Source organism: Vipera ursinii (assembly GCF_947247035.1).
Source record: "Vipera ursinii genome assembly, chromosome: 2".
NCBI classification, from domain to species: Eukaryota; Metazoa; Chordata; class Lepidosauria; order Squamata; family Viperidae; genus Vipera; species Vipera ursinii.
Window position 1 is genome coordinate 136617848 of NC_139513.1, and position 71425 is coordinate 136689272.

At 42.7% G+C, this 71425-nt stretch overlaps 3 protein-coding genes across 3 annotated transcripts in view; 1 reads left to right on the top strand and 2 right to left on the bottom strand.

Moving 5' to 3' along the window:
* Positions 1-6131: 6131 nt before the first annotated feature.
* Positions 6132-15895, bottom strand: CDK2 (cyclin dependent kinase 2). Its single transcript, XM_083351581.1, has 7 exons — positions 15521-15895; positions 14179-14256; positions 13632-13755; positions 11394-11564; positions 9622-9723; positions 8710-8913; positions 6132-8124 (listed from the first exon to the last, which is right to left on the bottom strand). The coding sequence occupies exons 1-7, from the start codon at positions 15634-15636 to the stop codon at positions 8020-8022; spliced, it is 900 nt and encodes a 299-aa protein (XP_083207707.1). The 5' UTR covers positions 15637-15895; the 3' UTR covers positions 6132-8019.
* Positions 15896-22909: 7014 nt separating this feature from the next.
* PMEL (premelanosome protein) lies at positions 22910-44636 on the top strand (the record flags this gene model as incomplete). Its single annotated transcript, XM_083355452.1, has 12 exons — positions 22910-23066; positions 30688-30816; positions 31427-31573; positions 31680-31817; positions 34588-34749; positions 35148-35567; positions 37559-37924; positions 39680-39841; positions 41159-41252; positions 41690-41892; positions 42474-42564; positions 43596-44636. 12 exons carry the CDS (start codon positions 22910-22912, stop codon positions 43753-43755), a joined length of 2229 nt encoding a protein of 742 aa, XP_083211578.1. The 3' UTR covers positions 43756-44636.
* A 5884-nt stretch (positions 44637-50520) lies between these two features.
* The window catches only part of DGKA (diacylglycerol kinase alpha), a gene marked incomplete at its 5' end in the record, with an annotated part of 30535 nt that continues 9630 nt past the window's right edge, over positions 50521-71425 (bottom strand). Inside the window, 16 exons of the mRNA XM_083353422.1 lie at positions 50521-51214; positions 52498-52558; positions 53295-53415; positions 53665-53863; positions 54380-54470; positions 54831-54895; positions 55520-55680; positions 57926-58015; positions 59126-59211; positions 59641-59715; positions 60613-60686; positions 63134-63217; positions 65875-65973; positions 66817-66936; positions 68311-68399; positions 70898-71015. Coding sequence (XP_083209548.1) covers positions 51116-51214; positions 52498-52558; positions 53295-53415; positions 53665-53863; positions 54380-54470; positions 54831-54895; positions 55520-55680; positions 57926-58015; positions 59126-59211; positions 59641-59715; positions 60613-60686; positions 63134-63217; positions 65875-65973; positions 66817-66936; positions 68311-68399; positions 70898-71015 — 1632 coding nt within the window. The 3' untranslated portion in view covers positions 50521-51115. The remainder of the gene's footprint in view (positions 51215-52497; positions 52559-53294; positions 53416-53664; positions 53864-54379; positions 54471-54830; positions 54896-55519; positions 55681-57925; positions 58016-59125; positions 59212-59640; positions 59716-60612; positions 60687-63133; positions 63218-65874; positions 65974-66816; positions 66937-68310; positions 68400-70897; positions 71016-71425) is intronic.

Consider the following 71425-nt stretch of genomic DNA (forward strand, 5'->3'; position numbering starts at 1 on the left):
CTGCCCAGTCAGAGTCCAAACCAGTCCGGATCTGAGCGATTTTGTCCAGCAGATACTGTACAAATTCCTCAGACCTACCCTGCAAGGGGTCATCCCTCGGTCGCTGGTTAAGCAGTGAGCGGGTCACTCTAAACAGGGCAGCTGGGCGGTTATCTGCGGACGCAATGAGAGCGGAAAAGTAAACACGTTTTGCCACTTCCATCACCACTAGGTAAGACTTAAGATAAGTTCTTAGCCGTGTTCAATCAGATTCGGATCTGCTGGACCTCCAACAGCTCTCTAGGCGTCTTTTCCGGCACTTCATCTCTCGGAGTCCCTCAGTAAACCAGGGGGCCACCCGGACTCTGCGCTGGGTCAGAGACCGCAAAGGCACAACTCGATCCAAGGCCCCAGCAGCAGCCCTCTCCCAGGCTACCACTAGGGCCTCGGCAAAGTTCTGGGCAAGGGAAGCAGGAAATGTCCCAAGCTCCATCTGGAACCTCTCAGGGTCCATCAGGCACCTGGGGCGGAACCACCTGGTCGGTTGCGCCTCCCAGCGGCGGGGGTGTGTGTGTACTGAAAGTCTAGCCGGGGAAGAAAATGATCGGACCATGACAAGGTTTGGATAGTTAAATCCCCCCTACCCAGATCATTAATCCACTGCCCAGAGATGAAAACCAGGTCGAGTTTGTGCCCTCCATTATGGGTCGGGTCTTGAATTATTTGAATCAGGTCCATGACCGTCATGGAGGCCATGAACTCCCGGGCCAACTCAGACGCCTCACCCATGGAAGGCAGATTGAAATCCCCCAGAACTATAAGCCTGGGGAACTCAATCGCCAACCTGGGCAAGACATCGAGGAGCTTGGGCAGGGCCGATGACACGCAGCTGGGAGACAGGTAGGTACCGTATATACTTGAGTATAAGCCGACTCGAGTATAAGCCGAGACCCCCAATTTCACCCCCAAAAACTGGAAAAAGTTATTGACTCGAGTATAAGCCGATCCGCCGTTCTGCAAGCCTCCGCCGCCGGCGGAGGCTGGATCCACGCTCTGCAAGCCTCTGCCGCCAGCAGAGGCTCGATCCGCCATTTTGCAAGCCTGAATACACAGGAATACCCTGTGTGGCCGCGGCTCTCGGGGAAGCCCTGGCTGTCCGCTTCCTCGCTCCACGCTGCCATTCGGGGCCCGCGCGTTCCCCGGGCAAATCGCGGCGCCCAGCAGGCGAGGAAACACGCCCGCTCCAGTCGCCCCCCCTTCCCTCAGGAGACGCGAAGCAAGTGACCGCCCGGAGCTTACCGAGGACTTGCGCGCGGCCGAGGCTTCGGTGCTTCCGGGATCGCGCGCACCTCTCCCAAGCCGCCGCCGTCCGGAGACCTGCCGAAGTTTGGGGAGGTTTGGGGAGGTGCGCGCGCACCTCCCCAAACCTCCCCAAACTTCGGCAGGTCTCCGGACGGCGGTGGCTTGGGAGAGGTGCGCGCGATCCCGGAAGCACCAAAGCCTCGGCCGCGCACAAGTCCTCAGTAAGTTTTTTTGTTGACTGGAGTATAAGCCGAAGTGGAATTTTTCAGCCCAAAAAGTGGGCTGAAAAATTCGGCTTATACTCAAGTATATACGGTAATCAAAAGGCCCAACTGAACTCTTAAGACCCAACTTCAAAAGGAGAGACTCACACCCGCCTATCTGAGGGACAGTGGCCACTTGCGGACAAAGACTCTCCCTAATAATAACCGCCACCCCACTACCCCTGTCCTGGGCCCGCAGTTGGTGAAGCACCCGGAAGCCTGGTGGGCATAGTTCTGAGAGGGGGGACCCCCCCCTTGGCCCAACCAGGTCTCCGTGATGCAGGCCATGTCCGTTGCCATGGCTTTCCTCCCGAGGAGCAAGCGTCTTTTAATTTCTTGGCTACAGTCCCCATCTGCAGTGATCTTGGAGCCCAGGAAAATAAAATCTGTCACTACCTCCATTTCTTCCCCATCTATTTGCCAGGAATTGAGAGGGCCGGATGCCATGATCTTGGTTTTCTTAATATTAAGTTTCAACCCAAGTTTTGCACTCTCCTTCTTCACCCGCAACAAGAGGCTCTTTAGTTCTTCTTCACTTTCTGCCCTTAGAGTAGTATCATCTGCATATCTTAGGTTGTTTATATTTCTTCTGGCAATCTTAATTCCAACTTTTGACTCATCTAGCCCTCCCTTTCTCATGATGTGCTCTGCATATAAGTTAAATAGGCAGGGCAACAATATACAGCCTTGCCGGAGTCCTTTCCCAATTTTGAACCAATCAGTGGTTCCATGTCCAGTTCTCACTGTTGCTTCTTGGCCCACATATAGGTTTCTCAAGAGACAAATAAGATGGTCTGGTACTCCCATCTCTTTAAGAACTTGCCACAGTTTGTTGTGATCCACACAATCAAAGGCTTTAGCATAGTCAATGAAGCAGAAGTAGATGTGGAACTCTCTAGCTTTCTCCATGATCCAGCGTATGTTGGCAATTTGATCTCTAGTTCCTCTGCCTCTTCAAAATCCTGCCTGTACTTCTGGTAGTTCTCCTTCCACATACTGCTGGAGTCTAGCTTGTAGGATTTTAAGCATAACTTTACTAGCATGAGAAATGTGTGCAATGGTGTGATAGTTTGAACATTCTTTGGCACTGCCTTTCTTTGGAATTGGAATGTAAACTGATCTTTTCCAATCCTGTGGCCACTGTTGAGTTTTCCAAATTTGCTGGCAAATTGAGTGTAGCACTTTTACTGCATCGTCTTTTAAGATTTTGAATAGCTCAGCTGGAATACTGTCACCTCCACTAGCTTTGTTGTTGCTCAGCTTTTCTAAGGCCCACTTCACTTCACATTCTAGGATGTCTGGCTCGAGGTCAGTGACCACCTCATTGTGATTATCAGGGACGTTAAGCTCATTCTTGTATAGTTCTTTTGTGTAATTTTGCCATCTCTTCTTAATCTCTTCTGCCTCTGTTAGGTCCCTGCGTTTTTGGTCCTTTATCATGCCCATTTTTGCATTAAACGTTCCCTTCATCTCTCCAATTTTCTTGAAAAGATCTCTGGTCCTCCCTATTCTATTGTTTTCGTCTGTTTCTTTGCACTGTTCATTTAAGAAGGCATTCTTATCTCTTCTAGCTATTCTCTGGAATTCTGCATTCAATTGGGTGTATCTTTCTTTTTCTCCCTTGCCTTTCGCTTCCCTCTCTTCCTCAGCTATTTGCAAAGCTTCCTCAGACAGCCATTTTGCTTTCTTGCATTTTTTTTTCTTTGGGATGGTTTTGGTTGCTACCTGTTCTACAATGTTGCGAACCTCTGTCCATAGTTCTTCAGGCACTCTGTCTATCAGATCTAATTCCTTAAATCTATTTGTCACCTCTACCGTATATTCAACAGGGATATGATTTAATTCATACCTGAGTGGCCTAGTGCTTTTCCCTACTTTCTTCAGTTTAAGCCTAAACTTTGCAATGAGAAGCTCATGGTCTGAGCCACGGTCAGCTCCTGGTCTTGTTTTTACTGACTGTATAGAGCTTCTCCATCTTTGGCTGCAGAGCATATAGTCAATCTGATTTCTGTGTTGACCGTCTGGTGATGTCCATGTGTAGAGCCGTCTCTTGGGTTGTTGGAAAAGAGTGTTTGCTATGACCATCGTATTCTCTTGACAAAATTCTATCAGCCTGTGCCCTGCTTCATTTTGTACTCCAAGGCCAAACTTGCCTGTTATTCTGGTTATCTTTTGGCCTCCTACTTTAGCATTCCAATCCCCCATGACGATAAGGACATCATTTTTTGGTGTTAGTTCTATAGAACCGGTCAATTTCATCCTCTTCAGCACTGGTGGTTGGGGCATAGACTTGGACTACTGTAATATTGAATGGTTTGCCTTGGATTCGAACTGAGATCATTCTGTCATTTTGAGGATTGTATTCCAGTATTGCTTTTCCTACTCTTTTATTGACTATGAAGGCTACTCCATTTCTTCTGAGGGATTCTTGCCCGCAGTAGTATACCTGATGGTCATCTGAATTAAATTCACCCATTCCTGTCCATTTTAGTTCGCTGATACCTAAGATGTCGATGTTCAGTCTTGTCATCTCTTGTTTAACCACATCCAGCTTTCCTTGATGCATGGATCTTACATTCCAGGTTCCTATGGAGAAAGAATCTTTACAGCATCGGACTTTCCTTTCACCACCAGACATATCCACAGCTGAGCGTCCTTTCGGCTTTGGCCCAGTCCCTTCATTCTTTCTGGCGCTACTAGTACTAGCCCTCTGCTCTTCCCCAGTAGCATATTGGACGCCTTCCGACCTGAGGGGCTCATCTTCCATCGTCATATCGCTTTGCCTTTTGGTACTGTCCATAGGGTTTTCATGGCAAAGATACTGGAGTGGGTTGCCATTTCCTTCTCCAGTGGATCACGTTTTGTCAGAACTCTCTGCTATGACCTTTCCGTCTTGGGTGGCCCTGCACCGCATAGCTCATAGCTTCATTGAATTACGCAAGCCCCTTCGCCACGACAAGGCAGTAATCCATGAAGAGGAATCCACTATTAGCCTTGTAGAATAACACATTTGGAAGTCTTGAGGACTACACTACCATAGAAAAAGAGCTATTTAAACCAAAATGTCTTATGAATTGTCCAATAGTAGAAGACCTACAGGCCGCACATTTTCATAGTTCAGTGGGACTCACCTTCATATCAGTTTACATTTTCACAAGTCGTCTGGACAGAATTCAGGACCTGAGATTTGCAAATAAGGTCCTGATCCCTGTACCTCTACTGAATCACATATTCTTGGATGTAAGCAAGAGAGCGCTATCAGACAAGCTTTGGTAAAATGTATATACCATTTGCAGCAAAAGAGAGTTATATACAGATAGACATCAATTTATGACTGGAATTAAGCCTGGAATCCTGGTTAAGGTGTTGCAGTCAGTAAGCAAGGCCTGAGGTAACTGCACCCAATTTTATGACCTTTTTTGCAGTAGTTGTTAAGCAAACAACTTAAGGTAATTAAGGTTAAGAGGTCATTAGATGAATTCATTTTATCCAATGGGCGGGGTTTTTTGTTGTTGACAGAAACCAAAAGTAAATGCTGGAAACTGGCCAAGAGAAAAAAAAATTGGAGCCATGTGACTGCAGGACACTACAGCTTGCCATAATTCAAGGGTGTCAAACTCAATTTTATTGAGGGCCGCATCAGCATTGCGATTGCCTTCAGGGGGCCGGGTGGGTATGGCCAGGGTGGGCGTGGCCTACTGGGTAGGCGTGGCTAGAGTGCATATAGCCTACTGGGTGGACATGGCCAGCTCTAATCGTTCGCATCAAGGGTGCCTATGGGGGCATGGGCAGGAGTGGGACAGATCTGAGTGTCTCTGGGCCAGGGCCAAGGCAGTGGGGGCCATTCCCTCACTGTTTCCAGGATGGTTTCACGGGCCACATGAAACCACTTTGCGGGCCGGATCCGGCCCCCGGGCCTTGTGTTTGACATGTCTGCCATAATTGTAAACTGGTTGCCATGTGCCCAAAATGATTGCATGACAGGATGTGTGTGTGTGTGTGTGTGCAAGCAGTTTTCAAAACTTCAAAATTGAGTCGTAAATATCTTTTGGAGTCCGTTGTAACTTTCGTCACTAAGTGGCTGATTATAAGCCAAGGACTACCTATAATAAAGTCTTTTATGTTTCATAATAAAATCTTAATGTATATGCAGATACAAATGGAAAACGTAGGCCAGTGACTCTCAAGACATGGTCTTGGGACCCTTGGATTCCCCAAGACAGTTTCAAGGGGTTGCAAAGTCAAATTAAATAATTCTGGAGCTCAAATAAGATAACTCCAAAACTCTTTGAGGTCCTCTATCATTTCTAAGTCTTTAAAAAGATCCTGAAATCAAAATGTTGCTTTAACTGCTAGACCATTTACATTTCATCCCCCAAATCCTTAAATTTGATGAAAACAGATGAGTGTCTTTGCTTTGAGGAAAAGGAAGCCAAGCGTTAAAATTGCTAATATTTAATGATTTATAAACTGATTTCACAGTAGTACTGTATTTAGAAACATTTGCCATAGAAAGAGCTAAGAAAACAAAATAATTACTTTTCTTTAAAAGATTATATTACAAAAATGTCAAGGTGCTTAGGCTAACAAATCCAGAACTTTTTTTAAAACTAATAGCTCTATAAATATATATATATATATATAAATTTCCAGACCAACAATGAAGGGAAAGGATACCATGTTGCAAATATTGTGAATAGTGGCATGAATATTTCTGTATTATTATATACTAAACAGCATCATGTAAGAATATCCATTTTAATTCAAGAGGTCCTGAAATAACCAACTTTCTTAGTGAAGTCTCCATCCATCCATATCTGAAACGGATGGATATTTCATCTATGAGTAAAGATAGTAAGAATCATGACTTAGAATGGGAACTTTCCCCCCATTGAGGAAAGTGAAGTCCTCACTCTCTTAAAATACATGTTTTACTTCTATGATAAATGAGTATTACCCTAGCATATATGCTTTTAATAAAAATAAGCATTTCAGGAAAACAAATATCAGATGGCTTTACTGAAGCCTCATATTTAAGATGTATCATACAACTGATTGAAAAAGTGAAATTTGGAGTTATTTCAAAATCAGATTTGAGTTATTGCTGCATGCTAGAGACAGGCTTTAGGTACTACACGTTGCCTTACTCTAAAATAAAATCCTGAATTCTGTAGGAAAGTGTTCTGCTCTTAAGCAAATCTAAGTGGTCTTTAAAAATTCTCAATATGAAACATTTACGACTATACTTCACCTCTGGGTGGCATTGACTAGAAACTGATCATGATTTTGTTTAGCTACTGTTCAGGCTTTTGTTTTTTTAAATCAAATTAGATGACATTCAACTAATGTAATTTGAACAATCTGGTTGCCTCCAAAACAGGGTGAGACAAAGATGTAGACATTGATATTTCCAGCTCCCCAAACCAAACCAGAAAAGTTTGCTAATGTGAATGCTCTAGCTGGGGTTATGACTTATATTTGGCTCAAGATGTATTGCTGGAGATTGTAAGAGAGACAACAGATATGTATTTCAAAGCTCACATATAATTTAAGCATCTATATTTGCAAGATACGCTACTTAAAGCCAAGAATGCAAGGCCAACCCATCAGAACTGACATTTGAAACTTTCCCGACTGTTATAGGAAGACAGCATTGGAATGGCAAGCCATAATTGCCAAACATAAGGCATTAATTGGCTATAAACTCAAAAAGACCATCAGCTCACTGATACAGAATAAGAAAACAGATATATAATACAATACTGGGTGAATAAACATTTGCCCATTTCCCCACCAAACGAGCAAATTTTTTTGAGTTTTTCTTTCTTTCTTTAAACAACCTACTCTCCATACCAATGTCAAAAAGAGCTTAGCGATGCAGCAGGTATTCATTTGAATAGTTAGCAAGGCGTACCGTACCACCGGCTTCAGCGATCCCATCTCTTCAGGATTATTTTAGTAATCGGTGGGTTAAAACTGACCAACGTCACAGATGAAAACACCACAAGAGATGTTGCCAAAGTCCCTTAGCCCTAATAAGTCCCTTCTACACCTGAAGGAAAGAGAAGCATCAACACTGTACGTGTGCCAAGATGTCAACAGCTGGAGAGTAAGCAAATACAGAATGCATTATTTTGAAGAAGTCACCAAGAAGGAAGGCATGGAACTCATGGGTGAGGTGGCGTGGATAAAACGTGTGAAGAATGAAAGGGGTGCTTCTCAAGCAAGTTGAATCCTTGGGGCTGGTAGCTTTGGAGACCCTTCTCTCTTCACAAGGCAGTTTGGAACCAGTGAATCCTCAAACTCAGTTTAGTGATTTAATAAAATCCTAAAGGTGTGGGCTGTGCTCCAACTGGACCTCCAAGTGTTCTCTCCGGGGTTAAGTTGAAAAGTTAAGTGCAAGCAACTAGGGCTGCCCGAGGAAAAGGCATGTTGCAGAGCCTGCACTGCAGCAACTCTGTTGGCTCGTTTCATTTCACAAGCGGAGGTGTGGCAAAGCCTTTGTGACATCTCGAAAGAAGGGGTGATTGAGAGCAGTCTTGGCTGAGATTCTCTTGTTGGGATCGTAATGCAGCATTAGCTAAAGGGGAAAGAGGAGGGTGCAAGTTTTATTATGCTCTTGTGCACTGTAAGATACTCAAAATGTTGAAAGTAATTTGTACTTCCCAACTCTCACTTCAACTACCTTGCTCAAGTTAGTGCTATGCATTGCGGTCATATGACAAGCTAATGACAAGAAACAAAATCTAGCAACCAAAAGTGTGATTTTAGAGTTTGTCTCCTAAAGGAATACGAACAGGTAACAGTCGGGACACTCAAAACTAAGAGCCAAACCATTTTTTTCTTGTAGGTGGATAAAGTATGCAAAGAGCTCACAAGTTTTACACTGAATAATGGTTCAATCCTGGCACTAAGCGGACAGAAAAATTCAATCTTAAAGCAGGACAGCAGAGGAAAACATGGAGGCAGAGCAAACCCTAAATAAGAATTTGATAAAAATACCAGCATTATATATAACACAAATCAATAAGGGTGCTTTTGATTTGGCATGGGTGCCATTGCCAGCTCTGCAAGATGCTCCTTAAAGTAACTATACCTTTTCTTAGCTTGGTATGGTAATCACGTGCTACAGTTCAAAATACTTCTCACTCCACATAAAACTCACTGCTAGAAGTTTTCTGCCTTCTTCATCCAGCGGTGGTACTACTTTGCTGAAGTCCTGCCGGGCCCACTTGGGAAAACTGGACTTATAGTCAGGCATAGAGGTGACTCCTGGCCACACGGTCTCATCCGGAGTGCCCAGTGTGCGGAAGATGCGAAATAGCTGGTCAATTTCTGAGTCCCCAGGGAAGAGAGCTCTACGGGTTAACTATTTGGCAGAAGAACAAAAAGTCAGAACCATAGCATAGTAGGCTTTCCTAGCCTGATGCAATGTTTCATTGCGGTCCTTCTATTAGTGATTTTATTCTGTTGTATCGGCTATTTGATATACGGTTATAAAAATATCATGCAAACAGCAGGATATAAAAAAAAACATAATGTTCATTATGATGGTCCTTCCCTGTGGAGATAAAAGCCCCATACATGAAGGTCCTTGGAGAAGGATTTTGTGGTGATACTGACATCATTGAGATAGACAGAAGGAATCTGGCCCATTCCTTCATTCCAATTATTCAGCAGATAAAGAACCCTCAGCACATGCTCAGTGTATGACCCAATTCTCCATTCTTGGAGCACAAATTGCCCCTAGCAGGGAAGTAGTTTTCTCCAAAGCTCAATTCAGTCCTCAGAAGTCAACTGATCCTGTCAGCAGGCTTTAATTGACCTGACCTACTCATGTTTCACACACAGAAATGAATGAGTGTGTGTGTTACAGCAATAAAACTCGCCTTAAGGAGCAATAACTTTTTCAGATGTTTGAGTCTGTAATGACATAGTTACCCGCATTTGTACAATAACCTTGAGACCTTAAACATCACAAGCCACATTTTCTGGCTACTGCCAATCAAAAGCTTTTCAGTGCCAGACTCGAGCCCAATTTGCTGCTTCATCCCATGGTCATTTCCAAAATACATACCATCTCTGCAAAGATGCATCCAAGGCTCCATATGTCCACTGCTGTTGAGTAGTATTTGCAGCCAAGGAGAATTTCTGGAGCTCGATACCAAAGAGTCACCACCTAGTGTGAAGTACAAAATCCGCAATGGATGTACAATTAAATAACCAGCTAATCAGGAATGGACACTTTCCACCGGTTCTCTGCATCACACACCCTATCCCTTCCATTGTTTGTAACGCATCACCACATAATGCCATCAAATTAATTCAGATTAAGAGCTACTACAAGGACTGCACTGGAGTCACTTTTCAATAGTTCACCACATGACTCACATACTGAAGAGGCTACATTCAATTCTTGGTCCTTCCAGGGAAGAAACTGAAAGCTAGAGGCACCAATAAGGCAGCTCCAAAACTGTATCCTATTTACATGCCAAAGTTTAATGAATAGGGAAATGTTTTATTAATATTAATTACATGAGTTTACTTTATATGGTCAAAGGAATATCCTCAGCATCATTTCCCAGGTTACCCCTGGGATGGCCAAACTCAGAAATGATTTCTGAAATAGTTTTTCCTCTCCCCTTCTCTGGGAAATTTAAGTTCATTTAATCATTGTTGACACCAACTTTCATTTAGGTTTGGTTTGGTAAGTCCAAACTTTTAATCTCCAGAGCCCAGTTTTAAAATAGAATATGAGTATTTTCAATGGTTAACTGTGTAAGAGAGCCAAGTATCTTTAGAATAACAGATTTTACCATATATCAAAAAACAAGTCCAGGTAGTGCTTCTTATGAGGGCACATTGATCCAAATAATCTTTACTATGAGCTCCCCAACTGCAACAATCATCTGAATACATAGATTATTTCGGTCATTGTCCAATAAAATGGGTGCAAGGGCTATCTGGCTATGACATCTACCACTCCACTGATCACCAGGGTTGATCTGGCTGGCCAGGCGGCCTAGGAAATGCAGGATGTCAGTGCTGACAAGAAAGAATATTAGTAAAATATTCCAAACGTAATCATTTAGGCTTTATGTTTCAATTAAGATAATAATTTTAATATTTTGAACAGAGCATGGAAATGAGCCATAACCAACAAAAATACGTAATACAAACTGTACTCTTCAGAAAGTAATACAGCAACTGCATTTCAACATAAACCTCTTTGAAAAGACTACTTTCAGCTGGAAAGCCAATAGTTTGTGGGAAATCTGAAAAATAAATTTGGGGCACCTGCACGAGCAGCGTGATATTAAAGAAACTGTTTCCCTAATGTTATTCATCCTCATGTCTACACATATTTATATGTATGTACATAGAGAGAAAGCCAAGAAAAAAATGGATTATAAAACAAATCAATCTAGATTTTTCATTCAAGGCAAATTGATCAGATTCATATTATATTCTGGACTAATTAGAAGACTGAGCCCTCAGAAGAAGCCTGGGAAGGAGGGAAGAGAAACAGCAAAGTCAATGGCCTCCATTATAGTAGCAATGGGTACACCCTTGCAGTCAAGTAATAACAATCTTGCAATGGGGAAACTGATAGAAAATGTTGCAAGTTGCTGGGGTAAGCCTCTTCCCCCCCCCCAGGCTTGCACCGGCCATTCATACACCCCCTGGGCCTTGCTATATCTTTGCACACCCTCCCAAACCTGTGCATTCCTGCGTGCCTTCCCCGAGCTTTACAACCACATTGCCATGATGGAAATTCCAGTCCCAATTTAAGTCAAGGATTATGGGCAGTACAGAGAATGCCAAAGTGGGGAAAAACAAACTGGTCACCTCATGCGTGTAGGTTCTCACTGGCACGCCAAATGCACGTGCAAGCCCAAAGTCAGCAAGTTTTATTGCTCCCTCTGCATTGATGAGGAGGTTCTGTGGCTTAAGATCTCGGTGGAGGACACGATGGGAATGGCAAAAGGCAAGACCCTGCAGCAGCTGGAACAGATAGCTCTAGGAAAAACATAAACATGCTTAGAATAAAATTAGGTTTTGGTTGTGCTTGGGGCCTATTGGCCAAAACTAACCAGTACAGTCTTTACCAGTAGCAGAGAATGTTGCATGTAACATTCTTCTTATGATTCTGTCTTAAATCTAATCTACTTCCTCTGCTAAATGGTGTTATTTGAAAACCTTTATTGACCAAAGCCATAATGAGTCCTTAAGTCAGTACAGATGGTCCTCAACTTATGACAATTGAGTGCAAAATTTGTTGTTAAATGAGGAATTTAAGTGAGTTTTGCCCAATTTTTTTTCACATTAAGTGAATCTCTGCAGTTATTAAATTAGTAACCTGGCTGTTAAGTGAATCTGGCTTCCCCATTAACTTTGTTTGTCAGAAGGTCTCAAAAGGTGATCACATGTCTCTGGGACACTATAACTATCATAAATATGAACCATTGTCAAGCATCTGAATGTAAACCACGTGACCATGGGGATGCTGCCATAATTTCAAGTGTGAAAAATGGTCATAAGTCACTTTTTTCAGTGCTGTTGTAACTTTGAACCCTAACCCTAACCCTGGTACCGGTCCGCACAAACAAGCAAAGCCCCATTCATGGAATGCAGGCAGCACACAAAACCCACACACACTCTGGGCCGTGAAAAAAACTTTCTCCACGGAAATGGGCCCTGGTGCCCGAAAGATTGGGGACTTCTGTGCTATAGAGAGGGCTAAATGACAGAATATAAATTAACAAATGGAATGAAAGAAAAAAAACAATATGCTGTGGTGTTATGGATTCGGTCTGAAAGATCACAGTATTGAAAAGAACTTATTTACTGAAAGGACCCTTGAGTTCTTGTGTTATAAGAGGGACTGCAAACCATAGAAAAGCAACTATTTTTATAACTTGAAGGCTGTAAGGCAGGGGTGTCAAACTCAATTTCATTGAGGGCCGCATCAGCATTGCGGTTGCCCTCAGGGGGCCGGGTGGGTATGGCCTGGGTGGGTGTGGCCTACTGGGTGGGCGTGGCCAGCTCTACATCGTTCACATCAAGGGTGCCTATGGGGGCCTGGGCAGGAGTGGGACAGATCTGAGGGCCTCTGGCAGAAGGAGGGTCTCTGGGCCAGGGTCAAGGCAGTGGAGGCTGTTCCCTCATTGTTTCCAGGATGGCTTTGTGGGCCATATGAAACTACTTAGCGGGCTGGATCCCCCCCCACTGCCTTGTGTTTCACATGTCTGCTGTAAGGCCTTCCTTGAGATCTGATTGGCTGACCAGTGGGAAAGCTAAGCAGGTCCTTATCAGCACACCTGGGGTGAGTTCTATTGTTAAGTAAAATGGACCATTGAGGAGGTCAGTATAGCTGAGAAGGTCCATTGTTAAAGATATGGAATGCTGAGGTCATCAGCTGATGGATAGATGTTGACAGTTCTGTTGCAATTCCCTTTAGCTGATGAGGAGGCTTTTTTTCCTTTGGTTTGATGGGATTGCAAAGGGGGCTTTGTCTGGGACAGAGAGCCTCACTTTGGATGTGATGAGATTAGGCAAAGAGATGAACTGGGTTTGACCCTGATCATATCCAAAAGACCTGGGGGGCATGTCTAATTCAACATTCTGTATACCACTTTATGAAGAACATGTCTCTTAGATTTTTCAGTTATAAAGCCACAGTCTGCCCTATGTACAATCCAGAATAGGCTATACTGCTGCCTCTAACTCCCATTTGGTAAGCCAAAGTAGAGGATGTTATGCTTTGTTTTACCACGTTAAAAAAATTAAGGAAACACCTTGAACATTTAGCAGAGCTGTATAATTTCATTTGGGTCTATATAAGATTTTAGTTAAGAGTATTTAAGAGCAAAGCTAGTCTTACTCTACACATTGTTCATCAAGAAGCTCTGTATGACTGTCTACATTTAAGTGCATATCCACTGAAGACACAAAGTTCCCCTCAAAATCCTTGGCTTGCAGCACTTTTGCAGTTTTTTTATCAAGTAAAAAGAAATGTACCTAGTGTGCCTATGAACCCAGAACTAAGTTGCTCTTTTTTTTGCCTACATGCTCTGCCTGGCTTACCTTGATAAGAGGTAACTCTACACCACTGATGGAAGTAGAAGAATCCATGAATTTCTTTAGATCTTGATGTAAGAACTCAAAGACCAAATAGAGTTTGTTCTCAGTATGGATTACATCCAACAATCTGGGGAGTCAAGGAAAGGATAGGAAGTAAAAAACAAACAAACAACATTTGGATATTAATAAGAAAACCACAAATATTTTTTTAACAAGTTCAGTGCCATTATTAGGCCAGGTTATAAATTATATTCAAGTTGCCCATGTTTCTAAATTTAGCAGAAATAAAATAAGGAACAAGGAAGTGTGTAACTTCCAGTTTACTGTCAAACCTTCTTTGAAGCAACTTTTCTCAGATCAGTTGCTGTCAGATACTGGCCCATAAAAATGCCTCCTCCCAATTTAACTAAAAAAGTGAACAGTGGCCACTGTTTACCAACCACCATAATTGTACAAAAATTATGGTGGCTGGTAAACGGCTTGAAGACCCAAAAATAGGATTCTATTTATTACTCTACGGATCATCTCCTTCTGTCTTCCACATACTTACTTGACTATGTTGGGATGGTTCAATTCCTTTAAGAGAGAAATCTCTCTGATGGCAGTACTGGGAACTCCTTCTGTCTCCCTGAAAGCAAAGAGAAACATCAAATTAAGAAGGGAGGAGATGAAACTAGAGTGAATTTAAGCCAAGTAAATTGACTATTTGAGATGCTAAGATTGAAAACTAAGCCCTAGAATTGTAAATGAAAAAGACAGTGCATAATACATGATTACCCAATGCAGCTGGAATAATAGATTAGTAATGCAGATTAAATAGGATCTGCTGGGATGCTGTATGCATTTTTGGCACATTTGACTGTTCTCCTATCAAACTGGCCTTCTAATCTAATTCTCAGCTTTACAGGGACAAGATTTGGGAAACTCCAGAATATAAATATTTCCCAAATCATTTCCTCTTGCTCACAGGATTAAGGGGAAAAGAAGAAAATTAAGATGCATGTATGTATACCACCATCAGCTTCCAGTGGATAAAAAAAGGGGAGATATAAATGAAGCCAAAGCTCATGGTTTGTCCAAAGAAAACAAAGGGGGAAGGGCTTACTCAAAAGTTAATATTAGCTGAATCCAGGATGTTAGCTGGGTATTCATTCTACAGCACACAGAAGGGACATCTATTTGCACTACTTTTCATAGCAAAGGACATGTTAAGGTTTCGGTCACATAAGCAGCATACTTTTAACTCGAAACGTGGAAGAACATTTTTGAGATTCATCTTTGCTGCAATCCCAATAATTCCAAAGCAGGAACTTGTAAAGCAAGCTGCCTCTAGCGATTCCAATCCATTGCCCCTCTTCTGGAGAGCTCTCCCAGCCCAGGGGCCTCATCCGGCATACTATCTGCATTTCGCCAGGTACCTACGTGGCGAAAAGAGCTCATGCTCTGCTCTGGGCTAAGGAGCGTTTTTGCACGCAGGTAAAATTAGCACCTTATTAAAAGCAAGATAAAGAGGGAGCCGCGGAGACGGCGAGGTTGGTTGCGCGTCTCCTCTCGCCTTCCTAACTTTCAGAAACATTTGGACGCGGATCAAGAGCAGAGGAAAGCGTAACCTCCCTCCTCTGAACCAACCCTTCAATCATAAAGGCACCCTTAATGGCGGAGCCGAGTCGCCAGATTACGAGTCTCCCATTTTTTTTTCCCCTCCCACACCCGTAGTTCCTCGACCACCGCTCCAAAGCTTATAGACTTCCTTCCAAAAGCAAAGCGAGGCTCGGGCTGCGCTTTCTCCTTTTAAGCGGAGATTCGATCCCTCTTCCCGCCGCAATGCACATTCGCCTGCGCGTGTGAAAGCTGGGTGCTAGATGGAGGAGAAAAAAGGCTCTTTCGCTCACGTGTCCAAGCGGATTTTTTTAAGCGCCACCACCTCGCCGGTGACTTTGTTCTTTGCTTTGTAGACCACGCCGTAGGTGCCTTCCCCGATCTTCTCCACTTTCTGGAAGTTCTCCATCGGAGGAGACGCGAGCTGGGAAGGATCCCAGTTTGCCCCCAAAGTACTCGCCGGCACAGATCGAGGGAGGAGAGGCGGCGGTCCGCAAGACCCAAGCAAGAAACCGGTCCCGCGGCCGCCCGGCAGTGGCTGCGGTTGGGAGGGGACTCGAGTGGCCGCGAACTCGCACGACGCCGATTGACCGCGGCGTGTTTGCGCTCGGCAGTTGAGTGACCGAGAGGCTTCTTCTGCCTTCGCTGCTCTTTTCCCGCGCGCGACGCTGAACTTCAAACAATACTAACGATTCCAGCTCCCCTCCTCCTTTCCTCCGGCTTCCCGCGTTCCGTTCGCCCCGCCTTTCCTTCTACTCGATTGGCTGCGGGGTTATAGCGAAGCACGTTGTTTGGCGGGAGAGAAAGAGAAGAGGTGAAGTTTTTCTTAAAGGGCCAGGGCCGTCATTTTCCAGAAGGGAGAGTTTTCGTTGTAAGGGCCCCAAGTACGTATACAACACTTGGGAAAAGGCCGATCGCATGTAGTAGTAGAGCGTATGGACGGCAGCAGGGATCAGAGCTTCGGATTAATTCGGGTTCAAGTCGGTTTGCAACAGAAAAAGAATCTGAGTACATGCTAACACAAAGGAGAAAACCAGCTGAGCATGGGGGGGGGGCTTGTGTTTGCACAAAGTTCTCACTAGGCGGTGATGGCACAATTCGAAGAATCACTATATAAATGGTTGTGGGAACCACGGCATATGTGACCCCACTCAGGTTACCTCCGTTCAACCTGAACGTGAAGTAGGTATTAATTTTTAATAATTAAATATAGCTGAAATCTTCACCATATCTCAAGTGTTTGGTCTTAAAATATTGCAGGATTAGGGATGAGAATGTCAGAATCTTGCAAAGATTGTTATTCTAGGATTTTTGGCATGCATGTACACATGTTCATACTATATGTAACAATGCCAACACAAAGGGCCTTCTGTAATATTTCATAGACTATTCAGGTTGTTCTCAACAACCTTTTGTTCAACACTGAAAAAGTGACTTATGAACAGGTCTCACACTTAAACTGTTGCAGCATCCATGTTGTCACGTAATTAAAATTTTGACGCTTACCAACTGGCATGTATTTCTGATGGTTGCAGTGTCCCAGGGTCATGTTTTGTGACCTTCTGACAATCAATGGGAAAGTTAGATTCACTTTAACATCTGTTACTAACTTAACGTCAGTGATTCATTTAACACAGGGGTCTTCAAACTTGCCTGGCTGAGGAATTCTGGGAATTGAAGTCCACAAGTCATGAAAGGGCCACGTTTGAAGACCCCTGATTTAACACCAGTGACAAGAAAAGTTGTAAAATGGGGCAAAACTCAATTAACCACTGTCTTGCTTGGCAACAGAAATGTTGGGCTCAATTGTGATCTTAAGAACTACCTGTAGGTCCCTACACTAGGTTGACAACCACTGTTTGATGAGTACAGTACTAGAACCTGGATCCAAGAAACTGGTCTGACTGGTGCAGTGTTATTGCTGTCTTTTGCAGCTTCTGTTTCTGTGTGCCTGAACAATGGAAACAGTTCTTTTAATTTTTTTTATTTGAAAAATTCCTGAAAATTGTTTTAAAATTAAATTCTCTCTCACTCCGGCACACTTGTTAAAATTGTCTATTCCTTTTTCTTCCTTGTTATTATGGATATTTTTGGGTATGAATGAATTAATACAATGTTATGACAAGGGTTTCATCTCTAAAATGTCCTCTACAACAAGGGTGTGCAAAACCTTGGGTGCAGCCTCCAGAAGGCCTCCAAAGGTTGCTGACAACTTGTAATATTTTAACTCAATGGTGAAGGGATGAACATAAATTTCTGTCCACTTGCCCTTTTTTCCTAATGGGATTAATGTAAGAATAGATATGTTAGGCCACGGGTCGGCAACCCGCGGCTCTTTGATCTATCTCCTGCGGCTCCCAGCCGCCCGGTGCATGCGCACCTCTTCGAATGGGCGGAGGTGCGCGTGCACCTACCCAAACCTTTGGAGAGGTGCGCGCGGACCTCCGCACGAACGGGCAGCGGTGCCGCTCTTTGAGAAAGCTGTTGCGGCACGTTTGCAGGCTGCCGAAGGTGGTAGCTCTGCAAACGGGCCGTCGCCGTCGCGCAACCGGGAACTGGTTCCATCACACATAAAAAAAATGCCAACCGCGTGCGTCTGCGCATGCGCAAGAAAAACCCGTTTTGCGCATGCGCAAAATGTTTTTTGTGCATGCGCGTGCATGGACGCACGCACACGGCTCCCACTTTTTTTTATGTGTGATGGAACTGGTTCCCAGTGGCTCTTTTCCTTTTTCAGGTTGCCGACCCCTGTGTTAGGCTAATTGATGAGTTAACATTTGATCATTTTCTGCCAAAAATTGCAGCTAGAATTGCATGGAATATTGGCAATTCAGTGTCAATATCCACAAAAATGTCGCTAGGGACCTAGATCTGTGACCTAGATCTTGCTGACTACTGTTGTAGAACAACAGTGGCTTTCAGTAGCAAATCCTGGGGAAACTTTCTTTTCCTCCATTGCTTTCTAAATATTACCGGTCTACTATAGAGAGCGTCCTCTTGTATGGTATTGTGGTTTGGTATGCTGGTCTGACAGCCGCGGATAGGAAGGTATTACAGAGGGTGGTGAGCACAGCACAAGACATTGTGGGCTGTCCCCTGACACCACTGGATGACATTGCCAGGGCTCACTGCCTTGGAAGAGTGAGGAAAATTCTCAGGGACGACTCACACCCTGGACTCTTTACTCTCCTACCATTGGGTAGGAGATATAGGAGTATAGCCAGCTGCACCAACAGGCTGAAAAACAGCTTCTGTCCGTGGGCTGTTAGGCTTTTGAATGAGAAATAACTTGTGAACTTTTGTGAATTTTATGCAGAATTGACTTGGGAGGCCGGTGTGTGGTGTAGTTGGTTCACATGGTGTAGTAAGATGGAGGTTTTGTTGTCACTGTGTGTTGGCGGGTGGGAGCACAAAGGGAGGCTCAGCTAATCTCAAAGTACACATAGTTGTCCTTTGACAATAAAAGTTCATTTCAATATTGCCATCTTTGAAAAAAAAGATTGTGGTCCACTTATTCTTTGGCATGGAGTTTTGCTGGAACTCTGCTGGGTAAAGTATAATCCCATCCCTCCCTCTGTAACAACAACTGTGAGATACCATTTAAGAATGGTGATGTGGAAATCATTAAAGCAACTCATGTGAGGGAGCCAGGTTGATACTGTGAGCCTCTGCAGACACAGAAATGAAATCAGGCACATACTATGTAGAAAAGTCTGTTCAATGTACACTTTTCTATGGAATCAAATTATTCTGGGAGAATTCTTAATGACCGTGGAACCTGCTTGCCTGCATAGGGTGGCTTTAATTTTCCTTAAACCAGACGAAGAGTTTACAATTCTGAGAAATAACCCATCTTGGGAGGCGAGCCAAAATCTAGTGTTTTTGTGCAACAAAAAAGTAATTTAGATAGATAGATGATAGATAGATAGATAGATAGATAGATAGATAGATAGATAGATAGATAGATAGATAGATAGATAGATAGGCCAAATTCACTTAACTGTGGGTCAAATTAGATACTGAAATTGGAAAGAATAAATCCCACTCCAGAAACCAAGCAGATATATGCAGCCAGTCCTGTATGGGCTTGTTTATTATGTGTATAAAGCAAGATATTTTTATCACGCTTTTATGTTTAAAAGATACAGCAGTCTGTTTATGACTTCATACTGTTAAAAGTATGTACGTCAAGAATTGGTCTGAATAGTGAGATAGATGGTATATAAATTTAATAATAAAAATATTCATGTTAAGTCTATATGCCTGTATATTTCCAAAGATAGTGAACCTGGACGTATCATACTTGCTTTTACAAATAAGCTTAAGAGGCAGGTGAGATTGACAGATAGTGCGAATGGCTGAAGATTGACATTGAATTTGAATGAAAGGAGGAAATTGAAATGGGTTTAGGGTCTATTGGCTTACCATCTACAGAAAAAAAGAAAGTCAATAAAGGCAATAATAAAGTTTAATTACACCAAATATAAGCTGATGTGTTAAGTTTTCACTGTATAATGTTATAAATAAAAATATTTTTTTCTCCTCATAGTCATCTCTTATCTACCATATATGCAACCTAGAAATTGTCTTTTCAATCCAGTTTTAGCAAAAAAAAAGTCCATTAGGAATTACCAGAAATATCAAACAGTTTATCCTTGCTCAAATAGTCCAACTTTATATTTATTCTTTTTTAATAGAATTTTTTATTGAAAAGTTAAAATACAAAACTCCAAAAAGTCCAAAAATCAACAGCAAAAGGAACAAAAAGAAAACACAAATCACAAAATTTTTAAGATATTTTGAAAAAGTGCATTAAGAAAACAAGACATAAACACCTGTTATCCCCCTAATTGAATATTGATTAATATTAATTCCCACCCATTGCAAAACAGCCCCCCCATTTTTTAAAACTAGTAGATCTATTTGCAGGAAGAAAGATAATAAAAAAACAAGATTAAGGTTCAAAACTCTCTGTTAACAAACTGTTATCAACTTTATATTTCTTCTTTTTGCTCTGCACAATCTCTAAATCCTTCCTATAGCATTTGAAGTTTTGATCTTTCATCACACTTTGGTATTTAAAAGAAGTCTTCAAACCTTTCACCAGTCTACTTTGTAAATCTCATAAAGAAGTATCATCCAGGATTTCTTTTCCAGATCCTTCTTTTGATTTATCTTTTTTATTCCTAGTTTGGTAAATTCAATTTTGCTGTCTTCCATGACTTTAAACACTATAATGACTATGTTGAGTAAAGTTTTTCTTAAATCTTTCTCATCTTCTAAAAGTTTACCATTGAAATCTGTATCCTTTCTGTGATATTAACTATTAACATAGCCCATGCAAAAAAAACTCTTTTAAGAAAAAATTATAGCCAGTTTATCTATTTTAATACATTTTTGCCTGGTCCTTTGACCATTTGCAAATTTCATCAAGCCTCAATTCCTAATATGGATTTGGTTCTGTTTTAGTCATTTCCCACAAATGTAGTATCTAATTACATACTTTTTTTAAATTATACAACAAAAATAACTGATATTCCAAATCTCTCTAGTTTCCCAATCCAATTAAAATTTTCTTAAACAAAAATCCTTTTTTTCCTGCTTTTTTTTGCCAGTTTTATATTATTTACATTTTTGAGTCTTATTTTTTTTTAAATCTGAAGAAAATAAAATTCACTGGGTATCAAATTAAGCTCGCCATTTTGAAGTTGTCTAATATTTATAAAGTGGTTAAATCAAATATTTCCAAAAGTGATTAACAAGTGAGTTTGACTGGCTTGATATCCTTATGAAAGGCTCCAATGCTGCTGAGAGCAAAGTTGTCATACCCTTGGCTCTTGGCACTTAAACCCATGAGAGACTACTATGCCAGGGCTTTTCAACCTTTTCACCCATTGTACCACTTTTAGGATACGGCAACATCCGAGTACCACCAGTCGCCTAGCAAGGTGTCAAAAACTTGATGACCCCCCCCAAAGGAAAAAAGTGATGAAGTGCAGGTAATCCTTGACTTACAACAGTTTGCTTAGTGACTGTTCAAAATTACAATGGCACTGAAAAAAGTGCCCCCCAAGCTACAGCCGAGCAAGACACCTGCCTGCCCGGCTGGCAGCACTCTTCCTCCTGTCCGAGGTTTTCATTGTTGTGAGCATTTCTGTTGAGGATTGGCAGCGGGGGTGGGGTGGGGGAGTGTTTGGTTCTTATTTCCCCCCCCATCTGTTGGGTGGTTGCAGCAGGTTTTGGTCACTTCACATGACCCTGGGACACTGACCATCATAAATATGAATCAGTTGCCAAGCATCTGAATGTAAATCACAAGACCCTGGAGATGCTGCAACATTCCAGCTGATCGGCGCTTCTTCTGGCAAGTGGCGCTGATCCTGGCACTTCCACTGAGCCCTGACAGCCCTGCAGCTCCAGCTGTCTCTCGCTCAGGTTTGTGCGGTGCTGCCACCGGTTCAGCTCATTCCCCTCCCCTGCTACCACTTTTCTAGGATGGTCACATACCACCTGCCAGGTGCCAATGTACCACAGGTGGCACCCGTACCACTGGTTGAAAACCCCTGTACTATGCTTTGTTGTCCTTGTGAGGAGTTCATGAGACAGGGTCCCCAACCTCTGGTCCATGGACTAGTAATGGGCTGCGGCATGCCAGCAACCGGTCTGCACAAACAAGCAGAACCCCATCCATGGGATGCAGGCAGCACACAAAACCATACACCCTCTCACCCACAGAAAAACCTCCTTCCATGGAACTGGTCCCTGGTGCCCAAAAGGTTGGGGATCTCTGTCATGGGAGATCTCCCGAACACTCTTTTGGAAAAATTTGAACAGTTAATCTATCCACTGGTCTTTTATTCTGCACAACCACTGTCTCTGCTTAGTTATCTAGATGTCTTCAGTCAGCCCTGGCTCACCATCATATTCTTATGAGCCTTGAAAATGGCCACAAGTCCTTGATTTCCTAGACTCATGAAAATCCAGCAGTGTGGCAATATCTAGCTGATGTTTGCTAACCCTAAAACGTTAACAAGGGTCAGGCCTGAGTTATAGTTGGACTGGAGTGTCTTGGGAAATTGCAGGGCATTAGGCTAGATTAGGAAGGTGTTTTTTTTAAGTATCCTGGAAGGAGACAATAGCAAATCACATCTTTATTGTTATCAATAATTCCTGGGCAGACATATCTGTAATGTTGCTAAAGAATCAAGTTCAAGTTGAAGGGCTTAACTGGAAGTCTTTGCTTTTCCATCAGTTACTTCTCTGAGTTCTTTAGCTGTTTGATATAGTTTGTGTAAGCTCCACTGTCTTGCATCTGAACCTGGAAAAGGTCCAGAGAAGTAACCAAGATGTGTGTGGGGTTGTGCCCTGTAATCTCTCCCTGATGAGGCCCTTTAATGAAGTTGAATAACTAGTCATTTGGCTCTTTGCTTGTTATCTCTTCCAACTTCCTCCTCTGCTGTGAAGCACCTCAGTGTTCAAGCATTGCCCATCCCCTACCCTGGCATTCCAGCTATGGGATTAAAAAAGGGGGCCTCCTTGTGTTGGCCACAATGCAAACTTGTGACTGGATCACACAGCTAATGTTCTCTCCCCTTCCCCCATCTCAGTTATTAGAAAGAGGAGGGGGAAAGCTGGAAAGAAAGCAATGTCTTCATGCTCCAAAGAGAGGTGGGTATATGCAAATGAGCTCCCTTTTTAATAGCGGGAGGGTCTTCCTTGCCTTCCTTTGCCATCAACTGTTCAAGAGATTACAAAGAACTCAAGATTTGAAAATGTCACGGATCTGGTTCCTGTGGGCTGCTATTTGGGCTCTCCTGGCTACTACTACAGCTCAGCGCAGTAAGTGGAACCCCATTTTCTCCTAGAGATCAGGTTTATTTCACCCACAGAAGTTTGCCCCACCATAAATTATAATCTTGTGTGTCATATTTCCAAATATCAGACTGAGCTATACCTAGCTCTGCTATCAGGTAGCCTCTATTAATTTCACCTATGCACAAGGTATGATCTTCTTAATATTCTCTGTGCTGGACTTGCTGTTCAGAAATATTCACAGCTCAAGAAACTTAACAGCTGTTCCTTTACTGTGTTGTTATCAGCATTGCAAGGGAAGTTCAGGTATCTTAGCAGAGGAATCAGAGGAACACAAATCCTTACAGTAGAGTTAAGCCTTCAGATATTAATGTTGAGGCATATAGGCACATTATTGAATAAAGAACCTCTCTTATTATGCATAGATGCCTTAAAACATTTTTGCATGCAGATGTCCATTGTTTTTCAAACTTTCCTTTTTAACCAAAAATATTCCCAGTAAAATATGATTGTATATGAAATCAAATTAAAGATGAAATATGATTTGCTTTATATAATACATGTTGCATGCACACACAATGCATGTGCATCTACAGATCAAACTAGATTTGATTCCTTTCATAGGTGCTAATGTATGAGTGGCAGGGGTAGATTTTGCAGAAGAAACAGCGAGCAAATATGACATTCAGCGAGTGACAATGAATGGAGAATTCAAACTAATTCCTTGGGACATAGATCTAACTTAGAAAACAGTTTTAATTTAGAGGTCAAGCTTGGAGGGGGAAACGTATTGGCACCGAAAGAAAGACTAATTTGCTCTAGTTATAAATTTTGGATCAGTTCTAGAATATTCAGAATTCTTATAAAATGTTTTTGGGGAGTAGTTCACCTCTATTCACACCTCATTACGGTGTGAGAAAAATAAGGATGCTTATTTTTGGTTTAATTTAATAGTTATGTTACCTACTCATTCATGCACGCACACACACACGCACACACACACCTCTTGCAAAGCCAAACCTCGTGGTGATCTGGATTTTTCTCTAGGCAGACAAGACTCACTAATCCTCTTTTGCTGGTGTTTGCGGTTTGGGATATGGAATGTGTGTGCCTAATTTGCTAAAGACTGATAGTGGAGAGTCTCACCCTGTTCAGTCAGATCCAATACTTAGTCACCCCATTGTGTTAAAGTGGGTGTGTGGGAGGACCTTCCATTTCAAATCTTAATAGCCTTTTAACGTCCAGCTACTGGTTGTGGTTGTGTATCCTTTGTTCTTTGTGAGTTCTCCTTCCTTTCCTCAGGGAAGTTTCCAGACATGAATCTTTCATAGCAACTTCACTAAGAATTGGCAGAAGCTAGCGTTTAGCGGACATGACTCTGAGGAGGAGGAAAAGGGCCACTGTTTTGTATTATAACATCTATCTAAAATGCAGCAAATCCCAAATTCAGTTCATCCCAGGATATCCCCAAGTAAAGGGGTAAAGGTTTTTAATTTTCTAAGTGGCTTACTGTTGCCATCCTCGAGGTTATTTTTTTGTCTTTCAAACCTAATTTGTAGCCCTAAAAATTACCGTTTCTTGGTGATCTTGCATCCAAGTACTACTTGGGTACGACCTTGGCTATTTCTCAAGGCTGAAGAAAGTCAAACAGATACTGGTAACTGCTGAAACATCTTCAGAGAGATGGGCAAAAATTCTTCACTGAATGCTGGGGAGAATCTACCTTCCCCAACCTGATACTTTCCAGATCTGAAAGGCCTCAACCCCAATAATTCCCAGCCAGAACTGAAGTACAGCCCTTCACAGCAGGTAGGGAAGATCAGTGTAGACAGTGCCGAATAAAATGGCTGACTAGGTGTAAGGCAGCCTTTCATTTAACCTGGGATTGTTTTTGCAGTGTGTTCTCGCCATTGCTTCCCTTTTTACCTTGACTGGGAGATCTGAAAGGAAAGTGGGAGTTTTGTTTTGTTTTTAAAGAGAAGTGTCTTGGAGCACCCTGTGTTAACTAATGGTAAAATCCTGGAAAACCAACCCATCTTCTCAAGTTTAGCAAATGCTGTTTTTTCTTTTCCCACTCACAGTTTCCTACATACTTCCTCTGCTTCCCACAAGTAGTTTGGAACACCCTTCCCTAGGCTGTCTCTCCCCACTGCCAGTGATGTGGCTAACCACTCAAGACTTTCTTTTATTCTGCCGTAGGTGCAGACAGCATGTGACAAATCAGCCCACCCCAGTGCTGGGGGGCTCATATCACATGGGTCTTGGCGGCCTCTATTCAAGCTCTTTCATGTGATTCTCAGCTGAGGCAGGCCTGTGGAGCCACTGTGTAGTAAGGAAGGTTAGCGACTACAGGTCTAAAGCTTGCCTAACCCCGCCTCTGTCCCCCTTCCTCCTTCCACTAGAGGCTGATTCATACAACCACAGGGGCAAGAACAGCTTCGTTTTAGGTGATATGGGTGTGGCACTATACAGCTCTCAAGTCTTGGATGTTGCTCCAGAAGTCTTCCGAAAATTGCCTTCAAATTATAATATGTATTGTTATTTTTTATTTATTTATCAAATTTCAGTACCACCCATCTCACTCTCAGAGTTGCAGAAGAAGAAGTCCATTTACATTTAGGAGATTTAAATGTATTAAAATTAGTATCAGTGAAATGTTGTTGTTATGGCCCACCGGACGACATTCCTTGGCCAAACTATTCAAAGACCAACTATAACTCCCTCGTTCTGAACTTCTGAAGGTTTGCCTGTGCTACCTTTGCTGCAATTGTCCCTTCTATGATGCTATTTTTTAAAATAATATCTTTATTAAGTTTTAACATTATATATTAAAATACAAACTAACATAAAGGGGAATGGGAATGATAAAAAAATGAAGTGACAAAAAGTACTTCAAACTAATATAACAAAAGTGACCTCCAACTTTCTTTTAGTACAGAGGTATTAACAATACAACCACCTCTCTTAAGTTTAAAGGAAACCCCCCCACCATATATTATACTCATAGTCTACATACTAAAAGCCAGTAGTCATTAAATGTTCATCTCTTAACTTCATCTAAAACAGGGCTTTCCAACCTTTTCGGAAATTGTACCACTTTTAGGACATGACAATATTCAAGTACCACCAGTGCTTAACAAGGTGTAAAAAACTTGATGACTAAAAAAAAAAAAGGGGGGGGTATTTTGGGTTTCATTGGTTAATTTCATTTGTTGTTATAGAAATGGGTAGTTTATAATATTATAGAAAAGTAAAAAGTTGAGGTTCAATGTTAATGCTTCCTTCTCCTCCTGCAACAGAGGAAGTCAGAAGTCGGTGCCTTTTCTTTTTCCCTTCTCCCCCTCACTTTTCCCTTTTTCTCTCACCCTTCACTCGCAAAAGCCCCCCCCCCACTCACTCACACTTTGCTCACAAAAGCCTCCACTCGCTCTCACTCAATCCTCTGTCTTTTTCAAAGGCACCTCGCTCGGTCTCTCCCCTACTCACTCCGTCTCTTTCAAAGGCCTCTTGCTCGCTTGCTCACTTACTGCCCCGTCACTTACAAACGCTTCCAAATGCCATGTGCTCATTCACTCTCTAACCTACTGCCCCGTCGCTTCCAAACGCCACTTGCTCATTCAGTCCCTCACTTACTGCCCCGTCGCTTCCAAACGCCACTTGCTCATTCACTCCCTCACTTACTGCCCTGTCGCTTCCAAACGCCACTTGCTCATTCACTCCCTCACTTACTGCCCTGTCGCTTCCAAACGCCACTTGCTCATTCACTCCCTCACTTACTGCCCCATTGCTTCCAAACGCCATTTGCTCATTCACTCCCTCACTTACTGCCCCGTCGCTTCCAAACGCCACTTGCTCATTCACTCCCTCACTTACTGCCCTGTCGCTTCCAAACGCCACTTGCTCATTCACTCCCTCACTTACTGCCCCATTGCTTCCAAACGCCATTTGCTCATTCACTCCCTCACTTACTGCCCCGTCGCTTCCAAATGCCACTTGCTCATTCACTCCCTCACTTACTGCCCCATCGCTTCCAAACGCCATTTGCTCATTCACTCCCTCACTTACTGCCCTGTCGCTTCCAAACGCCACTTGCTCATTCACTCCCTCACTTACTGCCCCGTCGCTTCCAAACGCCACTTGTTCATTCACTCCCTCACTTACTGCCCCGTCGCTTCCAAACGCCATTTGCTCATTCATTCCCTCACTTACTGCCCCGTCGCTTCCAAACGCCACTTGCTCATTCAGTCCCTCACTTACTGCCCCGTCGCTTCCAAACGCCATTTGTTCATTCACTCCCTCACTTACTGCCCCGTCGCTTCCAAACGCCACTTGCTCATTCACTCCCTCACTTACTGCCCTGTCGCTTCCAAACGCCACTTGCTCATTCACTCCCTCACTTACTGCCCCGTTGCTTCCAAACGCCATTTGCTCATTCAGTCCCTCACTTGCTCATTCACTCCCTCACTTACTGCCCTGTCGCTTCCAAACGCCACTTGCTCATTCACTCCCTCACTTACTGCCCCATTGCTTCCAAACGCCATTTGCTCATTCACTCCCTCACTTACTGCCCCGTCGCTTCCAAATGCCACTTGCTCATTCACTCCCTCACTTACTGCCCCGTCGCTTCCAAACGCCATTTGCTCATTCACTCCCTCACTTACTGCCCTGTCGCTTCCAAACGCCACTTGCTCATTCACTCCCTCACTTACTGCCCCGTCGCTTCCAAACGCCACTTGTTCATTCACTCCCTCACTTACTGCCCCGTCGCTTCCAAACGCCATTTGCTCATTCATTCCCTCACTTACTGCCCCGTCGCTTCCAAACGCCACTTGCTCATTCAGTCCCTCACTTACTGCCCCGTCGCTTCCAAACGCCATTTGTTCATTCACTCCCTCACTTACTGCCCCGTCGCTTCCAAACGCCACTTGCTCATTCACTCCCTCACTTACTGCCCTGTCGCTTCCAAACGCCACTTGCTCATTCACTCCCTCACTTACTGCCCCGTTGCTTCCAAACGCCATTTGCTCATTCAGTCCCTCACTTGCTCATTCACTCCCTCACTTACTGCCCTGTCGCTTCCAAACGCCACTTGCTCATTCACTCCCTCACTTACTGCCCTGTCGCTTCCAAACGCCATTTGCTCATTCAGTCCCTCACTTACTGCCCCGTCGCTTCCAAACGCCACTTGCTCATTTAGTCCCTCACTTACTGCCCTGTCGCTTCCAAACGCCACTTGCTCATTCACTCCCTCACTTACTGCCCCGTCGCTTCCAAACGCCATTTGCTCATTCACTCCCTCACTTACTGCCCTGTCGCTTCCAAACGCCACTTGCTCATTCACTCCCTCACTTACTGCCCCATTGCTTCCAAACGCCATTTGCTCATTCAGTCCCTCACTTACTGCCCGTCGCTTCCAAACGCCACTTGCTCATTCACTCCCTCACTTACTGCCCCGTCGCTTCCAAACGCCACTTGCTCATTCACTCCCTCACTTACTGCCCTGTCGCTTCCAAACGCCACTTGCTCATTCACTCCCTCACTTACTGCCCCGTCGCTTCCAAACGCCATTTGCTCATTCACTCCCTCACTTACTGCCCCGTCGCTTCCAAACGCCATTTGCTCATTCAGTCCCTCACTTACTGCCCCGTCGCTTCCAAACGCCATTTGCTCATTCAGTCCCTCACTTACTGCCCCGTCGCTTCCAAACGCCACTTGCTCATTCACTCCCTCACTTACTGCCCTGTCGCTTCCAAGCGCCATTTGCTCATTCAGTCCCTCACTTACTGCCCCTTCGCTTCCAAATGCCACTTGCTCATTCACTCACTCACTTTCTGCCCTGTTGCTTCCAAACGCCATTTGCTCATTCACTCATTCTTTCCCTTGGTTAGTTAAAAATAACCTCCAACCCTGCTGGCGCCCGCAAACTGCCTGGCCTCCCCTCCGGCCCCGGGCAGCACCTCTGTCTCGTGCAGCTCTCCCGTTTGCACATGCAATTGTCTTCCAACCCTGCCGGCACCCGCAAACTGCCCAGCCCCCCCTCCGCCTGCTTTACACAGCTCCTCCTGGGTCCCCCGTGCCCACCATTAATCCACCACCATGCAGGGTAAGGTTGCTCCTCCCCACCTAGATGCCCTCACCACTCCCAAGCGTTACTAACCTGCTTTCAGCTGCATTCCATTTCTCCGCTTCTCTGCCTTTGCCACATGTTTGTGGGACTATCGGTAAAAAAGGAAAAGAAAAAAAAGTTCCATGAAACTTTCTAACTTCTCGCGAGATCTCGTGAGAAGTTAGAAAGTCTCATGGAACTTTTTTTTTGTCCCACAAACACACGTTCAACCCGTCCTATGCGTACCACCAGCCAGGTGCTCACGTACCACTAGTGGTACGCGTACCACCGGTTAAAAAGCCCTGATCTAAAAGATAGTAAGTTTTCAAATATAAATAACCTTATATTTAAAAAGCTGCAATATTTAGTCAAGTCCATTCTCATTGTCAAAATCCAAAGTCAAAAGCTGACTTTTCTCTTTATCCTGTAAGAAATCTATCAAAGCCTCCAAGTTGTGTGAAATTTAATTGAATTATTGTCTGAGTAAATAATCAATTTCACTACCTCAGCTAGCTTCATTAACCCCTCTATGCTGCTGTTCAAGATCCTTGGTCCTATTGTGTTACTTTGTGGTGCTATTTTATGTCATTTTTCTTCTTTAAGTGAAAAATATGGAAAGCAGTAAAATAACCTGACAAATATTACCACTGAAGATTGTTCCAATGTGTCTTGCATAGTTCCTAAAATCCAGAGTGTAGCTTTCCAGAGAAGACTCTGCCTGGTTTGGGGAGAACCCAGCCTATCCAAATAACTTCACATCTGAACAGGCTCAGCATGATACAAGGGGTTGGGGGGGTGTCAAGATGCCAGAAAGATTTAATCAATGAGGAGAAAACACCAGAACATCCCTTCGCTGTCCATCCAACTCAGAGTTGCCTTTAATTAGTCTATAAAATATGTTTTGTACAACTATAATCCATTTATTTAAACATACAAGTTCATTTACTTATTCAGAAGGAGGTTTTGGCAGAATTAAGGTAACATATGGTTGCTATGCATCCAGCAATAAAAGATAGAAGTGACTGGGGGTGACTTTTAGAGCTATCATGGGCCTAACTATCTCTGACATATTAGAAACTATGAGATGGTAAAAAGATTTAAAGCAGGAGTATTTCTGGGAGAGGAGGGCTTTCAAAAAAAAAATTCAAGAGGACATGTCAGGTACAAAGAATCATGACCATGTGTTAAGTTGCAGTTCAGAAGATTTATTGCTTAAGCCTATACACAAGAATCTAGTTAACTAAAGTTCAGAACTAAATTGGCACCAGATAAAGGTCAGCGGAATTCAAGAGGGATTGGACTTAGACCGTTTGTGGGAACATAATGACTCTAGGCTGATGACTTGTTTAACTCTGCCACCACCACCCAGCTTTGCCTGTTCTTCTACAGGACCATTGCAATTATGCAAGTGAAAGCCTGCCTCCTTTTCTATATGCTAGACCTGGGACCACACACGTATCTGCTCTCTGGACTTTTTTGACCACTACCCTCCCCCCTCCCAGTGAATGCCCCCAGGACTGAAGCAGATCTTTCTTCTTCTAGGGTTCAGTGGCCGGAACAACAGATGGGGACAAAACAGGAGCTGGAAATACTCTGCGTACAAGACTTGGAACTCCAGCCTTTACCCCCGATGGAGAGAAGGAGATCCCAGGCAGGGAAATTGCTGGCGAGGTATGAGATAAGTTTGAAGCAAGTACAGTAGGCCTGAACACAAAGGGGAAATGATCAGTTGAGGCTTCTAGGCCTCAGTGTTGGTGGTTAAGGTGACCATGGACTCTACTTGCAGTCATTCTTTGGAAAGACTGTCAAAGGATCATCTCTGTGGGGAAGCATCCTCTGCCTGGCCTAAGTTTCACTTAACCATGAAGAACTCTTAGACAGCATCTTTGCATCTGGAAAGTAACCTGTCACTTGCTCACCCAGTCTCCTTATTGAGATGCACTGTATCTTTCCTGCAGTTATCCTCTCCCTAGCAAATTTGCTTCTGTAGGGTCCTTGAGAGCAAACCCCACTTCCTTCCAGCACTGATGATGTTGCCTAGTTGGGTAATTCAACATCTGCAAAAAAACCAACCAAGCTCAGAGAGCACCAAGGACTCCACAATTCGTCCCTGAGCTACAAATATTCTCTTCTATTGAAATGTCCTGTTCTTTTTAAGTTGTTGCTGACACACTTTTTTCAAGCCTATGCCCTCTTTTATCCTCAATAGCAGAGATATAGAAGTGCAGTGCCAGCGGTGACATGGATCAGACATTTTGGACACCTTTTTTTTTCTTTCTAGGTGGCAATGTGACATTTGATATCAGCAATGATGCCCCAACTTTAACAAGTGCCAAAGTCACATTTGCGATTGCTTTGCGCTTTCCCAGTAATCAAACTGTGCTGCCAGATGGACGTGTAGTATGGAGCCAGAACTGCATTGTAAATGGTAAACCACACACATTGAAATTTGATATTCCTGCAGGAAAGCTGTGATTTCACCTGTCTTACTGACCATTTCTTTCTTCATTTCTGCATCCCATTCTCCTTTGCAGGCACCCGTATGAGAAAAGGGGATCCCGTTTTCCCAGAGCAAGAGGATGATACTTCCGATTATGTGTTTCCTGACGGACATCCCTTCTCCCCAAGCGATCGCCGGCGTGGCAAGTTTGTCTTTGTCTGGCAGACATGGGGTAAGTTGCTGCTTGGACACTTAGAGGGATGATCCTGTGCATTTCAGTCATTTTCTCTTTCATTACGGGTAATCCTTGACTTATGACCACCATTGAGCTCAAAATTTTTGTTGCTAAGCAAGACAGTTGTTAAGTGAGTTTTGCCCCATTTTGTGACCTTTCTTGCCACATTTGTTAAGTGAGTCATTGCGGTTGTTAAGCTAGTAACACAGTTGTTAAGTAAATCTGGTTTCCCCATTGACTTTGCTTCTCAGTAAGTCATAAAAAATTATCACATGACCCCGGGTCACTACAGCTATGATAAATATGAGTCAGTTGCCAAGCATCTGAATTTTGATCATGTGACCATGAGGATGTTGCAACAGTCTTGTGAAAAATTGTCTTAGGTCACATTTTTCAGTGCTTTTGTAACTTTGAACAGTCACTAAGCCAATGGTTGTAAGTTGAGGACCTGTACTTCAGCCTAGCAACCTATACAGCAAAGGTTGTCAAACTGCCGGCCCACGGGCCGGACGTGTCATCCGGAAGCCGCGCCCACCCCATTGCCGGCAATGGCAAAACCGTCCCGATATCTTGCGCAGCGTCACATGACATCACGTGTTTGACATGTCTGCTATACAGCGTCTGAATCCATACATTGCTCTGTCTAAACCATAAGGTGGTTTGTTTGTTACTCATTATACATTTTTATTTATATTTCTTTAAAATATTTTTATACTGCCTGTCATGCTAATGATATTCAGGTGGGGAACATCAACAGGATACATGAGTAGAAATAAAAGTAGGCAAATCAAAAAGCAAAATAAAATAGTGATTTATATTTAAGCACATAAAAGGTACGAACCCACCATCTCGAGTCCTCAAACAGTACCATTGTGAAATGGCATATGCCATAGAGACTGAACATGTTTCAGGACATGCATAAAATTGAAACAAAACTGGCACATCATAAGGAGAAAGCGTTCCATAGCAGGAAAGGCTCTTTCTTAGTTAACATAAAAGGAAAATCCACATGATGTGGCACAATCTTCACTGGGACTGAGCAGATTTAACTATAAAAGTATAGCTTGTTGTATTGGACAGCACATAAATAGATAGAGCTGCTGCAGAAAATGATTTTCTTTAAAACATTCCTGAAAAAATAGTGTTTTACATTTTAAAAAAAGCATATAGAGAAAGATAAGCTCCCTTTGAAGATTCCTTCCTAATTACAGGTAGCCATGTTTGGCGACTGCCTCAGATAAGGACCATTCACAAATATAACAGTAATAAAAATGCATTGTGAAATTGATTAAGGTCTTGTCAGTTTCAGGCAAAAGCCTTGGAGGGTTGGAATCAACTAAGGTCACAGATGAGCTTGTTAATCTGCAGTTAGCACTTTTTAGGGAAGTGCTATTATATGGAGAAAAGCAGGTCAGGAAGAGATAGATTGTTTAAGCAACATCTCTGCTCTGTCAGAGGGCAAAAGAAAAAAACAAACAAAATTGCCATAGAAGAGAATTTTATCTGAATGAGAAGCAGCAACTAGTGACTTTTGCAGGATCTCTTGTTTCTCTCTCTCTCTCTCTCTCTCTCACACACACACACACACACACATATTCACTTAGTGATGATTTCACTTAATGACCAAGTAGTCAGAATCAATTGCAGTCATTAAATGAGGACCATCTGTATTTGCATGACTTAGCTTTGATATACGAGTTTTATTACATAATTAGTATGATTAAGATTGTTTCTTTTCTGGACAGCTTGTAGATGAAGATGATGGATAGACAGAGAGAGAGAGAGAGAGAGAGAGAGAGAGAGAGATAAACTGACAGACACATAGATATATAATTTTCAGAGGCTAATACAAAAAAAATGTCCTGCTAAAGTACTGCTTATTTATACAGCACTTGAAAACACAAGATCTCTGTTAGAAACCATATTTAATAAGCTGCCTAATCTATGGGGACTGTTAAGTGTCTTATTCCACTAGTTTACATTTCTATTTTATTTGTTGAAGTTCTTATATTCCTGCTGTTGTGATTCAGGGTCAGCCTGTGGGTTCGGCAGTTGGGTCGGACAACTCAGAGGAGGAGGGGGGTGTTGAAGAGCTTGCTGAGGGGGTTGGAGAGCTTGCTGATGAGAGCCCTCAGCCAGGCCCCTCCCACCTGGTCACGACAGAGACCCAGCTGTGTGAGCCTGACAGCGTGGATGAAGATGACCCACAGCTGGCCCTGTTCAAGGACGCCCGACGCAGGAGGCAGTCAATCAGGAGTAAACAGAGGAAGGCAATGGGGCACCTCGGAAGGAGGCAGAGAGGAGCCACGCCCTGAACTGTATAAAAGGGGAATGTGTGGGAGGGCTGGTTTGCTGAAGGCAACCGCTTGAATAGCTCCTGTTTCATAGCTCCTGTTTCATGGTTGGTGTCTTGTTTTGCTCTGTTTTATGTTAATAAATTTGGCAGGCTTTATTCCAGCTTCTTGCCGTTTGTAAAGGGGTTGTCCCTGATTTTTCTGCAGGGCCGGTAGCAGGCTGGTACAGAACACCTGCATAGTCCTGAACTGAAAAGAGGACTCATTGTTACCAAGCTTTAACTAACTTCCCCAGGCTTCTCAAACAAAACGATGGCCAACAGACATGCAGAGAACTACATCTGGAAAGCATTCACTTCTGAGCTAAATTGCTCCAGGAGGAAGGACAGTTTCCCTCTCAACTTAGGAAGTGGCATGACAGGCCTGCTATCTCCATCGCTGGCATTTCTCCCATATTCTTTTTCTTCCCGCAGGGCAATACTGGCAAGTGGTAGATGGTCCCACCTCCTCATTGACTATTGAAACAGCTAATGTAGCTTTGGGCTCCTATACCATGAATGTGGCAGTCTATCATTACCGGGGACGTGAGAAATTCATCCCTATTGGTGGTACTTCCTCACAGTTCAGCATCACAGGTAAATATTAATGGTGGACATGGCTGTGGACAATGCTTGATAAATCTAGGGATTTTGTGACATTATCTCCTGCCTTCTGCACTTAGCCATCTAAAAGTTATCCAAGGGTCCCATAATAAAAGCTAAAAAGGCTAGGTTGCCGTGTACACTAATTCCAGCTATCTTTCGGTTAACAAAAAGAAGCTGCTGGACTGATAAGAAGTTAGCTGTGGAGTGACCAAATTGGATTCCTGAGAGGAATATGGAGCAAATTCGTTTCAGAAAAGCTTCCGCACTAATGATGTTACCTTGTTTGGGAATGAAATGTCTGCAAGAAAATAACCAAGCTCAGAGAGCATCAAGGACCCCACAAGCTGCTCGTTCTCTCCAAATTGTTGATTTTCTGTTTCCTTTCGCAGACCAGATCCCGTTCCAAGTGAACATTGCACAATTTCTTGATACCGATGGAACAGATAGCCGTTTTGTGCGAAACAGAGCCATCTCCTTTGGTGTGCAGCTCCATGATCCTAGTCAATACCTCCATGAGGCTGACATCTCCTACTCCTGGGATTTTGGTGACCAAAGCGGGACCCTGATTACTAGAGCAACCACGGTCACTCACACCTACCTTTCCACTGGCACCTTCAGCCCTCGCGTGGTGGTTCAGGCTGCCATTCCTGTGGCCTCGTGTGGAGGCAGTACTTCAGAAGACCCATTCATCCTGCCCACAACCCTCATGCCCACCACCACTCTGAGTGGAACAACTGTTCAAGCTTCCAGTGTGTTTTCCACCATAAATAGCATTACTGGGGCAAGCACTGAAGAGGGTCTGACTTCTGGTAAGTATTCATCTGCTTAGCTGATTTTAGCCAGTATCCCATCTGTGGTCAGGTACTGTATTCCAAACTCAGGTTCTCTATCGCGATTACATGTATTTTTCAAATAAATTGGGATACAGCTAAGGAGTTGGCATAATTTATTTTGTATCTGGAATGAATGTTCATATCCAGGGTAGAAGTGTTGATAATTAAGGGCTTTTAAGAGGAAGCGGAACAACAACATTGTACTATAGCAGTAGAAAATTGAACAGTGTTTTCCAACCTCTTCTAGAAAAAAAATAGGATGCAAAGGGGTCCCCAGCTGATTACCTAAAAGACAATTGTCCATCTTTTCTAATCTTTAAAACCATTAAGGAACTTTTTTCTCATTTCATACTGGGTGATGAGTCCACAACAAGAATGCACAGTAGCTGAATGAATCATCAACAATCTTTCCCAATCAGTTGTCCTGGAAATGAATTGGTCTACAGTTCCCACCACTTTCAACTTTAGTAATCTTGAGAGTTGAGGGTGATTAGGAATTGTAGTTGTAAACCTGTAGTCTGGAGGATGCAGAAGTTGAGGGGTGCTTGCTTGCTTGCTTATTTGTTTGTTGGTTGTTTACCTGCCCATCTCACTATCAAATGACTCTGGGCAGGTTATAATGTCCTAAATACTGTAGAAGAATAAAACAATTAGAAGGTTGGAAATGTTAAAAAAAGTTGGGCATTAACAGTTAACACATTAACAACAAACAGGATAAAAAGGACCAATAGGTAAATGGGGTGGAGGTGGGATTCCTTAGAATCCTTTCCAAGGGCAGCTGAGATTTAGGGAAGCTTTTTAAAGTAAATAAGAAAACCTGGAAATACAAAATGTTCCTGAGGTGAAGAAGAGTTTATTCTGCTCCTAGATTTTTTTCCAGATTTGGATAATTTCTCACTTTGATCACACTAGAACACTATTCAAGCATTTTCATAACAAGAATGTCAAGAAGACCTTAAGAGTTTATGTGAGGGGTATCCAACCTTGGCAACTTTAAGACCTGTGGACTTCAACTCCCAGAATTCCCCAGACAGCCATATTTAGTTGAAGTCAACAAGTCTTAGGGTTGCCAAGGTTGGACACCCCGGTCTATATTGTGGTTTTAAATCTTGAATCCACAAAACGGCTTCTGAATTTTTCTGGAGTATATATTTTCCCAGGTAAAAATTATCCTTGATATTTCATATTCTGGGTGGCACTCATATTCCTTAGCAACCTTTGCTGACCTACCTGTACTGGACTCCCTTGAGCCTGCATAAATCAAAGCGTGACAGATCTTGAGAACATCCATTTGGGAAAGATGATTCCAGGTTCATGAAACAATCCTATTTCCAAACGTATTCCATCAGCAACCAGCCTATGCTAAACTGAAAAGTGAAAAGGAAAAGGGAAGAGAAATGAAGTGAAAAGGAAGATTTATATAAAATTATGAAATGAAGGGTTCATCCCAGCCCTTAATGGAACAATCTTATGAATTATAGCAGCAGAATTGGGTCTTCTAAAAAGGTAAAGGTTCCCCCGCACATGCGTGCTAGTCGTTTCCGACTCTAGGGGCCGGTGCTCATCTCCGTTTCAAAGCCGAAGAGCCAGCACTTGTCCGAGGACGTCTCCGTGGTCATGTGGCTGGCATGACTAGACGCCAAAGGCGCACGGAACGCTGTTACCTTCCCACCGTAGTGGTCTCTATTTTTCTACTTGCATTTTTACGTGCTTTCGAACTGCTAGGTTGGCAGAAGCTGGGACGAGTAACAGGCGCTCACTCTGCTACGCGGCACTCAGGATTCAACCCGCCAAACTGCCGACCTTCTGATCGACAAGCTCAGCGTCCTAACCCACTGAGCCACCGCGTCCCTTTGGGACTTCTAGTAGGATCTTTTAGTAGGTTGTCTATAGAAATTACATTTTGGTACCTTTCTTGTGTAATCTCTCACTCTCTCTTCTATCCCACCTCTATTTTGCCTCTTTAGTCCCAGCTTCTGCGACTTCAGTCCTTTCCACTGTATCGCCAGCAGTAACTGAAGAGGCGACATCTGTAGCCACAGTTCCTGCCACAAATGTAAGTGCTGGGCCTGAAGGAGCGGATTTAGCGGCTGCTTCTGTGGAACCTGCAGTTGTTGCATCATCCGAGGCAACTGAAGATAGCGCAGACACTGAGGCTACTGCCATGTCTGCATCTCTACCAAATACCATGGCACCGACATCTATTCCAGCATCTGAATCTCTACCGGGCTCTGTGGCTCCAGGTTCTTCATCTACAAGGGCACCTGAGAATGACCCAGGAACACCAGAACCAACTGTTTTGTCCCCCGTTGCATCTACAACTCTCTTTTCAGGTATTCAACATTTTTTTAATCACAGCTAGTGTCTCTGGCAGCAGATAGGCCTAGCAGGAGATTCCTTGTGCTTCTGAGAATAGCCTGCTACTTTGGGCTGTGCTTTCTATCTTTATCTGCATGTGAAGGGAAGAGTTTCAGAATGGTGAGATAATCCCAGCTGTGGCTCATCATTAGGAAGTTTTAGAAGCCAAGAATGGAAAACTGTTTGTAGGAAAAGTATGGTGGGCAGATGATCTAAATCAGGGGTGTCTAACTGCCGGCTCATGGGCTGGATGCGTCATCCGGAAGCCACACACACACCTATTGCCGGCAATGGCAAAACCATCCCGATACGTTGCACGATGTCACGTGATGTCTCGAGTTTGACATGTCTGATCTAAATCAATTGGGTGAACAGTAAACCATCCGAAGCCTCTACAAAGTTTCCTTTGATCGATTAAAAATGTAATTTTAGGGCAATTCTGGAGCAGGGATGAGGCCCTCTAAATACTGCTTGGAGTATCTCTTGCTTGCTGGCCATGTTAGATAAAGCTACTAGGAGTCATAGTTCAGAAACGTTTGAAGGGCACGAGGTTTTCAGCAGTCCTTTCAACAGTTCCCAGAAGGCTCCACACCCATTTGCACTACTCAGGTGACTCTGAAGACACAGATAAGCCTCCAGGTAGCACTAAGGACTCGCTAAAAGAATGCAAATGAACCGCTGTCTGCAAGGAATATAAATCCTTTCATTCCCCACCATCCAGTCAGAGCTGAAGAAGCTTCTTGGATGAGAAGCAAAACGTCTGAAGAAAGGAAACGTCTGAAGAAAAACAAGAAAGTCCCAGTTGCCTCATGAAAAAGCATCTTTGGGATAACTATGACCTGGATGACTGATAATCTCCATAGATATTTAATGGGAAGAAAGAATGACCTTGAGGAACAAAAAGAAGAGTCACTATCGAAACAATGGTCAGATAAAAAGAAAATGGAGTCCAGGCCAGAATTGTAATCTGAGAAAACATCTCAACAAGACCCTCCCAGGTTCTCCCAAAGATAAAAGGGAGGGAGGGACGGAAGAAGCACTTTCAAACTTCCAGGATTCTGTTTCTTTTAACTTTATAATAAAAGAAGTATTAGCCTGCATGACTTTACTTTCCTAGTCTGGACTATTTTGAAGGGCTGACAACATGATAGTATTTCTTCCCTTGACTGTCCTAGTATTGCCTTCCCCAACTTGTCTCCATCTAATGCTAGGACTGCACATTCAGTTTCTTTAAACTGTAATACCTCTGAAAGAATCAGGTTAGTGATGAGTCCAGATGTTTCATCAGAATGGCAAAATGTTTCATAACACAAAGACCACCACTTGCATATCTATCTGGGCCATTATGAATACACACAGAGATAGACAAAAGGTACAGAAAACTATTTCATGATTCCACCCACCTTATGCCTTAGCAACACTTATCTGTTCTAATCAGTTATTGTATTCCTATTACTTATCCTAAACAGGAGTAGGCAACCTAGTCGCTTCTAGATATTTAATTTCAACTCCCATCAGCCCTGGGCAAGAGCCAGTGGGAAGGGCTGTCAGAAGCAGTGGCTCAAAACATCTAGAAAGCACTAGTTTATTTAATTTCTGAGGCAGTCCATTAAATTCCCTTCAAGCAAATATTATTTTTGAGATGGAGACAATCGGAAGCTATGAGGGAATAATAATGAGCCTTTATCCATGAATATTGTAATATATTTCCAGTATTTTTTCCTCAGTAGATACCTCTGAAGACACAGCAACCATCAATCCAGTGAATTCAGTTATGCCTGCCACAGGAACAGTCGCAGGAGATGTGGTCCAGCTTCTGGTGAAACGCCAGGCACCCACTGGATGCCTCCTCTATCGTTATGGAACCTTTGCCACTAATCTGGACATCATCCGTAAGTCTAGGGAATGATGGGTAATAGGAACCATTGAGCGGCCATACCAGTTAGGCCAGAGGCTGTTGGGCAACATTAGGCAAGGAGGATGGATCTGAACTACGTGCAGAGCCATCTAGCTTTAGAGGATGATAGAATAATGTGATGGCCATAAGACAGCCTTCCCCAACCCCAACTTTGCCACATATGTTTAAAGTTCCAGGCTAGCAGAGAATTGTGGTCAGAGCACAATTAGAAGATAGATTAGGTAAGACTAATATGACGTGTCTGGGGCTAAAAGTTATAAAAGATGTCCTTTGAAAATTAAATTGTCCATTCCACACTCTGTTTTCCATATCTGAAAGCATCTCCATTTTATGGTGTCTTTGGTGCTGTCTTGAGCTTGGTTATTTGCTTTTGCACTGCTGATGTTACTTTGCTGGGTAATAAAATACCTGCAAGCAAATAACCAGGTTCAGAGAACACCATGGACTCCACAGTTCAACCCTGAGCTAACCAATAGTCTCTTCTATTGTAACCATGTCCTTTTTACCTGAAAAACTAAACATTTTCTTCCAGTTAACTTTGGTATATAGAAGCCAGGTTTAAAAGGCCTCCACATACAGTAGTGGCCAAAATTGTGGAAACCTTTTGGGAAACGTGTACAGTAAAAATGCCACCTTTGGTTAAGTTTCCACCAATTTTTCTTCTAATTTCTTTATAACTGTGGCCTTGTTCACTTAATACTATTTTACATCGCTTTATGGGCAACCAGTCAACTCTTTGCACCATTACTTTAATTTTATTACGTTTTACAAGCTCACTAAATGAAAGGGGGGGAAAAACCCCAACCAATTTGATAGCGATCAGATAACACAGTGACAAATGTCCTCCTCTCAGCTTCAATATATGACATCAATAACTGAATCCTAATGGATCTGATTGGCTCATTGCCAAAACAAGATGACACCTGATTGGCTCTCTAAACACATGCTTATTGGCTACAGTCAGGTGAAGGAAAGCTACCTGATATCAACCTAAGCAAGTTGTGCTTCCTTTTTCTAATTATTTGGCTATAACTTTTCATAGAATACAGTACAGATAATTGAACAAACTATGTTGCATTACATTCTTGATTAAATTATCTTTCCATTGATATATAATTTTATGGTACTACTCCAAAAAAAAGTGGTGTTATTAGCCATCAAACCTCAAAAATACACTTTTCCCAAAAGGTTTCCACAATTTTGGCCACTATTGTACAGGAATGACAGAGTGAGGGGGAAAATATGGGACATCTATGTTGCATAAATGTTTCTGTGTTCTCTTTTATCGCAGAGGGCATCGAGAGTGTGGAAATTGTGCAGGTAATGCCGTTGACGCCCGCTATTGCTGAGAATGCAGTAGATCTTACTGTGACGTGCCAGGGAAGGTAGGTTTCATAGGTTAAAAAATAAATAAATCTGAAAGAGTTCCACTTTCTTAAAGTAGTTGAAGCATGTGGGATCATGGAGCAAAAAGAAAGAATATTGCAGGGGTCTTCAAACTTGGCCCTTTTATGACTTGTGGACTTCAACTCCCAGAATTCCTCAGCCAAGCACGTTGGCTGAGGAATTCTGGGAGTTGAAGTCCACAAGTCATAAAAGGGCCAAGTTTGAAAACCCCTGGGATATTGGATATTGAGCAACTGGAGCTGTGAAACAAGCCCCTCAGAATGGTGGGTGTATGGAAAGATTTTTGAACAACAATGTTTGAATAGCAGAGCAATCATGTAGAAACCTTGCCAAGGGGAGTATCCATATGTATGCTTCTGGGAAGGGAACTGGCCTTTTTCTGATGGATGGACTAATAGCCTTGTTTCGCCTATAGCCTCCCCGAAGAAGTCTGCACAACCGTCTCAGATCCTGATTGTGTGACAGTCCAAGACAGTATATGCAATCCTGTTCAGCCAAGCCCAGACTGCCAGTTTGTTTTGCGCCAGGCCTTCAACCAATCGGGCCTCTACTGCGTCAACATCTCACTGGCTGATGCCAACACCTTAGCTGTTGCCAGCACCCAAGTCAGCATCCAGAGTAAGGCCCACTATACTATGGTGACCTAAGTCTTCTGTAGGACAACATTCCTTCTGTTTCTCTTTATATTATTGGAAGTTTTATTGCAATCTCTCCTTCAAGTATGCCGACCACCAGAGGCTAAATTATAATGGCTGGATTTATACGTCTTCTAAGCCATAGTTAACAACCACAGTGACTACATTGACAAACATCTAAGCTAAAAACAAATAGTGTGATGGTTTAGCACTTGTGTCAAACTAACCAATTTCTTCCTCTTTTGTGCTCTTTGTGAAGTATGGTAAAGTTGAGGTAGAGTTGTTCACAATAAAGCTTGTCTATTTTTCCATTAGAAATATAGGTCTATTCCAGGGGTAGGCAACCTCGGCTCTTTTATGACGCATGGACTTCAACTCCCAGAATTCCTGAGTCAGCATCGCTGACTTAGGAATTCTGGGAGTTGAAGTCCATGCGTCATAAAAGAGCCGAGGTTGCCTACCCCTGGTCTATTCGAAAGGAAGGGTTTCCCCATATTTCCAAAAGAACAGCACACAATCCTTATTATAAGCACCACTAAATATTAATTCCTCTGTCTCTTATAGCAGAAAGAAATCAAGCTTCAGCCCAAATTACATTTGTAGTTGGAATGCTGCTGGTTATTGCTGCCGTGGGAGCCGCTATCTATACCTATCGGTGAGTCTACTCCTATTCATATTTTGGTTGTTCAACATTAGCCAGGAGTGAATATATTATATATAATACTAATTTAGGAGCTACAGTAGCTACTAACATCTGACTGAAGATGGGACAATCTGACATTTCCCAACCAAGCGCAAGAGCTGTGGGTTAAATCCTGGCCTAATGTTCCTATTCTGCTTTGGCTAGGAGATGATGCAAGGGGATCTGTGCTTTTGCTGCTCACCCACAAACATCAAGTCCTTATGGCATCTGGGATGGATCTGAAATAGCAAGGTGATTAATCTTTGGAGCATGTTAAGTTACTCCATCAGAACAGAGAGAAGAGAGTCTGGCTGGACGTTGACTGATAGTGATTCTCCAAGATTGCAAGGAAAAGGTTTGCCCTGTAGTTACAATCCTTGAACTAGGCATGCCCACAGATGCGTTCTGCTCCAAGTACAGACTTCCTTCCCTCTGTTAAAGTCTCTTATTATGTATGCTGACATTTAGGGAGATGACAAGAGAGATGGAGCAGCTTTACTAGGGTAAAATCAGAGTAACACGGGCAATTGAAAAATGTGATCTCTTGCCTAAACACATAGCAAAGGAGTTAATTTGATCTGTGAAGCTTCTGCAAACAAATCTTCCTCCCCAGAATTTCATTAATTGCTCTCGTTGGCTGTCTTCTGTTGCTTCATTGGCTTTTCTTTTCAGGGCTTCTTATATTGCAACTTGTTCCTTTAGGCCTCCTGTATATACTCTGCCTCTTATAAACTAACCACTCTGAATGGGCAGTTCACTGTTGTCATATTATTTATGGCAGGCATTTTGCAGAGCCCACCTGGTGGAGGTCTTTATCTCTCATAGGGCGGTTGAACAGCAGAAGACTAAATCTTTACAGGCTGAGATCTTCTCTTTTGCCAGACAAAGACTGTTAAAGAGTTCTTATTCAAAAGAGCAAGCAGAGTAAGGAACATGGAGATGCTTTTGGTGCTCTCAAACTTCAACATGCTCAAGATTGTTACTAATGTCTTCCTTGGTTACAGGCATTTGAGACACATCCCTGTACGGGCCATGATGTCTGCTGGCACTTCTCCAAGGAACTGGTTTCCTGACCGCACAGCTGTACGCCTCTTCCTTGGCCAGGCATTTGGCCGGAGGGCCAGTGGGGAAAGCAGCCCCTTGCTCAGTGGCAACGTCATCTAAATGGAAGTCAGCAAGCCTTGCAAACTAAGAACTGAACGCATTGAGCCATTACTCAAAAAGGAAATCATGCCCCCTATATTTCCCCCTAAGCTGATACTTTTTCTGATGCCAGCTGAGTAAACAGCCACTTTGAGGTGCCATCTCAGTGCCTGCCTAGGTGGGGAGATACAGACAGCACTGAAGTGTAGTCGTTTTTAGAGCAACACAATCACATTCAGTTTGTGCCATGCTGGTCCTAGGAGAAAAAAAAATGATAGTCAAGAGAGCTGTTCATTTGGCTTTCTTCCTATGACTTATTTCTTTGGGTCAGGGAAGAAATCAGCAATGTAGTTTTGGGATTGTTAAGTTTTAAAGTAACCTCCTACAGTTGACCGTGTCTTCTAATAAAGGATAAGAGGGTTAACCCTGTTGACCAATTTCTTGTACCGAGGCCACATTCTAAAGCAAAAATGGGGCTGACCCCATTTTATCTTCTATGCCCCATAACTAGATGGGGGAATGAATCGTGGCAAGAGAGATAATATTGTATCGACTTTGTCTGCAGTGGCATGAACCCCAATCAGCCACTGCAGACTTATTTTCCCAAATAATAATAACAATAATGAGGAAAAAAAGGAACCAGCATTCTACCTTGTTTAAAACAGTTCACAGCTGCTTCCAAGACATCCCTAGTAATTCATTGCTGTTACGGATAAGCATTTCCCAGGGAAGAGGCACATTAACTTCAACCTGTTTCATGCAAACCCAGAGAGAACCAACAAGATGCAGGCTGGTATCATTTAAGTCAATGGAGCATAACTGTATTGTTTTAGATTTTGTCTGTCCCAACTTTTCTTTAAAAAACACAGTATACACCATGAACAAATATATCAAAGGTTTGATGGACTATTTCTCAGTGTGATGTTTGTCTATGCAACGTGAGCCACTTAGGTGGGGAATAGTAGTCGAATTGTGAATCCCATTTGTTAGATGGACAGTCTAGAACTTGGTTCTACTGTGTTTCCCCAAAAATATGACCGGGTCTTATATTTTTTGCCTCCAAAAGAGGCACCAGGTCTTATTTTCAGGGTAGGCCTTACCTCACCTCTGGCACTGACAGCCCCACCCAGCTAGTCCACTTCTGGGGCTGAAGATTGAATCCATAGCTCGGTTCTTGGCTGCACAGGCCTTCCGGAAAGCCCTGTGACTGAGAAATGCAGGCCTGGGCTGCAGGGTAATTGGGTGTGGGGCGGACGTGGCAGCTCCACACCCCTCCCCAGCTTGATTTTTAGGTGTGTGCCTCACCCCAAAACTAGGGCTTATTTTGGGGATAGGGCTTATATTAGGTCCACCCCCAAAAAATCAAGCTAGGGATTATTGTTGGTGTAGGCCTTACTTTCGGGGAAACACGGGTTGAAACTAATCAACACAAACAGACCACCTCATAAGAAAATGGATTTCCAGCTGCCTTGTTGATACTGCACGTGAGCAAGATACCAGAGCTCAAACTGGGTACTGATGGCTCCAGGGGACAGAAAGAGGAGGAGAGAGAAGGCACAGAAGCAATCTTGGGCAATTCTGGAGGTGGAAATGGGGAATGAGGGTGGCTGCATCTCACAAAACAAATTCTGCAAAAGTTTTTTCCAAAAAGAGGTGCTAGTATCTAGAACAGGAGTAAGGACAGGCTGATATAAAGCGAGCACGACTATCTGCAATCATTTTATATTCTTCAGAGAATAAACTTCAGAGATTCTTTTCAAATTGGATGCCTGGGAAGAGAATGGTATGAGACAAGTCAAAGTAGACAAAGGAATCCACAGTTTATAAGAAAAATAATTCTCAAGCCAGGCCATGGTCTAGGGCAGTGATGGCGCATATATCAAAGGTGACATGCCATGTTTTACATGACTTGCCAGATTCATCAATATCGGACATTGGTGAACATTCTCAAAAGCATGCCCCATTCTCACACAGTTTTTGGGGAATGCTGGACCATGTGGCGCACACCTTTCCCCAAGGTTCGCAACCCTTGAAGAATGGCACACAGTGGCCTTTTTGAGTGGCAGTGGTGGTGGTACTTGGGCTGAAGTTGAGGTCCAGGCCTCAACTTCAGGCCTACCCTGAGCTGCTACCAAGTGTTTCTGCTCAGGGTGGCCTAAGGAGGAGGAGTGTTTATCTTGGTGTGTGTGTGTGTGTGTGTGTGTGTGTGTGTGTGTGTGTGTGTGAGAGAGAGAGAGAGAGAGAGAGAGAGAGAGAGAGAGAGAGAGATATACACCAGCAGAGTTGAGTTAGGCATTTTCCAAATTTTTGACAAGCCAGGTAAAAAAGGCTTGCCATCATGGACCTCGGGTTTCTTGGATAGCAGGTGAGGCAGGGTTTGCTGTTGTCCTAAATTTCTGGAAAAGTTGTGGAATGCAGTGGGAAGGATGGCCCATCTGTTAGAATGAAAGTCATTTAAGCATACAACCACTCCCACTCCAAAACAAAATATTCTGACAGAGAAATTCAATAGGTGAAGGCAAACAATTATATAGGGATGGACTTCCTTACAAATTCTGAAATTGGAGGAAGGGGCCTTGCAATTAAAATGATACGCTTGACTTGTAATCTTAGACTTGTTTACTAAGACTGAAATCTAAAGCTGGTCTTGTTTTTTCTAAGTACAAGTGGACATCCATACGAGCAGCTACAAGCCATTTGGGAACAATAACCATGAAAACAAAAACTGGCATGGCTGTGCAACGAGGCTGCTCATCCTGATGAGGGTTTTCTTCTTTATTATATTTATATCATTATCAGCAAAAGTAAGATTGGTGTTTATCAAGTTTCACTTATTTGTGTTTGAGGGTGAGATAAGGCAAAGGTGCAAAGGCTGCAAATCACTCCATTTCCATTTCAGTTGATAAAAAGATCTAATCGTGAAGATTTTGGAATGATCAGGGATGATCGTTTTCCCCATTTGAGCCTATTATTCTAAGGCAGCTTTGGTTCCTTCCTTTTCGTTTCTGAAAAACTCCCCAAGCAGTTTGAAAATGAGTGAAAAAAAATTACTGCTCTACTTTAAGAATGTGATACCAGAAAACTAAGCCCACTGCATGATGTTATAAGCCAGTAAAATAAATTACTTCTCCATTCTTATTTCATACTGCATTCATCTGGCTGTCTGCAAAAATCCTACAAGTCGTTAATGTGAAATGTTGAAAAGTCAGCCAAGCCCTTTTCCCCTGAAAAACCCTGCTGGTGTGGTTACAGGGAGGGTGAGGCTAGTGTTTCCACAAACTGACCAACAACCCACCAATAATCCCCTGAGAACCAGAGCATCTCAAAAAATAATTTAGCTTCACGGCGCTTTCATTTTATAGCCAAGGTAGAAATAACTCACCGCAGCAACATCTACTGAAAAATACATTGTTTGAATTGCTGGATGTGGAACTAATTCTTCAGCTGTGCAGACTGTTTACAGTTGCCCATTTTTGGCCACAACTCCCATTTTTAGTATACAAATTCTTCCATTTGTTAATTAATCTTTCCCCCCATCAGGCATCCTTGACTTGTGATGATTGATCAAGCTGGTTACAGGGTGTGAAAGCATTAGTCCAACATATTCAGATGGCCCCAGGTTCATGAGGGATTCTAATCACACTTGGCTAAATAAAGTATTCAATTCAATAGTTCCAAGATTTTGTGAGGACCCGAGTCCCAACTGGACTAAAACTTTTATAATACTGTATTACTATGCTGTCCTAGGCTCATTAACAGAGGGATAGAATCAAGATCACGTGAAGTGTTAATACTACTTTATAATGCCTTGGTAAGAGCACACAGAATACTGCATTCAGTTTTGGTCACAACATGAGAAAGATGTGGAGATTCTAGAAAGAGTACAGAGAAGAGCAACAAAGATGGAGGCTAAAACATATGAAGAGGCTGCAGGAATTGGGTATGCCTAGTCTAATGAAAAGAAGGACTGGGGTGGCATAATAGTAGTCTTACAATATCTAAGGGGCTGCCACAAAGAAGAATGGGTCAACCTATTTTCCAAAGCACCTGAAGGCAGGACAAGAAACACGGATGGAAACCAATCAAGGAGAGAAACAACCTAGAACTAAGGAGAAATTTCCACTGAACATCTAATCAGTGGAACAACTTGCCTCCAGAAGTTATGGTTGCTCCAACATGGGAGTTTTTTAAAAAGGGACTGGACAATCATTTGTCTGAAACGGTATAAGATTTCCTGCCTGAGCAGGGGTTTGGACTACAAGACCTCCAAGATCCCTTCCAATGGTTATTGTGTTACTATCACCAAGACCGAAGAAAGGTTGTGTAAGACTAAATGCAGAGCGCTGAAGGGAGACCATGCTGGTGCCATCAACTGTTTTGTTCTTGTTAGTGTTGGAGACAGTTATATCTCTTGTTCTCCTTCAAGCACCCTCATGCCGTATTGTACTATAATTTGAATACAGTAGTAGACAATGCAAGTGCTCAGATTCATTCCTTATTCCATAACAACACAGAAGCATCCTTAAGTCCAATAAAATCGTAAGAAAATCTCTGTAAATGCTGACTCTTTTAAGTAGCCTTCTTTTGCTCAGCGGGCCATAAAATATTCACTGTCTGATACATTTTATTTTCCAATGTTTTCGTTTCCACGTTCCCTTCGTTTTCCCAGTTCAAACAGCTAAGTTGAGAGCTGTGTTCGATGCTGCTTTTAAAACTCATGGAAATAACATATCAACTTTCCTCATTATCAGTAATGAACAGTAGCTACATTGTGCTTTTTCTATGGCAGCCCTTGACATCTCCCTCTCATTTCCATTTCCATCTCAGTGTAGCTCCTGGTTGAATGGGGATGTGAACTGGGTCTCCCCAGTCACACCCTGCTATTCTAACCAGGTTAGGGCTGTGCAAGGCTTCTGATTCAAGTGAGAAGAGGCACTTGGGAACATGCAAGAGCACAAACATAGGATTTGTTTGCAGCTCATGAAAAGAGGCATAGCGCTTTCCAGAATCTTAGAAACCATAGATAGCAGCATATCTGTGACAAACATCTGTGGTTTAAAATGGATTTTCCCACATGGCCCTGCAATACAGACACCAACTCCATTGTTTCATTCTATGAGTCACGAAACAAAAAAATGGCAGTGCCAGATTCCTTTTCTGTGTGAACATGATGCCACTGTGATGAATGTACAAAGTTAGATGCAATAAATGGACAACTGCACTTTTATTGTACTAAAAATGGAAGCATGGAAAGGCCTTAATTCTTTAAACATGATGTGCTTATTGCTTTTGGCATCCTGAGGTGTGGCATCTCCCAAGATACTACCTGAAATCCTATCTCCCATCCCAGGCCAAAAGGAATGCATTAAAACCAGGTCTAACAAACCATAGTCTTCCTTCGTTGTTGCACAGCCCTCCAGCAGTGGAAGTTTTACTGAAGAAATTGTGAGGGACAGAATGGTTCATACATCACCCAGCTGTGGTTTATTGACCGAGCCACATTGGCTGGGTTCACACTAAGTTATAAACCAGTGTTTACACAGCACAGTGGCTGGACACAGTTACAAATAAAACTAAACTAATGTCTTAGAACAAGGTTAACCCAGCCTCCTCTGAATTCATGGGAAAGAAATGCTCTACTCTTTGCTTTCAACAGTTGGCCCCTAAAGCTTGTCCCTCCCAAAGATAGATCTGGGGCATTATGGGGATAAAATCAGCAAAAGGTGAGGATGATTTACGAGGGAAGGGATTAAGTCCTACTCTTTTTCTATTGCACTGTGTTTTACTTTTTATGGGTGCCTTACAACAGAAAAAGATGTTGGACCTTTATACAACACAACTGCATCTGAGTGCTGTGTGCCAAGAAATTTCATTTGGGGAAGAATGCTAGGAATCTTCTGTTAATTTTTCAGGGTATGTTCCAAAAAGAGAGCATAATCCTAGTGCCACAAAGGAATAAACAGTATGTTATACCAAAATAAAATAGCAGCCTTCTGACTTTTATAAGATTAATAGAGAAAAAACATTCTTGACTATTGTCCATGGCCCCCTAATCTTACTGAACAAGCTTTCATACACTTAGTACTAAAAACTATCCCAATCCTTGACAGATAGAATTTGGGATAACTAAATCAAACATCAAACCTGCAACAGCAAAAATCTATAATGCTTGCTTTTTCCTGTGTAATCTTACATTACCTTCTTGCACACAGTATAGTGAAGGAAAGCGGGAAAAGCAGCAAATCCATGCCGACAGGTTTACAAATCCAATGAAGGCTTTTATCGTGAGCAGATATACCCGCAAATATGCAGGTTCCCAATTTTTGATCCTCTGTATGATTGTAACACATTGCATGGACGTTTCATGCTTCTATGCATATTCTGCTGCACAACTGTAAGAAGTTACAAAGCCAGTGTGCACAGAACTTTGGAGAGAAGGGAATCCTATGGCCTGCCAGATGTATGGCCTGCCAGATGTTGATGTACACATCATTCACCACTGGCTGTGTTGACTGGGTGCTGAAGTTCATGACTTCTGAAGAAGCTGCTCCTGCCCTAGTATTTAATGCCCCCATAGCGATGCCTGACTGAGACTGTGCTCCCACAATAGCAGGTAAAATGAGCCAGTGATGAGATTCCATTTCTCTACTGTTTTGTGGGTCAGAAATCTTGTAACATGCTTCGTTTCATTTTCTACAAGCTTTGACCAAAAGGTAGATAACTTTTCAAAAACTGGGAGCAGCTTACTTCTGCTTTTAGCCAAGAAAACTGATTACAGTGGGAAAAACGTATCCAAGCTCAGTCCTTTATTACCACGTTGAAGCTCTTCTGAGAAAACTGTACAGGGAAGGACTTGGCATGGAATCATAATAAATTAAAAAAAGAGGAAAGGAAGAGGAGGGGAAGGAAAGAACAGCTGGTGCCACCATTGTCTTTCAGTAGTTACAGCAAGTGCAAAAAGCAAAATCTACAAGGAACAGAATTTGAACGACAAGAGGTAGCCGTCTACAGAGGCTTTTTAGTGGGCAACAAAGGAAGAATTTGGCATCCACACATTAAAAGAGAGACTAGCATACATACGCAGGAAACCTGAGGGCAACACCCAATCACAGGGTGCTGCAAAACCTAACAGGCCGAGAGCCCAAGTTCTCCTGCTCCAAACTAGGAAATTGACAAGAATGATGCATGTTGCAAAAGCTAAGAATTCAGATCTTGCTTTGCCAAGTACTAGATAGAAATTTGGCTTCTTCTAATTTGCTATGGAGAGTGGTGACAGAACAGGGCTCTCCTTGTGGCACAAAGCAGCAGAATACCCCAACAGAGGACCCAAAGTTTCATTTTGGTGAAAGCAGTTGCTCCCGGAAAGGAACAGAAGCCCCGTTTAGGTCTCCTGGGGTCCCTTTTTCAGGCCAAAAAAGCTGGAGGAACGGGGAGGCGGTGCCATGAGCATTGGAGCTTGGTTCTTATGAGTTATTCTGATCTGAAAGAAAGAGCAAAATGTGTCAACACTTTAGAGCAGGACTCAGGCCTTTCCTCCACTTGCCCATCCAACCCCCCATATCACAGCTTTGGGATGATTAGAGCAGACCAACCACTGTCTGGTTGCCTCTCCTCTTCAAACTAAAACACAGATAGGTCTCCTTGTGGTCATTATAAGTTAACATAGACTCGATCACACTCCATCGGTCCATCAAGATAGAGCATCCAACCCAGCTAGTTGATCTTTAAGGCCCTAATCTAAGTCCAGTTGATTTCAAGGATCACTTGCAGCCTGCTTGAAGTGATACTTTGGCCTTGAGTGGACAAGAATGCACCATCAGTCTAGTCCCCACTGGGCCTGCTGCAAATCTTGGACAACTATTCAATTAGTAATGTGGCTTGCTTCAATTAGCTAGGAGTGGCAATTTGAAAACAATCTACCAGCTTTTCTGGTGGATGTCACTTCTTGGGTATTTATTTCTGGAATATTTGAGGGGGAAAAAGTCCTAAAAAATCTGCAATGACCCAGTTGGAGTTGGAACTACCCTCTAGGTTTTTTTGAACTGAAAACTAAAAAAAATAATGCAGAAATCCTGATAAAGGGAAAAGGTTTTAATCATATTCCACTGCATCAATTATGCTACATCCTGATAAAAATCACTGTTGGAAATAATTATTTATTCCTCATTGTCCAGATGCTCTCTGATCAGCTGTGTTGTAAGAAAGGGGGTGATGGTGGAAATGTTTTTTTATTACACAAAGAACAGCCAATGATCATTTGAAGCTTGAGGTTTGCCTTCACATAACATGAACTGACTTACTTTTAAAGATCACTCTTACAAACCTCTTATTGACCATCCAAGAGATAGACTGAGCATTTCTCAGTGGCCCTGTTTTGTAAAATTTCCTCTCAGAAGGCAAATGGCTGGCCCTATCTATAGGTGCTTTCAAGACTATTTTAAAAATTCATCTGTTTTTGATAGCTTTTAACTGTTACTCATTGAAATTTTTATTTGAAACAGTGTAGGTTACATATATTTTCATGAAATGTCTGCCTTGGTGGATGTAGCTTAAAGTAATAAAGCCCTTTCATTAACTGTTCTTAGCAATTTTCATATTTCAGCAACTCATGCATTGCAAGTTTCAGATTTCACCAGAATGCACCAGCTGTGTGCTTGAGCTGGTTACCAAGCCTTCTATAATAAGGAGTTCTATGGCCTCACCAAAACAGGTCTTCATACCCAATGCTAAAAAACACAGAATATGACCTTAGGAGGTGCTTACTGTGCACGGTGCTTGCATCCATGGCTCTCCATCTATCTGCATGGGAAGATGCTTGAAAGTTCTGCAACAAAGACATGAGAAAAACAGGCAGGTGGCATGAGATGATGAATATTCAGATTTTGTAGAGGTCCTCGTGCAATTATCCAAAGAACAAATACTGAAGATGACAGTAAATATGGAGCATCTTAGTAATGATTTCCTGCCTTCATCTGTCTATACTGCAGTTAGCACCATCATACCTTCATATCACGTATCATCACAGCAATTATCAGGTGCAAGAAACCAGATCCACACGTGTAGATTTCACTAACTACTTTATTGTATTCTGCCTATAGTACAGGAATCTTCCCAGACTGCTTGCCTTCTCTTGGGAATAAACAGATGAAGCCCCATGGACTGGGCAGGGGCTCAGCCCTAGGTCTCTTGTAACTGCACAACGATTCAAGGCTAATCCCCACTTGAGCCCTCCCCGCCAGCCTGGCTGGGCATTTCCCAGCAGCAATCTTTATGGTCAGTATTCTTAATCTCATATGGCAGATGTGGAGTTGGGATGAGGCTCAGGGATAATGGCTGCCTAGGAACACTCATTGAGTCATTCTATATAATGGTAATGATTCAACTCAGCCTAAGAAGGGTGTCAATTACCATTAATAGACATTCACTCTTAAAGTTCACAGAGGCATCATTATTATTTCACGTGTACCAAGCCATGTATATGCCCCCTTGAGAAAGTTGAAGGAAAGGCTGTCAAGAGTTCCAAACGGCAACTACACTCTTTGACTTGACAGCCCACCTACCTCAGGGTGATCTCAGAGCACTTAGCCAGCCGTGTGCCTGCATTCTTCAAACCTGTGTAGATCTGTCCCATTTCAAACACACCCTCCAGGCCCACCACCTCCATCCGTCGATCACTCAGATCTGAATAGAGAATTGGAGGGAGAAAAGCCAAAGATAAGAAAAGTCACCCCATCACCTCAAGTTCTCACAACATGTTTCAGGAAGGGCAACGCAGCATTAATCTATCTTGTCCTCTTAGGAATTGTGTGCCTTTCTTCATTCACCCTCTCAAGCCATGCCTGCCTTTCTCTGTCATGCTTACTACAATGTAAATAGCCCAATCTGCAAGGCTTCAAACTTTGTACCATTCTACTCACTCTCCTGACTCACCTTGTACACAGTTCTTCAGGATTTCAGCTTCAGTGATGACTTGGGGCTGTGCTGCTCCTCCAGCTGTGCTACGTGCCGCTGCCTCCCCCAAAGGTCTTTTGGTCTCACCCCAGAGATTGGACCCCCCGTGCATGCTAGGAATATTGAGGACAGCTACTCCAGAGAGGGCTCCACTGAGGTCCAGGGATTGCCCACAGCACTTGGTAGAGACATACATAAAAAAGGAAGGTGAGCAAGACAATAATTGTTTTTTTAATGCAATAATTTGAATAGCACTATAGAATCCAAGTTCTAGATCCATTCTTGCACAGCTGGGTAAATATGCAGAAATGGCACTGTTAGGAGCAGGAAGTTCAAGAACTCAAGCTTCTCATTAACTATTTTGCCTGAGGTAGAATTCCTAATGCTGAAAGTGTAATAGATTGCTTCAGGCTAATCAGCGTCAAAGAAAGAAAAACACTTTGCACATGTTATTTTATTATTATTATTTTATTATTTATTATTATTATTATTTATTAAATTTTTATACTGCCCTTCTCCCGAAGGACTCAGGGCGGTGTACAGGGCAATAAATATTATGTTCATAGGAAACATAATGTTCCAGGCTAAAACAAAATCATTTTGGAATGATTTTGAAATGCATGCTGGTTACAGGAGTGAACAATTTTCCAACCCAGATCAGCGATCAACTCAGGACCACAAAGGAAATGCTCACCTCTAGAGACAAACACTCCTTGAGCTTTTTGCATGTGGCAAAGAGAGTCTCCGATGTGGCAAATTCAAAATACCAGAGCTTGTTCTTCATCCTATTCAGAAAAGGGGCAATGTAGAGGGTGTGTGTGGTTGAGCCCTACTTCTGTCCCTGGCAAACACATCCACTGATAGGGCTTGCCAGCTGGGAGCCCCACTCCATGGCAGGTATTCACTTTTCACTGCCCAGTGCAGAACCATTCTCTCTGCATGACTATCTGTCCTTATATCTTCCCAGAAAATCAAATCAGGGTGTCAAAGGGAGTGGAGATATTTCTAGAGGCAGAGTTGAACACAAAAGCACTATATCGAGTTTCACAGGAAGACTTGAGATTTCAGAATTGCCAAATCAGCCTTGAAAAGGGACAGGACGGCAGCAACAGGAAATCCCTGCCTTCTTCCACAACTCAACTAACCTGCTGTTAAATTTCTCTGGGTATTTCTCTCTCATGACGTGAAATCGGTGGGCAATTGAGGCATCCTGAAGAAAAGGAAAGTGAAAGAGAGAGAGTCAGGGCTGGAGAGCTGCTTTGTGGAGATGAGAGACACCTCAGCACAGAGATAACCATACAGTTAACTCTCCCCTTTCATTTCTTAAACCCATTAGCAACCTCTCTAGTTCATTCAAAAACTACCACTGTCGGGCACAAGCAACTGCAACCACTGGTGAATAGTTTCAAGCAGAGGCTTTATTGCTAGTCACCTATGTTACAAGAATCTCACCAGACAGACTTCATTGGGAACAATCAGATAAGGCTTCAGGGATTCTGGGGAAAGTCAGCCTGACTTTGTGCCACTTCCTGTACTGCAAGGACTCTAAGCTTGGCCCCCTCTTAACACTTCCCTCCAGTCTAGCTGGAGATTCCACCACATCCATCTTGTCTCCCTGTTACTAAATCCTGCCTCCTTCCTTTTCATTGTTAAGGATGTTTCTGATAGCCATTTTCTTTCTGGGCCTACTGTCCTCAAGGGCAACAGCAAGCTTAGAGCAGTCCCCGCATCATCGCTACTCTTTCTTTCAGTATACATAGAGATAACTACCCCCTCTTTGCCTTCTTGAGCAAAGGACAATCCTTCTCTCACGTTTTCATGTGTTTCTACTTACTACGCCGATGGAGAAATAGTTATTGATGATCTCATAGGGCACAGGGTCTCCTTTCTCATCAGGGTTCTCCGGCATCACCTGCACTGACCAGCGATCCATCTGTATGATGCTACTTGCTTCAATATCTTTCATTATCTTTACCAGATTCTCACCATCATAACCTGGGAAAGAGCAGAGCATTATTTGGGAGAATTAAAGAGTCACTGATTTATGAAAGGGAAGAGGCTATGAAGAGGCTATTTAGGAAAGGGAAGAGGCTATGAAATCTCTATCATCTGGTCTCTTCTCATCTTGCTAGGCAATTTTCAGCTAAGAATGAATACATCCAGGCAGTTCAAACTCTTTTTCCTTGTTTATATATTAACACTAACTCACATGCTACTGCTCCTATTGGTACTGTTTAAGGCAGGGGTCTTCAACCTTGGCCACTTTATGACTTGTGGACTTCAACTCCCAGAATTCCTCAGCCAGCAGCTGGCTGAGGAATTCTGGGAGTTGAAGTCCACAAGTCATAAAGTGGCCAAGGTTGGGGACCTCTGGTTTAAGGGCAAAACAGGTTGTTTTTATATTAGCACCTTAAAGTTCTTCACAGCATCACTTACCCATCAGTGAAGTGACATAAAGTCTGCCTGCTTTACTATTATTTTTGGCACAAAAATAGATGGATAACTCTAGAAGAGGCTATAAATTATTAGTGTGGAATAACGTAAGCTAGAATGGAAAACAGTTGTGATACCAAGCTAATTTCGTCAGAAGATGATCCACTTCACATAGGTAACTGTCCTTTTGACAATTTACTCCTGCCCACAAAGGCAGTGACCATCAGAAGTATGCAGAAATTATACGGTTGAGTAGAGATCTGAAATAAGAATGCCCCAGCTGGACTTCATCCCTCTTATTGGCTATATCTTATTATAAATGGTGTGCTAGTAATACTTGGAGTCATATATGTTCAACCATGAATATATGAATTCAAACTCTATAGGGGATTCAAGGTAGAATATAAGGGGAGTCTAACTGTGTTATTGAAATTTACTTCTAAATGGGGTTTATTTTGATATTGGCCTCACCTTATTCCCAACTACAAACCTTTGCCGGAATAGAAGCCATTCCCGGAAATATTTCTTTTATAAATGTTTTTCCTTCATTTTGATTATTTCATTACATATTAAAGACATAGTATATGCAGTAGGAACAAAAATATATATGTAAATAAAAGTATACACAATACAGGTGAAAAGAAACCAAATTTATGAACCAATGAATTTGAGATAGGCATTCTCTCTCAGCCCTAGGAAGGAGGGAATGGCAAACCACTTCTGAAATCTTGCCAAGAAAACTGCAGGGACTAATCCAGGCAGTCGCCAGGAGTCAACCATGACTTTAAAGCAGCCTCCCTCCCCAATAGAAAGTAGAGTTTTTCATTCTCTACTTAGTTCCACTTTAGTCAATACTCCAATTCATAAAAGTAAGCAAGTGGAAAAAAATCCTAAGCTTCTCCCCATTCTCCTTTTCCCCCAGTACAAATATTTTTCCCCTCCCTAGTGCAGTTTAGAATGTTTTAATTAAACTTCAATCTAATCACCCTCTCAAGACTCCAAACTATGTTTAAATTATCAATTTGCTGAAATTCTTCAGGTCAGATGCTGATTAGAGTTTAACTACCGCATTCTTTTCCTTAATTGTTGCGATCCTTATATATGCAGAACTCTTATTAGAAAAAAACAAAACAAAAAGGTCTCAGCATAAATCAATTATTTCCATTCCTTGGAGGAATATGGCATGGTCTAGGATAGGGGTCCCCAACCCCCAGTCCCTGGACCTGCATCAGGCTGCGGCATGCCAGCAACTGGTCCGCATAAACAAGCAAAGCCCCATTCGTGGGATGCAGGCAGCATGAGAACCCAGGCCCTCCTCCAGTCCACAGAAAAACCTGTCTTCACAGAACCGGTCCCTGGTGCTCAAAAGGTTGGGAGCCACTGGTCTAGGATATACCTGAGGTGGGAATGGGTCCAGACGTCAAGTTTTGGGATCTAATCTACAATTCCAGAGATAAATCTAGAGCCTGTCTAAGCTTATGAGTTTAATTTCCTGTCAAGTTCCTTTCCACGCTGGTATTCGGTAAGCCCACTGGTCATACACTGGGCTTAGAAAAAATATATGAAAAATACTCCTCACAAGATCAAAGTGAATGCTCAAGCATTGGGGTTCATAGATGTAGCACAAGGGTAGGCAACCTCAGCTCTTTTATGACTCATGGACTTCAACTCCCAGAATTCCTGAGTCAGCATAGCTGACTCAGGAATTCTGGGAGTTGAAGTCCATGAGTCATAAAAGAGCCGAGGTTGCCTGCCCCTGGTGTAGCAGAAGGGAGGCCTGGTAGCCCTGCTGGCAACTGTTACTCACCTCCACCCCAACGAAGACAGCGGGCCAGATCATTGCCAGTTCCTAGAGGCAAAACAGCCACTGGTGGCCGGCTTGGTAGGTTGGCTTTATCTGAGAAGGAAGCAACATGAAAAATAATCTGTGCATAATTTGTTAGAATTTGGCAATATTTCTCTCTTTATATGTTGCCATGAATGAAAACAGGGATGTTAGTTGACAACCAGTTAGTAGGATTGTAGGCATGTTACGGGTACTTTTAATCGGCTTTTGGGTTTTGGTGCAAAAAATATTGTTTTAATGATCTTCAGCAAGCAGGAAATCATAGTCATGCAAAATAAAATCAGGAGAAGAATTGGTAGCAGAGGGTATATAGTTGTCAAGGGTTCTTATTTACTAATATTCGAAACAGTTAATATAGACAAAAGACTGAGTTTGAAATAGAAATGTGTACAAACAATGAACATATTTTACTGAAATTTGAAACAGGAGTAAAAATGAAAGAACATATAATAAAATGGGCTAACATTTTTGGTTATAATCTACAGATGGAACACTGGGAAAATAGGGTCTGCTTGGTGAATGTGTAAAAAAACTAAAAAATTCTGGATTTCAATACATGTGCTGATAAAAGGATTTTAAAGATTAATATAGAGTGGAAACCAGAGGTTTTTCTTTTGGGATTGATAGACAAACAATTGGAAAAAAAGTCATGGAACTTTGTTTTATACATGATAACTGCAGTGAGATTATTGTATGCCCCCAAATGGAAAGATTCGGTATTATCCACAATAAGGTAATAATTGATGGACATGATAAAACATGCAGGGATGGTTAATTTGACTTCTCTGAATAGAAAAAAAACATAGTATCTATGTTTATTGCTGACTGGAACTTCTTTATAGATGTTTTGAAAAATAAAAAGAGTTTATGGTTTATGGTTTTGATGATTATACAGAATAGATTATAGAAAGAACAGAGTTATGTTGTAACCATAAAGTAAGAGATAAATGTTAATTGTTCTTAAAACTACTAGAAAGAATATCGGAAACTATTTCATTGTATCTTCTTCTTTTTCCTTTTACTCTTTTTCCTTTCTTGCACTTTTACCTTTATCTTTGATTTCTTCCTTCTTCTTTTCTTTTTTTTCCTATATCTATTACTTGGTATTAGTTTTTAATCCTTTTAAAAAATATTTAATAAAACTATATAAACAATACTTACCAATGGCATCCAAGATCCATCCCACAGTGCCATCACCACCACAAACTAGGATACGAAAATTTGGTATATCTCGGAAAAAATTAAGGCTAGAACAAAAACACACCCCCAAATTAGCTACCGATCCTGCAAAAAGACATGAAATACAGATAAACAGGAAAATATAAACAGGGAGCCTTGGTGGAGCAGTGGGCTAATGCCTCCTTAAGTAACACCAGCTGCCTGCAATTAGTGCAGGTTCGCATCCCACCAGGCTCAAGGTTGACTCAGCCTTCCATCCTTCCGAGGTAGGTAAAATGAGGACCCAGATTGTTGGGGGCAATTAAGCTGACTTTGTAATAATGCCGCTTGGGTGTGTGTGAAAGCCCTAATAAGCAGGCATATACATAGAACGAAGGCTATTGCTAAGCACATTTGATTTGTGCTTAGACTGTAAGCCGCCCTGAGTCTTCGGAGAAGGGCGGGATATAAATGGGATTAAAAAAAATAAATAAAGGCTGGTGTTCACATTAACTCACCCAGGTCCAGGACCTCCCTTTAATAAATTATAAACTTGTCGTGGGTTCAGAAGATATTGAAATTTCCGCAGCACTCTGTCAACAAGACATAAACAGTAAAAAAAACACCACTGCAATGAAATCTGAACTAGAAATCCATTTTGACAGAGAAATAAATATTGCATCCCATCAAACAGGGACCTTCAGATCTCATCAAAAACCCCAATTCTGGTTCCCTTGGAAACCTTCCTAAACACAGAGGCAAACCATGCTTGTATGTTCTACATCAGAACTGGCCACCTTTTCAACAATGGATGCCAACATTTTTTTAAACAAATTATTGATGAAAAATGAAATATGTCCCATGATTGGTAAACTTTCAGCAACCTCTGCATAAAATCTGCACATTTTCAGGCAAATATAATGAAATTACACAGGATTTGACATTTTTGTTACAACCACAACAACAATACCACCACCACCACCACCACTACTACTACTACTACTAGTAGTAGTAGTAGTATTTTCAAGTGAAAGATAATTTCTGGCAACTGCCTGGATTAGTCCCTGCAGTTTGCTTGGCAAGATTTCAGAAGTGGTTTACCATTGCTTTTCTTCTTCCTCAGGCTGAGACAGTGACTGGCCTAAAGTCTCTCAACTGGCTTCATGACTAAGTTGGGGCTAGAACTCACAGTCTCCCAGTTTCTAGCCTGGTGCCTTAATCATCAGTCCAAACTTTTAGAAATATATAATTTGTATTTTTTTAAATTTAATTTCGGGGTTTCACCACTGATACCGGACTCGTGGCACTATATAGGCAGCTCAGGATTTATATTATGCCCAAGAAAAACATTTGGGAACATAAGAAGAAAAATGTTCTGAAAACAACTTGGTTTGCTTGGATTCAAAAGCAAAGTTGGCTTAAGTTGTCCTAAGTTGTCTAGCTAGCCTGCCCTATTCCCACATTTGCACTTCCAACCCTACCGTTCTCACCTCTCTCCTTGTTTTCCACCACTCTTAGGATTGACAAAGACAAGCAAAGGGTGTGTGTCGGGCAAAGGGATGATCTGTGGAAAGGGTTTAGAAAGACAAATAGTCTTGGTAAATGGCCAAATCTGATTGCTGTACTGTAACAACAGGGTGCAGATTTGGATATAGCACAGCACATACAGAGACAGAAAAAACAGGGGTAAATTCAGCTTGATAGCCAGAAATGACATCAGTCTAATCATGCAGCTACATGGATTTACTGTAAGCTTTATTCCCAGAGGGGTCTATGGATACCGAGATGCACATAGCAATTCTCTTATTGCTATGAGTATAGTCAATCAGCTTTAAACATAAATGTGTCTCCTTTAATGGCTAAAATAAAATCAATTGTGCAAATATGTAGGAACGTTAACCCTTAAATGTATCTACCAGAAATAGTCTTGTATTTGCAATTTCTGATCTGATAAACCTTTCATTGCAGTGAGAAGCTGATGCCTCTGGCTGAGTGGCTACTTTACTGCTTTTGAACCCTGGCAGACTATTTTTCAGGAGAGATCTGGAATGCTGTAAAATAGATTTCCAAATGGAAAGGCAGGAGAGAGCAGGGATTGACAGACAGCAGGATGGGAGGGATTCGTCCTTCCTTCTGGCTCTTTTTTTGTAGATATGTTGCTGAATCACAACTCCCATCATTCTTCATTATTGCTCAAGGTGGCTAGGAGTGCTGGAAGTTGCAGTTGAGCAATATCAGGACCTGCACAATTTGTCACATTTGAATATCCCTCTTTCATCCAATTCCAAGGCTGAAGAGGAGAACCTGACAGGCCCGTGTCCAGTAGCTGAGATGCAAGAAGCAGTCAGTCATCTATGGACATGTAATCCTCAACTCATGACCAAAATTGAGACCAGAATTTCCACTACTAAGTAAGGCAGTTGTTAAGTGATTGGCGCCCAATTTTGCCGCCTTTTTGCCACAGTTAAGTCAACCATTGCAGTTAAGTGAATCCAAATTCCTCCATCGATTTTGCTTGTCAAAAATCAGCTGGTAAGGTTGCATACTGAGCCTTGGTGGAGCAGTGGGCTAATGCCTCCTTAAGTAACACCAGCTGCCTGCAATTAGTGCAGGTTCGCATCCCACCAGGCTCAAGGTTGACTCAGCCTTCCATCCTTCCGAGGTAGGTAAAATGAGGACCCAGATTGTTGGGGGCAATTAAGCTGACTTTGTAATAATGCCACTTGGGTGTGTGTGTGAAAGCCCTAATAAGCAGGCATATACATAGAATGAAGGCTACTGCTAAGCTTGTAAGCCGCCCTGAGTCTTCGGAGAAGGGCGGGATATAAATGTAATAAAAATAAAAAAATAAAAAAAATATGGGCACTGCAGGACCCCAGGATACCACAACCATCATAAACACATGCTGGTTGCCAAGCGTCCCAATTTTGACCCTGGGACCGTGGGGATGCTGAGATTGTTTGAAATGCAAGGACTGTATTTAAGTCAGTTTTCAGTGCCATTGTAACTTTGAAAGTTCACTAAACAAATGGCTGTAAGTTGAGGACTCCCTGGCATCCTATGTAGCAACCTAGATTCAGTGCAAGTTGACTGCTGTTCAGAGGCACACACAGGATCCGATGCTTTCAGCATTTTGAAACAGCTCTGCCCATGCTGTCTGCGTGTGACATGTCACAACAGATATGCAAAAGAATGGGGCTTACATTGTGGCATATCACTCTGCTTTTATCATTTGCTTCCCAGTTCCCCTTTGTGAGCGCCCATACTGCCAGTTCAGAAGGTGCCAAGCCTTCCAATATGCTAATGGAGATCCATGCAGTGGAAACTGACATGTCTCCTAGAGAGGAAAGGACATCAGTTTTTCTATTTAGGCAAGGCCTTGAACCCCAGGCCACTCAGAGCATCTCCCAGCCTCACTCCTCATGTTGGAAACCACGCCTTGTCCCTCTGACTCTTGGCCCTGCCTATGACCTCTGGGCCAGATATGGCAGCCCACGTGATATGGCCTCCACAAGACCTGCTCTTCTTGGACAGGAGTCTCCCAACCTGGCATCTTTGAGACTTGTAGACTTCAACTCCCATAATTCTCCAGCCAGCCAAGTCCTCAATTCATAAAGTAGCCAAGTTTAGAGACCCTGTTCTTGGCAAGTGAACCCCCAGCTATGAGTTTATAGGCAAAAGATACTTTCCCTGCACGTCTTTCTCAAGTCTAAATTCACAGACTGCAGCACCTCCACTGATCTATGACCAAACCAAACCACAACGTTGGAAATGTGCTGATTGCTTTTGCTTGTTACCACTCACCCTAATTTCTAGCAAGTACTAATAACAATCATTTCAGCATAAACGTACTGGTTTTTTAAAAAAAAATGCACACAGGGGAACTGGAAGCCCAGCTACGGGCACCCTCATCTCAACCCTAGACAGCAGGGAGTAGTCAGAGATCTAAGTGCTCTCTAATGAGGGTTAGTGTGCTGGCAACCAGCTCTGTCCACTTTACACCAGACTCACCCGCAAGGCCTGTCCCTCGGGAGTAGTGAATGGCTGAGCTGGTTCCTCTGAAGGAGTCCCGTTTTTTTGGCTGTTCTGCCGTTCCTGTGACACACAAGGCGAACAGGAGATGGAACAAATCAGAAGATCCAGTGCTGGGAAAGAAGTTTTGGGATAGGAACAGCACAGGCATGGCCTGTAAAAAAAATCTGCCTTTTCAAAAGGCAGTTGGACTTTCTTGTTTTTCTTTGAAGACGTTTCGCTTCTCATCTAAGAAGCTTCTTAGCACCTTTGGGACAACCATGACCTGGATGACTGAGAATCTCCACAGACATTCCTCTCTTGATGGTTAGGTGCTTGCAGGTTCCCAGAACAAAGATAGATCAATTCCCTCCCTCCCTCCTTCTTTTAAGCAGACGGTCTCTTTTGATTTGGGCAAATTTTGTTTCCAACAGGGTGATGGCTCAAAGCTTTTCTTGAAGTCTTTGCCCTCTGTTTTGAAACAGCTGAAAGAAGCAGCCTGGGGTGTTAGCTCTGCACTGATGCAAAGTCAGCTCACCTCATCGAGTCACTGGCCTGTTCTGGATATGGGGGGGGGCATTCTATGATTGGCAGTCTCCCCCCCCAACAAACATTTTACACCACGTCTCAAAATAGGAAAGGGGTTTGTGTGTAGGTCAGAAACAGGATGAGCGTGCTTCTATAGCAGATTCCTTGAAGGGATATGGGAAGGTGCTTTATTCTGAGTCAAACTATGGCTCAGTCTACAGCAGGGGTGCTGCCTGGGGAATTTGGGGAGTTGAAGTGCACACGTTTGAAATTCGCCAAGGTTGTATGTACACCCCTGTTCTACAGCAATGTTGTGGACCTTCTCAAGGAAATATACAGGGAGTTTTCTGCATGCCTGCTGTGTGCTCTGTCACTGAGCTATGGCTTCTCCCTTTAATTCTCCTCTTGTAGATTCAACTATACTGTAAGTAGAATCTGATGAAGGCAATTTGAATCTCAGAGAAGCATACATTCTTCACAAGGGCAACACAGACAGGAGGCAGCACACCCCGCCCCAAAGGAATGAAACTGAAACAGTTTAAAAATAACTTTGGGCCAATCCTCCCCAAAGAGGAAATAGACCAAAATATCTCTTGCAGTGCATCAACATGATAAATGACTCACTGCAAATCCTGTTTTTCTTTTTAAATTTTTTTTCCTTTTCCATCAGCTGCTTTTTGTACCCTTTTGAAGAATAGTGTTGGAGGACTCGGAAGCTTGCATTCCAAGTTTTCCTGGCATTTGGGCTGGTCCTAATAAAGACACTGCCCAGCTAAGGATTTTTCTTTCCTCCCAAGAACTGGCAATGCTTGCTTTCCTTTTTTTAAAAAAAATATATGCATGGTAAGGATGTGCTTTCAATATCTCTTCTACAATCCAAGCACATGCAAAACAACATGAAAAGACCTATAACTGAATAAGCATGCTTGTCTATTTCCCCCACTCTTCTCTGTGCTGGATGAGAAACGATCACCCATCCTTTTATCAGTCATGCTACTGAAGTGACAGATGTTACTGTGTAACATCTCTGTACAAATCCTTGTAGGGATAGTTGACCTACTGTATATCACTGTTTTCCAATCTTGGCTATTTTGAGATGTGTGACTGGCTAGGGCACAGGTCTGCAACCCGTGGCTCCGGAGCCGCATGCGGCTCTTTCAGCTGTCTCCTGCAGCTCCCAGTCCTCTGCCATGTGCAGTCCCCCCAAAAAAAAGTGGGAGTAAAAAAGTTCAACCAATCAATTCAAATATGCAGGGTAGGTGCATATCTCGCCTTGACTACACTCTTCAGTCAAACCCTGTTCTGCGCATGCGCACATATTTTTTGCGGCTCCCAGTTTTTCCTTTTGTGAGGGAACCGGTTCCGAGTGGCTCTTTCACTGTTTCAGGTTGCTGACCCCTGGGCTAGGGAATTCTGGGAGCCGAAGTCCACACATCTTAGAATGGCTCAGATTGGTAAACACTGAATATTTGTAATTCAGGGTTGAAATGAGGGGGTCTTTGGTGCTCTCTGAGCTTGTCAGTTTTCTTGCCAAAGCTTTTATTATCCAAACTAGGTAGCATCACCAGTACTGACAGCACTGATGACATTACCTAGTTTGCAAGAAAACAACCAAGGGCAGAGAGTACCAAGGATCTCTTGCACTCAGGTCTACGTGCGACGATTACTCTAAACCACGGTTGTCAAACTTGATTGCATCTTGTGACGCATTGCAATGTGCAATGTCGCGTGGTCGCACAGAGAGACGGACACTTGAGCTGGGTAATACTTCTTTATTTGGATCGTGAATGAAGCTGGGGCAAAGGGGTTTACCTGGCGTCTCTTATACCTGCCCAGGTGAATGGTGAGCAATAGATTCGAACCTGGGCTTCCCGCCAGTGCAGGTGGCCAATGGATTTAAACCCTGGCTTCCCGCCAGAGCTGACCATGCCCTGGGGCTGTCAACGACTTGCTCTATTCAGGCTTTCCCGCCAAAGCGGTTATAGCCTGGAGCTGTCCAGCCCCCTGCTGCGCTGGCATTTCCATGTGTGCTTAACAGCATACACTACACAATGTTTTTTGCTTTTGTGGAGCTGGGGTAGGTGTGGGCTGCGTGTGACACATCCAGTCCACGGGCCGCCAGTTTGACACCCCTGCTGTAAACTCTGCCTTTTAAGTTTCTGCAACAGGACTGTCAATTACAATAACTGTTTCTAAAAGCCCCTTGCTCTCACCAATACAACAGGGTAGATTGCTGAAGGCGGCAGGATATGGTCCCTGAGATTCCCGGAGTCACAGGTAGAAGGCATGAGAGGCAGGCACTCATCATGAATCTAGAAGATCAAGACACAGAGCCAGTGTTTCTCAATGCTATGCTATACCTCAAGGCCCTGAAAACAGGCAGAGACGCCCCCAAAATCTCAAATTCCATTCTGTCTTCCCTCTTCCAGGGAACATCAGTTTGGGTTCGACAATTATGATTTTGCCTTCTGTATCACGAAGCAAGGGGGAAGAAAGCACTACTCTTGAGTTGAGAAAACCAAATTTTGGCTTGTGTATATAAAAAAAAACCTGAATTCTAATTTTGGAAGAAATCCATAGTAACCTCTTTGAAGATGCCTAGATTTACACCATATGCGCTATATATGAAAACTAGGTATGCTGATATGGAAACTAATTCAATGCCTTTACAAAAAGGATGTCCTGTAAAGGCAACTTGTTAAACAAACAAAGAGCTCATCTATGCCTCTGCTCTTCTAACCCCATATCTAACTATGTCCATGAAAGAGTCAGTATTCAAAACAATGCAAAACCTGAGAGGTAAACTGGAAAATCCCAACCATTTCCAAAATACATTTGTGTGGACATCAACTCTAAAAACAGGGAAACATATTTTCAAACTTGATGAAAATTATCTAACCGTGGCAAAATTTCCACTGGGTCACCACAAACCTTAGAATAGGGAAAGAGTAGAGATAGTCATGCTTTCTGTTCTTTTGAAACCCTCATTTAAATCCTCCTTTTCAATAGTATTTCTCCAAATTTTCCTGCTGCGCAAATTAATTTTTCTTGTGTACGAACTACCTACGGAATAAGAGCCATCTAATGAAAAGCCCCTCCTGATTTCTGATGCCAGAATCTCCATTTAAAGTCAAATCATGAGGTCACCAGCTTGCCTTCTGATGGCACCAGACACAGTGCATGCCTGTGAGGCTCTGGAAACTCTTGATCTTCTTTTGACACTTGTCACACTTACTGCCGTCACAGCCTCCTCTTACCCAAACATGTGCTTGCACCTATAGGAGGGAAGTGAGGAATAATGAAATCTGGAGAGAAAGAGAGAGAGAAATCAGCAGAACTGCAATCCCCAAGCTACAGGTTCTACCTTCCTGCCACTCTTCAAAAGGGAGGTCTAAGACACTGAAATGGCGACAAAGGAAGGAATGGGAACTAGAATGGGATCTTGACATTCTCGTTCACCTTTTGCAGGCAATTTAGTTAAGGGTAAGAATACTGTAAGTTCTCAAAAGCAAGAATTGAAGTTTCAATCACTCATTAAAGACTTAAGGATTAGAGAACAGCATGGGTGGGCAACTGGCAGACAAATCTAGTTCCTCTGACCTCTTTATTTGCTACTGAGAATTCATTGCTACAATTAGTCCTTGACTGGTTGTTTTATAACAGTTTGAAGTAGCAACAGCCAGAGAACGAGTGTTTTGCAGCCTGTAAAGCACCCCCAGCTGTTGTACATGGTCATGTGACTGCACGTTGAGCAGGCCAGCTTTATTGCGGCACTGTGCAGTCACATGACTACAATTCACATTGGATTTTGCCAGTTTCTGGAATTTTTTGCAGGTTTCAGGTAATAATGTTCATTTAAATGAATGGGTTTGCTTAATGACTGCAGTGTTTGCTTAATGATTACTATGAAAAAGCCTGGAAAATTACTTCCCATCACATGGGTGCCTCAACTTATTATTATAATCTTACAACTGGATCTCTTTTCCTAATTACGGTCATAAATTGAGGATTACCTATAATTTGAAAAATAGTAGAAAAAATATATAAAGGTTTCTTATCTGCTACCATGCCACACTTCTGGAAATACCTTGGAGTTACCCTTTGGTAAGATGAATGGCTAATAAATAAGATTGATTGATTGATAAATAAATAAATACCTGATGAATGGCTAACAAATAAGATTGATAAATAAATAAATACCTAATTAGCCACTACCAGAAACATATCTTTTATTTACTTTTAAATGAAATATTAATTTAGGCAATTTTGTCTTTTTAAAAACATTGTCCCTTTTGGCTGCCATCTACTTTTTTCCTGTCTCATAATACATCTCTCAGCATTCAACACAAACTGGAAAATACATTCATCCCTCCAAAAGACTTCTAGAGGTGGTTATGACACTAATACCAAAGCCAAGGAAGGAAGGGCAATGAGTCAAAGTAAAAAGGAACAAAAAAGGCTATTTCGATCTCACATACTGAGGACTAGAAACAGGGGTACCACCTAGACTTCATTTGAAGAATGAAGGGATAGGTTGGGAAGACGAAGGAGCCAATAGAAACGGAGAAAGCAGAAATCCTGGATAAGGAAGGCAAAAATACAGAAGTCTGGCTGAGGGATACAGAACTCTTCCTTGTTCGATTACTCACGTTGGTGTCACGGCGATTCTTAGCATAGGTGCTAATGCAGCTGAGAGGAGCCTTCCGAGCACAGCGCTCATGCACAGTGTACTTACAGACTGTGGGGGCAAAAGGAGGATGGATTCAATGGGATGCTAGTAGAAACTAAAGAAGCCTTGTTATCCCCCAAGCAACATATAGCTTCTCTGCCTAAAATTTGATCCCATAAGCTTAGTGTAGCATCTCAGCTCCTCCCCTCTCTCCCCATAGTTTCCTCACCCTCATATTTTTGTTGAGCATTTTGTTTTTTGAAACGTATTCACATAAAACAGCTGAACTACTCCATTTGCTATCCTGGATAAAGGACCCCATGAGCCAGCAGCAGATAAGCATGGAAGGACTGGTCAAATGACCAGCAGCCTTTTTTTAAAAAATCTAGTTAGGAAAAAATCAAATTGGAAAAAATTATGGGGAGTGACCCACTGAGGATCGGCATCATCACAGACAAAATAGGAGAAGGTTGAGGCTCCTGAGTCTCTTTCTGTCAAGTTTATCCCCAGACAAAACTGTCATGGAGAGGAAAGGCTGAGAAATAAAACAGAAAAAGAACCAGAGGATGAACTTTTCAAGAATTCCTGCTTTTCATGAGACCATTTTGGATGTTTGCCCAGAAAAGAGGGTTAACCTATTAAACCTCTCTTCTATGTTCACATGACTTGACTGACCACCGAAGATTAGCTGTGGTAGGACAAAAACAATCCTCTCTAACCCCACTGTTGATTTAAATATTCATATGACACACTAACCTGTTTTATGATACAGTTTAGGGTGTGATGAGAACACAGCTAAAAAGAAACTCTTGGAAAAGAGAACATGAGAATTCAGCCGTTTTCTCTACTTGTTTAATGTCAGTATTAATTCTTAGACTTTCTACTAAAGTAGACTATTGTTGAAAGATTTCCATCTTTTCTAAATAACCAAGCTACAATTGTTTTGAATTTGGAATGCTCAAGGTGGATTTCCGAGATGGCATTTTTCTTTATCTCTCACTGAATACTTTATAAACATCCAGAGGAAAAAGAATGCTAGATTGTTCAGAGGCAGAGAAAGCTACTTTTAAACTTCTAAATGGCCAAATCATGCAAATATTCCAAGTTCTCAGGAAAAAAATAGCCCTGAACAAACAACCCTACACTGCTGTGAGTTCAGAACACACAAATGTACACCTATGTGCTATGTATCTAAACATATTTTTTTAAACAGATGCTTGTTTAACAAGGGAGGGAAAATCCTCAAGTTGATCCAAATGGAATCTATAACAGAATTCTTTGGTATCTGTTTTAAACTAATAATATGCAAAAACAAATGCTTCTCCTGGATAAATTAAGTTACGGCCATTATGAATGCTTTGCTGTACTTAACAACTGCTCCATAAATGATTTTGTCAACTTAATTATAATATTGATGAGCAATGTTAACGTGGTCCAGCAGGTGGCAGCATGGGGCTGACCTTGCCTAACTCAGAAGCCAGCCAAATTGAGAAGACTGGATTAAAATTTAGATGGGACCTCATCATGGGATACCAGGATTGGAGGCTAGATTAGAAAATGAAAAAAAAAAGTTCTCCCAAACTGGCAACAGAAAATAGCTTTTTTACTGCTATTGAGAGAACTGTAGGGTTCAGTCTACACTGTCACTGGAAACTGAGCTTCACATGCGAGCACAAGTGTCAGCCGCTTATGCGAGTGGAGCGCAAGCACCCTCCACTTGCATGCGAAGTTCCATTTGCGCGAGTGGAGGGCATGCGTGCCTGCTGCTTGCACCCATGGAGCTGGGTGCGCACGCTTGCCACTCACATAACCCCCCACCCCCACCCCAAAGCCTATGCAGTCTTGTGAATCAGGTTTGAAAGGCGGTTTCTGCTTTCTTTTACAGTGTAAAAGAAAAACAGTAATACGTTGAACAATATGAGACCATCTGACTGTATTTGTCTGTTGGAAGAAGAGCGAAAAAGGTCTAGTGGTTAAGGCACCCAGATAGAAACCAGGAGTCTGTGAGTTCTAGTTCCACCTTAGGCATGAAAGCTAGTCGGGTGACTTTGGATCAGTTGCTCTCAGGGTAATGCATCTCACAGGGTTGTGGTGGTGGAAAAACAAGAGGAAGGAGTATTAGGGATGTCCGCTCCCTTTGAGTTATCAAAATAATAAAGGTAGGATGTCTAAATAAAGAGCCGGAGAACTACAGTAACTCCCAAGGGAGGATCAAACTTCATGACATAGCAGCTGCCTTGCCCGCTAGAGATTTGTTTTGTTCTAGATGGGGCTGGGAAGACTACTGAGGCCAATTCAGACAGGTACCCTGGAGAGCCATTGCCAGCCAGGACTGATAAATCTAAGAGAGATGGATCAATGAAGTGACCTGGAACACGGCAGCTAGTCATTTGATCTCTGAGGATGTCTGCTAAAGCAGCAACTGGAGAACAGCTTCTCCTTCTGCTTCCACCATCAAATCAATCTCAGCTCCCTTGAAGGTCTGGAAGCCTGAGCCTCCAGGAAGAAGAGAAGGAAGGCCATCTCCCCTCTTCCCACACAACCCCAGGACAGAGCGACACACTCACAAGTACAGCGCAGCCCCTGCTTGCGTAGCCCCAAGAGCAGCGTCTCACACACGTTGCAGTAAACAGGGCGGTTAAAGTGCTTCAGGCGCCACAGGTGCTGCCCATCGTCTTTCATCGTCTGAAGCAATGGAAAAAGTCAGCAATTAAGGAAGAGGTTTAAGGGATGGCTGGTTTGGGAGCCAAAGGGAAGCGGAGGTATCGAGGCTCCCTTGTAGGAACAGAAGTTGGGGGTAGAGACTGGATTTGGGCTAAAAGTTGTTCCTTTTTCCTGAGCACAAAAGTAATGTTGCTTTTGGAACATGCACGGAATGGTTTGCACCTAAATGCCGATTACATAGCCACTCTGGTGTAGTAGTTAGAACACCAAGGTGGAGACTGGGAGTTCTAGTTCCGTCCATAGGTGACTGGGTGACCTTGTGCCAGTCATTTTCTCTCAGCCCTGGGAAGCAAGCAATGGCAAATCACTTCTGAAAAATGCTGCCAAGAAAACTGCAGGGGCTGGTCCAGGCAGCCTTCAAGAATCAGACA

Coding starts and splice junctions, on each gene's coding strand:
- CDK2 (XM_083351581.1), bottom strand. CDS start 15,636: ATGGAGAACTTCCAGAAAGTGGAGAAGATCGGGGAAGGCACCTACGGC. Junction 9,724..11,393: donor TGAGAACCTACACGCATGAG/GTGACCAGTTTG, acceptor ACTTCACACTAG/GTGGTGACTCTTTGGTATCG. Junction 8,125..8,709: donor AAGGCAGAAAACTTCTAGCA/GTGAGTTTTATG, acceptor TTTCCCCTTTAG/CTAATGCTGCATTACGATCC.